This window comes from Pyrus communis, chromosome 4 (genome assembly GCF_041283825.1).
Source record: "Pyrus communis isolate YQ-2024b chromosome 4, ASM4128382v1, whole genome shotgun sequence".
Taxonomy (NCBI): Eukaryota; Viridiplantae; Streptophyta; class Magnoliopsida; order Rosales; family Rosaceae; genus Pyrus; species Pyrus communis.
Window position 1 is genome coordinate 6,661,407 of NC_142568.1, and position 72,089 is coordinate 6,733,495.

At 37.1% G+C, this 72,089-nt stretch overlaps 3 pseudogenes; all 3 read right to left on the reverse strand.

Annotated features, from left to right (window-relative positions):
• Positions 1-15,221: 15,221 nt before the first annotated feature.
• On the reverse strand, positions 15,222-40,085 carry LOC137721888 (subtilisin-like protease 3 pseudogene; annotated as a pseudogene).
• A 2,816-nt stretch (positions 40,086-42,901) lies between these two features.
• Positions 42,902-44,818, reverse strand: LOC137721877 (subtilisin-like protease pseudogene; annotated as a pseudogene).
• Positions 44,819-69,801: 24,983 nt separating this feature from the next.
• LOC137721889 (subtilisin-like protease 3 pseudogene) overlaps positions 69,802-72,089 on the reverse strand; it is a 2,343-nt pseudogene continuing 55 nt past the window's right edge.

Consider the following 72,089-nt stretch of genomic DNA (forward strand, 5'->3'; position numbering starts at 1 on the left):
CACCATTTTATTCGTGTTCTGGTTGAAGAGAAGGTTTTAATATTGGAGTTCATTGCCACTGAACATCAACTTGCAGACTTGTTTACTAAGCCTCTCGACACTCATCGTTTTGAAACTCTTCGAAAGGCATTGGGAATATGTCGTATTCTTTAAACTTCATTGGTTTTCATTTTTCTTTTTCCTCTTTTTCTTTTTCTCCCTTAGTTATTAATTTTTTTTTCTTAAACGTCAAAGTAACAGAAGTCCAAGTCTTGTTAGTCTACCAAACTTTTGTCCACTGCATTCTCTGCTTTGTGCTATACATAATATGTTTTTGCTTTGGTGGTTGATACTATATGAATGTTTTCTGATTAAACTTGACTTCTTACCTGCACCTCTGCACCCTGTGAGCTTTTGAGCCTCCATTAGTGTATGCATTTTTCATACACTCTTAATTGTTTCTGTGTGATATATCTTATGTGATTTGACTCTCTAGAACTTGCTTTGAGATCTCTCAAGGCTTTGTATCACTACTTACTCTACCTGTGAGATGAAAGTCGGACTTACGTTCTTCATCATTATCCTATAAGCGCCCTGCCTTATTATTATTTTTTTCTATCTGTCTTATGGAGCTTCTTTTTAAGCACAGATTACCCACTTCCATTTTTATACACTGCTTCTCACCTCTATTGCAAAATCCAAGCCAGTTGCCTCCATCGTTCTTTTAGAGTCCAAGAGTGTTTCACTACTGCAGACAAAAATATTGTGCTGATAGCAACTTTCCAAGTCAAGAAAAAAAAAAAAAAAAGGAACACGCAAAAGGGAATAAAAAGGTGTATGTATGACATACATGGTGGGTGTTTATCTCTGACAATCCTCAAAGGTTCAGTTGTACTTGAAGACCACAATATTGTGCTGATAGCACCCTCCCCAGTTAAGAAAAGATTCCGAAAAGAAAAAAAAAAAAAAAAAAAAGAAGGTCTATCAAAGGTCCAAAGTCGTATGTTTTCCACACATATATCCAAGGAATCAAAAGAAGGTCTATCAAAGGAATCAAAGGAAGGAATATCACCGCTACAGTTATACATGAAGACCACTAATAAATCAACTGTGCACAGCGTCTTCTATTCCTCCAGTGGTTCTTTCAGTCTCAAACTCTCTCCAGTTTTATATCTCAAGGACTCTAACACTTTCCGGACTTCTATTCTCCTTATTATCTTTTAACTTTATCCAATCCCTAAGCCTAGTTCCTACCCTTCGTAAGACTTTCTTTCATCTCTTGAGGGTAGGTTGTTGATGTGTGGAGATAAGATTGATCTGCAAGCCTATGGTAGAGTATTCACATAATGATCTTTTTGAGTGTAAACACTTCACCCCAAACACCTTGAGTGAAATTTGAGAATATTCCTTGTGAGTTTAGGGGTTGCTCTTGAGTTGGCTTGTTTAATCACATTGCATCTATATAGTCCTGACTATTTTGGCTTTCTTTTGTTTGTATTATGTTTCAGTGGACATTAAAAAAAAAAAAAAAAAAAAAAAAAGAAAACGTTTTTTTGTTTGCTTTATTCCTTTTGACTTCTAGATAATGTTCTTTAGCATTTAGCATGAGTCTGACGTGTTTTTTTCTTTGCTTTATCCCCTTTGATTTCTAGATAATGAGTCGTTTTCATCTTTTTCTTATTTTATTTATTTTTTTCTGCTTATCTCCTTGGTCTTTTAAGTTGGGTTGAACTTGGACTTCTCTTTTGTTTGGTCTTTTTATACCCGTGCCTTTCCTTTGTTCATTATCAGTCGAACATCTCATACTCGTTTGTTACTTATACCGTGGCCTCCATCTTCCGTTGCTGTCGTCCTTATTTTTGTTTTCCATACAATTTTTTCATCATGGTTTCATCACGAAAGTCTGCACGTTCTCCTGCTTTGAAAGGCACAACTCCGAGCATTATTCCTTCCTTCTCTTCTCCCCGCACACGGTCTGTGACTCGCAGATTGTTTTCGTCCCCACCTGCTTCTTCAACTTTTTCTGCTGATTGTCCCACTGAGGTTTTCAAGCGTCTTATTGATCTCAGCAAACAGTTCTCTCAGTTGGAGCAGTTCATTAAGATTTCTATCATGGATCTTAGTCATCGACTTTCTCAATTGGAGCAATGTATCCATCGTATCCCCAATCACATGCTTACTCCTCTCATTCATATTTCATCCTCTGATGATGATTCTGACTTCCGTCCTGCTAGTGTTCCACCACCTTCTCATACTCCATGTTCACCAATTCTGGAACGCACACCGCTGCCAACTCTTGCTTCAGACGATGATATAGAGGAAGATCCTGAGGAAGATCTCTACTGGGTTACCGATGACGAATCGTTGCCTAAGCATGATTAATTTGGCTTTTCCTATGACAAAAAGGGGGAGAGACTATAGTTAGGGGGAGAGATTTTAGTTAGTAGTTAAGGGGAGTGATTTTTTTTCTAGAATAATGTTTTAGTTAGTGAGGGTTTCTTTTAGTTCATTATTTGGATGATACATCATGTTTGAATGATTATCTTTATTATTTCATAATAAAGCTTCTTTTTATTTTTTTCTCTTTTGGACGATGAAAGATAGTTGAATGATTATCCTTATTTCTTAATAAACATGCAACATCTATTTTTTGTACGTCACGGGTGTTTTGTTTAATGTGTGCAGATTACAGACTTCAATGCATAAGTTTTAAAATTTTAAAATATTGTAATTGAGGGTTTTGTCAAGGAAATGCCAAAGGGGGAGATTGTTAGACCAATATTGGCAATTCTTGACAAAATGCATGAGTCTGTAATAGCTTAGACTTGTTATATATTTTCAATTGTAATTGTTTAAGTCTAGGGAGGTCTCTTACTCTTTTGATGAGAAGATGTTACGTGAACAAGATACACATTCAGGTATGTTTGCATGCATGCATCAAATTACATTCATCTATATCTCATGATATTGTATTTAAGATAGGTCTTTTATTAAAACTACTTTCAAGATAAAGTGATTGGATTTTCAAAAGACTTATCTGATTGCATCCAACTAAATGGATTGCATGGCTGTCATTGTGTTAAAAAGAAAAAGTTGTTGCCGTGTGCATCTAGGTTTTATGGTTTTAAAAGGATTGTCAATTTAGCTAAAACCTATGAGTAGTTATGAAATATTATCAGTTCAAATTGGTTCCCGTGCATTGAGGATTTATAATGAAGCTTTGAATGCATGTTTTCATCGGAAGATAGATTGGCAGCAGCTTTGTGCTTTTAAAGAAAATAATATTATTTTCAGTGCATTAATCTCAAATTAATTTTTCAGTGGCTGCCATCTTGTGGTTTCATTAGCATGTGTTTTTAAAGGGAAAATATTATTTTCATGCTGATTTTCATTTGGTTTTTTATTGAATGTCAATTATGAAAATGTGCCTTGTGATTTTCGTAATTGATTGATTTTTCAACTAAACACTTCATCATATAAACATTCTGCATGATCGAGTTAGTATCTTGCAAAGTTCGAGGAAAAAGTGATTGACGATCGTGTTAGTGTCGTGCCACTCCAACTCGAAGACTGAAGAAAGATCGAGTAGCAAAGCGCGAATACAAAGCTGCCAACTGGTATGTGTGTCTAGTTGATGAGTTTTTTGTAAGTCTTTATGTATTCCTTCTTTCTTAGTGCTTCCTGGCTTGGTAGCCCGAGGATTTTCCCAGTGGTGGGTTTTGCCTCGTAAAATCCTACATCATGTGTGTACTCTTTATATTTATGCTGGATATTTTGTGTAGGATTAAAGCTGCATAACTGATTAACATAAATCACAATTTGAACTAGTTTTAAGTTGAATTTTATTTATAATTCTAGTTAAGTTAGTACCCATCCTAGGACTTTCACTTGTTTATTTCAGAAACCAAATATCTTTGGTCAATAGTCTGCCCTGTATCCAAAGTGGTTAGAGTGCTTGAAATCTGATCATGGGAATCATCGAATTTTGACTTTGTATGAATAACCCCTTGCAACACGTCAGTTATGATGAACTCCGGGAACTTGGTTGGTTTCTTTGCAGCCTCTGGATAAGGTATGTGTGCCATATGGACTTCAGTTAAAACAGGTTCTGGAGAGATTTTAGGATCATCAAGGGGAGTTTCCTCCTTTGGGCGTCAATAAATGGCATAATGCTTCTTAATTTTTGTACTAGTCTCCTCTTGATCATCAAAGCTTTTCCCATAGTTTAATGCTTGAATCTGAAATCCTTCATTGGTTATTTCTATGTACTACTTAGTTGATTCCAACAATTCAGAGATCTTGTCCTCCACCGAAAGCCCTTGTGGCACATTAGACTGCTCAAAATAATGCTCAAGATGCTTTTGCAAACTTGGGGTTTAGGATTCTGAGCAGGTATTGTTCCAATGCCTCTTTGAGTCGTTCCTCATATTATTATGTTTGCACATATGCTGGAAAATATTCTTTCTCAAAACATTGCAAAATATCATGGGTATTTGAATTGCAAAGAGCACAAACTGTAGGCTTAAATCCATAATAACTTGTTTTTGCTAATGAAATCCAAATAGGTGGTCCACCTGGTGTTAGATTGAATTTAGGGGGTGGTGCGGAATATATAAGCACACAAATTAAAACCCTCTTTTGACAATTGTAGTATATGAATAAGTAGGGATCGTTCTAAACCGGGGATTAGGAGGGATTGCTAAATCACTTGGAAACTGACTCAAAAACTTAAAACAAAGGTTAAAACACTAAACTAGACTCAAAGAATGCAAAACTAAACAATAAAACACTAAAACAAATCAAAAGACTCAAAACTGCCCCAAAACACTCAAAACTGCCTTAAAAACACAATCTGGGCATTTTTGAGCACTTTGACTATTTTGGACGAATTTGGGTAATAACTTGAATCAAAACACTTAGAAACACAAACTAAGACACTTCTTAACTAAATTGGACACTAAAGTAAAGGGGGATTGAGGTTTTGACGAAATTAAACAAATAGCACAGAATGTAATTTAAAACAAATTGTAAAGATGAATGTGATGAAAATATGGATGGAATGCTAGCTAGAAGGTTCTTCTCCACACATGTCACACTTGCATACAAGATGATTTTTAGTTGGTCTTTCGACAAATTATGAAACTCAACACCCCGGGTTAATTAGGTCCGCTTAAATTAACCTTCAAGTTCTCCTTAAGTTAATAAATTGGATGGGACAGCGCATACGCAATTCAAAACATTCTCCAAAAGTCCTTTACGTGAAAAGCACAATAAAGATACAATCAAAGATCATTAAGCGTCATGAAAACTATAAGTGTTGACGAGGCATTCGTTACTATGATGAGCATAAAACTAGTGCCAAGAATTCATTTAACGCGATTGTTTATAAGCAACCTCCACTACTTGTGAATATAAGTTTGTAACTATTAGGTGAAACTCACTTATATTCTAGCGTCATATTCATGCACGAAAACTAAGCGTGCACTCTCAATAAACATACATAAATAAGTTATCAATCAAACAGTTAAACGAATTGAATCCACAACTCATGAAATTCCAACCAAAGGTAATCAATTCATATTGCAAGCATAAACATAGTTTCGAATCACCCCCTAGCTAACTAGGGATTTAGCCTCTCATGTTCACAGAAAGAGAAATAAAATTGAATGTAAACATAAAGAACAAAAGATTGATTACACCTAAAACGCCCAAGGAATCCACTTGAATTTCTGCACGTTTAAGGTCATCTTTCTTCTTCTCCTTGCTGCGGCAGAGATGGTTTATGGTGTTTTTGGATGTTATTTTGGGTAGGGAATGGATTTAGGGAGGTGAAGGGTTGCGGCAAGGGATGTGGGTGGTGTTTGGATGTGTGGAATGGTGTGGGTGAGGTATGGGAAGCTGCGGCAAAGGTGGGTAATGGCTGATTTGGATGGGGAAGCTACATATTGAATGGAGAAGGGGTATGGTGGCTGCGGCAAGGGAGTGAATGTGGCTGAATGATATGAATGAAAAGTGAATGAATAATGAGAGAGAGCTAGGGTTTAAGAATAGGTGCGGCTGAGATGGATTTTTGGTTTATTAGGGTGAATGATTAATGGGAGGCTACGACTTAGAGTGAATATTAGGTTTTGTGGTGGCTGCAAGATGAAAAGAATGAATAAAATGAGAGTCTAGGGTGCGGCTAGGGTTTAAATTATATATGGTTTCAGAAATAAAAACCCTAGCTTATTAAAATTAAATCAAAGGCTTACAAAATTAGGAAATTAAATCAGAAATATAAAGGTGCGGCTAGGATTGAATTTGGGAGAGAAATAGGTTTAATTCAGAAATAAAAGGGCAAGGTGCGGCTAGGGTTTAGAAGCATGTGTTTTAAGTGCAAGCCTAGGACAAAATTGCCCTCCCTTGCACGGCAAGGGAAGGGAATTAGGGTTAAGGCACGGCAAGGTTGTGTAAGTGGGCTTAGGGCCTTCGTTTTGTGTCCTAAAGTGCCTACAAGGCCTTCAAAGTGGCTAGAAAATACGGACGTTTAAGATTAGGAAAGGTTACCAAAACGGGAAACCTAGGGTTAACTTTCCTACTTCAAGTAATAATCCTTGTTTGAGTAGGAATCCTCGTTCTGGTAGGAATTCATCGTTGGAGTAGGAATTCATCGTTTCTTCAAGTCTTCAACTCATTCATTCCTCTTTTGCTCCTAAAAGCTCCAATTTGCATCTTCTTGCACACTTTGGCCTTATAATCTGAAAATACACAAAAGTGACTTTAAACACTAAAATAACTAAGGAAACACAACATAAATGCACGAGAACAAGCTAATTAAGTCGCATGAATATGCTCCTATCAGGGGGAAGTGCAAATTCCATCGTTGCACTGCTAAAAAAGAAACAAATTGTAACCTTCAAAAAAAAAAAAATCATCCATTAAATAAAAAGATATATACAATAATAATTAACTAAGAGTTGATATACACAAATTATTTAAAACAAACCCTAGTAACGGCGTCAATTTCATGATAGAGATTTTATCACCTGCAAAAGTAGGGATAAAAACATTAGAATGCTTGCAAGAGTACAAGGTAATTCTAGTATAGATGCTCTAGTAAGGTCGTTCTTCACATGAATTGAATAAAAAATTTGTATCAAATCAAATCTTAATTAATTACTTAAAACAAAGTTTTGGAAAAAGTTGATTTTTTTATTTAAAATAATAAAAACGAATTTAATAGAAAATAATTAAATAAAATAAGCTAAAAGAAAATGGTTTTTGAAAATTAAATTGTAAAAGCTTAGGGTTCCGTCGTCACCTTAACAATCCTGTGTAGTTCTTCCAATTACTTATGAATTATATATGCATATTTTGAAGGTTAGATTTTCCTAATATATGCCTACTTGGACCCCCAACATAAAGCGTATATCAAACATACAACCTGTTTGTGGTATTTAGATCAAATCTAAAATATAGTCCATTAAGCTTTGTGAAACTTTTTGAAAAACAATACAACCCTTAAGATGTGGTATTCATCCTAAGTGAACTTGCACATATTAATCACAAGAAGCCTTCGTCAATTTCAAGGACTGACCTCCGACCAAAATTGCATCAAATTACCTTTTTAAAGATCCTAATGGTAGCTAAGCATTAAGACAATTAAACAGTATAAACCGATGATTAATAATTCAAAATTTGCATGCATAATATTATAAGCAAATTGAAAAGAAACTACATATTCTTGATAAAGCTCGTGACCTCATTCTAGCAAACAAAAATTAGTTACTAACAATCATAAACAAAATACTATTAAAAACAAGGATATAAAACACATAGAAAATAAACGTCAATCCAAAAGCTCTCAAAACCTAGTGCGTTCTTCCCCTTTCTTTGTCTCTCCTAAAAAAACCATAATGGCTAAAAAGCCTTATTTATACTATTAGAAAATAAAACCATACCTAGAAAAGGTCTTAGAGTAATACTAGGAAACATAATAAAATAATAAAACAAAAAATAAAAGGTTTCCTATTTGAACTAAAATTTGGACTTCTCAGAGAAGCAGACTTTTAACCGAACAAAATCAACTTCGATTTGGTCCAAAAAGGTTCCTTTTTAAAGTTGAAGACATCCCTTACAAATCCTTGAAAGGAATCTTTCTCAAAATATGCTTTCATGATCTCCAAAATGCTCAAAACGTCTAGAAACGTCAATCTGGGAAAGTTGTGCACTGGGTCTTTATTTCATCGCCACGGTCAAACGGCTTGTTGAAAACTCTGAAACTTTGATACAATCATCTAAAAAGACTCACGAACATCCTTCAATTGGAATCACTCCAAAATGCGTCCGTTTGATCACCTTTTGCTCTAGAGGAAGTCGAATGTCCTATATTGGAAATACATAACAAAGTATCAAAATTTTACCAAAATAACCAATAAACTATAACTAAGATTAAGGTAAAATATATGGTATAATATGGACTCATCAAAGTATATTTTAGAAACAAACTATTGAAAATGAAAATCCTAAATAAAATTGTTGGAATGAAAAAAAACAATGTGTGAAAAGAAGTGAAAATTTGCGTATGTTGTTAATGCTTGGTATGTACGGTATGGTATCAGTCGGGAAAGCTAAAATGACTGATTTCGTCTAAATGATATTACAATTAATACAGGAAAGGATCCCCCAATTCTCCCTGGTGAAAGGTTTTTCTTCGTCATGATTTCCAATTAGAAAGCAAAACAACTCATTTACTTTCAGATATTCATACGGTAATGCTTTTGTACTATATTTATCATCAAGGGAGGCTATTATTTTCCAGGCCGTAGAGAAATCATGAAATATAATTTCAGAAAGAAAATCCTAAATAAAATCGTTGGAACCAAGATATGAAAAAAAGCAACGTGTGAAATGAAGAAAATATTACATCAGAAAAAAGTTTCAAGTTTTACTAATTTTTACCTAATTTTCAGCTTACTGCTATTATGATGCATATCATCTAACAATTAATTAGTCTTATACCTTTGTTTCTCTTTTCTTATACCTTTGTTTCTCTGTTCTTTGTTTTCATGAGAAATTAATTGTCATTAGCAGCACTATAGAAAGTCATCTCACACATAATTCTCCACTTCATACATAATTACATGATTTTAGGTTTAATATCTAGCTTTTAGTTGTAGATTGCATATTGTTGGAAGTTAATCTGATTCAGCCTCCTTAATATTCTGTTTTAATTTAAGCAACTCAGCTGTAAAAGCTAATGGCTAGATTTTTAAATATCCTTGTCTGTAGTGTAAAGCTATCTCACACTGGACGCATGTATGTCTCATATTAGAGGTAAGGTGTATTGCTTAGATGAACAATAGCACTTCTGTAATTTGAGGACAATGTACCTGAGGTTGTAGCTAGATAAGGATGAATGTAAGGGAATGAATGTATAATTGAAATCAACTAGAGGAGCAGCTATGATTTGCTTACTCTAAACTTCTCTGCAAACATTCTCTGAAAATTCCTTTGTTCTTCATCTTTTCTCTCATAAGTTTTACTAGAAATCCATCATGGCCTCAGAGCCTTACTTCGATCTGTGAACTGGGAGTCCATAAAGCCGTGAACTTTAGGGAATTTCCACCAAGAAAACCCTAGAAATCTACTTTTTTTCATTGGGAGCGATGGTTGGAACAGTAGGCAATGACCTGAAAGCTCTAATCTTTTAAGGTGAAAATTATGACTTTTGGAGAATAAGGATGAAAACCATCCTTGAGGCTCATCATCTTTGGGATTTCCTGGAAAAGGGATATGTAACCCCAGCTGTGAAAGAAACTCTCACGAAGGATGCTAAAGCTTTTGCCTTTATTTAGGGTGCAGTCTCTGACATCATATTTCCGAGGATTGCAAATGAAGAAACGACCAAGGGAGCATGGGAGATTCGTTAAGAGGAATACAGAGGTGATAAAAAGGTTAGAAGAATGGAACTTACCTCTCTTAGATGTGAATTTGAGTACACTATGATGAGGGAAATGAACCACTTAAGGACTATCTTGTTAGACTGTTTGATATTGTGAATCAAATGAAGAACTATGGTGAAGAACTCACAAATCAAAGATTAGTGCAGAAGTTACATATTAGTCTAACAAAGTCCTATGATAACATTGTGTCACTTATTGAAGAAACTAAGGATTCATATATAATCAGTGTTCAAGAAGTGACTGCATCACTAAGAGTAGTTGAGAAAAGGTCAGAAATGCATGCAGTAGATTATACGGCTACTGATAGGGCATTTCAATCACTCAACATTGGTGAGAAGAACTATAACACTAGTGGATAGTCAAGCAACAATCAAAAAGGGAAGAAACCATGGAAGGTGAAAAATAAGAAATGGGAGAACAAGGGTGGTAGTCCTGCAAGACCAAAAACCACTAAAGGAACATAGAAAGTGGCTTGCAAGATATGTGATATGGTGCTTGATGGTTCAAGGGTAAACCTAAATCTCACAAATGTGAAAGATTTGGTCATTTGGCTAAAGATTGCAATAGTGGTAGAAGAAACCAACATGTGCAATTTACAAACCAAGTTGATGAGGAAGAGGCTAATGTGTTCTTTGCATGTAGAGTTGCAACAATAGAAGAAAATGAGAGTGTGTGGTATATAGACAGTGGCTGCAACAACCACATGACATCACATAGGTCTACTTATTGATTTGGATACAACCTATACTTGCAGAGTTAAAATGGGGAATGGAAACATAGTGGATGATGTTGGTAAAGGAACCTTGATTATAGACACTAAGAAGGGGAAAAGATACATCAGAAAAGTGATGTTGGTACCTGGGGTGGATGAAAACCTACTTAGTGTAGGACAGATAATGGAACATAGGAATTTCTTTCTTTTTGGGTGATGATGTGGTTAAAATTTATGATGATTGGACCCTGTAGAATCTTGTCTCCAAAGTTGAAATGAAGAAAAACAGAAGCTTTCCCTTATTGCTGAGATTTCTTGGGAATATTGCAATGAAAGCAATTATGAATGAGTCATCTTGGCTATGGCACAACAGACTAGGCCGCCTCAACTTTCAAAGCTTGAAAACTTTGCAGAACCAATAAATGGTTCTTAGCCTATCTGAAATATAAAAAAATGAATAAAAAAAAGAAAAAGAAAAAGAAAAACAAGTGAAGTGTGTGAATGATGTAACTTGGGAAAGCAACACATAAGCTCTTTTCCAATTGATCAAGCATAGAGAGCATTAGTGCCCTTGGAACTAATCACAGTGATGTTTGTGGTCCAATGAAGACTGCTACACTTGATGGCAATATATATTTTTTGATTTTTGTAGATGATCATTTCAGGATGTGCTACGTTTATTTGTTGAGACAAAAATCAGAAGTATTCACAATGTTTAAAAAGTTTCAGATGCTTATGGTAAGACAAAGTGGAATGAAGATTAAAAGGTTGAGAAGTGATAAAGGATGATAGTTCAAATCCTTGAAATTTGACAAGTTTTATGAGAGTATTGGACTAGAGAAGCAATTGACAGTTAAGTATACTCCATAGAAAAATGGAGTAGCTGAGAGGAAGAACAGAACAATTGTGGAAATGGCTAAATCAATTATGCATATAAGATGATGCCATACCATTATTAGGGAGAAACAGTTTGCACTGTAGTCTACATACTTAACAGATGTCCTACAAAAGTTGTTGACAACTTAACACCTTTTGAAGCTTACAGTGGAAGAAATCTATTTGTGAAGCATTTAAAAGTGTTTGGTTCAATCTATTATGCTCATGTCCCCACTCAAAAAAAAAAAAAAGTGATACTTTCCAAGGATGTAGTATCCAAAGAAAGTGTTCATTGGGATTGGGGTAAACAAGTTGAATCAAATGTATCTATCCCACTGTCACTTGAAGATCAAGAACCAAATGTTGAGATTGAAGGGGGAGCACTTCGGTGAAAATGGCCCTGTAACACCAATGCAATCTCCATATGTGCATCATTCACAATCAGTCATCTTAGACATCTCAATCTTCACATTCTCCACAAGAGAGTGGAAATGTACAGGTCTAAAGTTCTCAAGAATCTACCCCAAGTTCAACTCCAATAAAGATGAGAAATTTGAATGAGATATATGCAGCTTGTAATTTCTATTAATTGGAACAATAAGTCTTCAATGAAGTTGTGAATGAGGTTGATTGGAAGAAAGCAATGCATAATGAAATGTCTGTCATTGAAAAGAATTCTGTTTAAGAACTAACTGAGTGACCAAGTGAGAAACCTATTATAGGGGTAAAATGGGTTTACAAAACAAAATTGAACTTGGATGGATCTATGTAGAAGAACAAGGCTACGTTGGTTGCAAAAGGCTACTCACAACAACCTGGAGTAGACTTTAATGAGACTTTTGCCCTAGTTGTAAGATTAGACATCATTAGGACCCTCATTGCTTTTGCAACACAAAAATGGTGGAAATTATACCAATTGGATGTCAAATCAGCTTTCCTAAATGGGATATTGAAGGAGGAAGTCCATATAGAATAACTTGAGGGCTTTGTTGTCAAAGATGCAGAAGATAAGGTCTACAAGTTAAAGAAAGCCTTATATGGTTTGAAACAAGCTCCCATAGCTTGGTATGAAGAAATTGCTTCTTACTTCACTAAGAACAATTTTCTGAAAAGTCCCAATAAAGCTACATTGTACACCAAGAAACAAGGAAACACATGAGCACTCATAGTCTTATCTATCTTGATGATGTTGTGTTTACTGGAGACAATGATCAAATGATTGAAGACTTCAAGGCAGGATATGATGAAACAATATGAAATGACAAATCTTGGGTTGCTGCATCATTTTCTGGGAATCGTTGTTGTTCAAGTTAAAACTGGTATATTCATTCACCAAGGAAAATATGCAAAAACTTTGCTGAAAAAGTTTGGACTCAAGGATTCTAAGCCTGTGAGTACACATCTTGTCTCAAATGCCAAGTTGTGCAAGGATGATGGTACTGAACCAATGGACTTAAACCATTACATAAGTATTTTAGGGAGCCTACTTTATCTAACAACAACCATACCTGATATTATGTATGCTGCTCACCTCTTGTCAAGGTCTATCCATAACTGAAGTTGAGTATGTCACTGCAGCTGAAGCAACATCTTAGGCAATTTGGTAAAGGTTTATTCTTAAGGATTTTGGTGAAATGCAAGTTGATTCAATACCAATCATGTGTGCCAACATGTCTGCTATTGCAATGACCAAAAATCTTGTGTTCCATCACAAGACAAGACATATCAAAATGAAATATCACTTCATCAGGGATGCATTGTAGAAGAATGTGATTCAACTACTGTATTGCATGACTAAGGATCAAGTGCTGATATATTAACTAAAGCAGTACCAAAGTAAAGGTTCACATATCTTAGGGAGTTGCTTGGTGTTAAGAAGCAGGAATCAAATTAAAGGGGAGTGTTGGAAGTTAATCTGATTCAACTTCCTTAATGTTATGTTTTAATTTAAACAACTCAGTTGTAAAAGCTAACGGCTAGTTTTTTAAATGTCCTTGTCTGTTGTGTAAAGGTATCTCACACTGGACACATGTATGTCTCAAATTTGAGGTGAAGTGTATGGCTAGATGAACAATAGCGCAATTGTAATTTGAAGGACAACGTACAAAGGTTGTAGCTAGATAAAGATGAATGCAAGGGAATGAATGTATTAATGAAATCAACTAGAGGAGCAGCTATGATTTGCTTCTCTAAATTCTCTGCAAATAATCTCTGAAAACTCTTTTGTTCTTCATCTTTTCTCTCATAGGTTTTACCAGAAATCTCGTCAATTATATGGGTCTTTAACTACAATATCATTTTTTTTCTTCATGTTTTTACTTTTGAGGATTGGTTGGAGAAAGTGAGGAAGTAGTGGAGGAGGTGAAAAAGGATATATATGAAGATAATGAGCTCAATTTACTTGGTGAAGATCAAAAATTAAACCAAAGATCTGATGGTTTCATTGCAAGGGTTAATGGAGAGAATGAGGTTTGAACTTCTTTTATACTGATGGCCTTTAGTAGCAAAGAATAGTTGTAGGTTTCTTAGCAAAGGAAACTAGGTCGGTTGATCAAGGTAGCATGCCATCTCTTGACTTTCTTGCACTTGAAATCCAGTTTTGTTCTAGATGTGTATGTTAAAGTAGTTTAAAATATTGCTTTGCTCCAGATTCTAAATTTTGTTCTGACCGAGTTGGTAGTCTGTGGACTCAATTGACTAAGCCCGGATCACAATGAGTTGACTCAAATTGGAATTGTTTATTGAGGTGAAATGCTAAATATTCAGTGATGTATCTGTCTATGCTTTTGGGAATTGGTTGAGTGATTGAATCCATTGCATTGTTTCTGTGTGTTATGCTTGGCATCATCGTTAGGACTAAAGTGTCCTGTAACTTGAATCATTGGAATTTGAATGTTTTGTGTTGGCCCTCTGATTACATTTTTTGCTCATATGGAAAACTAATGGCAACTGCCACCATGATAGGTGGAGCAGTTGCATCTTTATAACAAGGGTTTCGACCCCCTTTCTCGGGAGATTTATTGGGATCTCATAAGGTAAATGCTCGCCCTATCGAGAGCAAGAGTTCCAACATGTTTCCAAGAGAAAGGAAGGTCGTAATCACATCTCAAACATCATGGCTTCATCTTCGAGTGAGTCTCTTCCATTAAATGATTATAACCTAATACATAAGAAGCAATTAGGGTTCGTAATACTGCATGCATTTATTACAGTACATAGTTCATAAGCAATGTTGTTAACAATTTGTATATTCATTATATATATATACATATATGTTAAAGGGTTAATAGCTCTTGCATAGTGAAAAGACCTGTTTTGGCTAGTATTGAAGGCATATGGTACAATTGAATTACTTTTTATACCTTTTTTGTTATCATTCAATGAGAATTTGTTAATTGTATATATATATATATATAGATATATATATATGGTAGGATTTCCACTTTCTAGGATCCATTTGTCATCCTTTTTGAGATTATTTGATTTCATATTGTCAAATAGTTTATGAATTTTCTTATCAAGTGTGTCAATATGTTGTTCCAGTAATTTAATTAGATGTTATATGAGTTGATGCGTTTATACCTTTGAAACATAATTTTTCACACGATTTCTAATCCTGTAGCAAATTGCAGGGAAAACTTTATGTTTCCTCTCTAAAGTGGATCATGAAAAAAAGATACTAAAATTATAAGCATCTAAAGCAACAAATTTTAATCTTGCAGAGTGTCAAAGATGATAGTGATAGGGGTAGTAACATTATGTTTATCAAAAAACCATCTCAAGTATCCTTGACTGTATGGAACACCATCATTCCTAGCACCATCTTATGCGATAAATTGGACATGGTATGTAATCTCCTGGTTAACCTCTGTGAATGTAAGTACCTGAGGATTCGCACTCATACCCATTTGATGTGGTACTAAAAGATCCAAGTTGTAAGCTGACGTAGCTGGGCCGACGTTCTTCACAGTCCTTATATAATACTGAGACTGAGTCTGGTTGGGGCCTGCTTTAATAGAAAATGAAGGGTAACTGAGCTGTGATTCTGGTATGACCCTGACTTCAAAGCATTTCACTGTTTGTTGTGTGACGATCTTTATTGCTATCTCATTGTAATTCAATCCACACAAGTAAGGAAAATAATCCTCAGATTTTATGTCGAAGATGAGCCCCGGGTCATTTGCTTTTGCAGGGTTGACATGGCCTTCACCATTTGCGAAAACGTCTGCAAGTGTAAGATCTTGATTCACGATGGGTGTGCCTGCAAGGTTTAGTACATTAGCGGTTGTCATGATGGCAGATTTGATTGCAGCTGGAGATCAGTCAGGGTGAGATTTCTTGATCAAAGCTGCAATGCCGCTCAGGTGAAGAGTTGCCGTTGAGGTACTAGAAATTATGTTAAATGTTTCCTTAGGATTATGAAGCGTGGCATTGTCCACTGATTCAGGCCATGCAGCTAGGATGTCAACACCAGGTCCAATGATGTCAGGTTTTAGAATTCTAGGGCTTGGTCTTCATGAAATTGAGGTTTCACCATAAAACCAATTGGCAATATGGTGAGTAGCCTAAGACCATATAAGCTACTAGCTGGGCTTGTCCCTCACCAATGTGGGACAAATTTGTTGGTTCCACCATAAAACCAATTGACAATATCGGGAGTAGCCCAAGACCATGTAAGCACATAGAAAACCTTGTCCCTCACCGATGTGGAACAACTCTCAACACACCCCTGCACTTGTGGCAGATTTTCAAGCCTACACCTGGATAACAATTGGGTGACGTGGAGCGCGAGTGGTCGTTTGACTTCACATGAGGACAACTTGCTCTGATACCATGATCAACTGGGTGATGTGGAGCGCGAGTGGCTATTTGGCTTCACACGAGGACAACCCGTTCTGATACCATGATGAAATTAAGGTTCCACCATAAAACCAATTTGCAATATGAGAAGTAGCCCAAGACCATATAAGCCACTAGCTGGGCTTGTCCCTCACCGATGTGGGAAAAATTTGTCTCTTACATTTCAACTCTCAACAGGTCTACTTGGTCCTCTTGATGAAAAGGAAGCTACCCTGGGAGCAAGCGAAGTTAAGCTTCTCATCATGTGATTTTAAGCTTTTCATCTTATGATTTTAATATTCTGTAAGTGGTACTTGCTCAGAGCCTCATTTGATAAAGACTCATAAAAGGGACCAGAATTTCCAACTATGCAGTAGACAAATATTCCTCTTTTAATTGCTACAAATGCACCAATCGCAATTACATCATTGTAAAAGGGACGTGAGGGCCTCCAAGTGAGAAGGAGAGCACGTCTAAGCCATCTTCAATAGCGGCATCAAGGCTAGCTAAGATATCACCATACGTACAACCAGGCCCTCTGCAGACTGTGTACATTGCCAAGTGAGCATAAGGTGCCATGCCTACCGCCGTGCCGTTCACCTCTCCAAACACGCTTATGCCCTTCACAAAATTTCTAGCAGTAGTACTAGAAGTGTGGGTGCCATAACCATTGTAGTCAAATGGAGTTCCTGTAATATTTCCTCTGTTTGCACCTACGAAATTTCTTGCACCAATAAGCTTGTTATTGCCGAAGGAAGGGAAACTCCATTTAGCTGAAGGAGGGGAAACTCCTTCGTCGCTGAACGATGGATGATCAGGTCCAATCCCTGAATCCAAAAGTCATATGATCACACCTTCATCGTAGTTTGCTTGTTCCCATAGTCCATATCCTTGGTGTAACCCCAAAAAGTCAAGACTATGAGTAATTTGCAAAGGCACAGTTATCTTGAGATGAGAAGACAAAAACCCTTCTTTGTTTTCCATTGTTTTCACTTCCTCTAGTGTCAATTAGGGATGGGCAACGGTTATGGCGGGCGGGTAACCGTGGTTATTTACCCATAACCGTTTATGCTCATACTTGCATAACTGTTTACCCGTTGGGTAATTGCCTAAACGGTTATACCCATACCCATAACCATTTAACCATAACCGTTTAATACCCGTTTACCCATTTACCCTTTTTAACCCGTTTATCCTTTTTTTTTTTTTTTTTTTGACCATTATGCATTTCTCACCCGTCTACGTGTTTTTTAACAACTTGAAAATTAAAAAAAAAAAAAAAATTGTCATAATTTTTTTTTTTTTTTTTGACAATTAAACACCATTATAGGTACATTCATCATACATTTCCGTATTTTAATTTTTTTAAGTCCTTATACCATTCCAATAATTGAAATAATAATTTACGGATGATATTTTTAATTGAAATGGCAAGTCGCAACATGTTTGAGGAACATGTCTTGGGTTGAATTAAGTGAGTGGGGCTGAGGGGAATTGTTATTTATTTTCCTAATCTTTTGGGAAAACTTTTACTACTAATCCATGTTTCCAATGAAGGTAATATAATATTTGTTACGTATTTTTGGTTATGAAAACTATTTAGAAGACAATATTCTTGAGTTGTTTAACCTATAATGTTAAGTATTAACGTAAAGTTTGGTTCATGTCCAAAAAATTCACCTGTTTCGGATTGGGTCCAATTTTATTTGATTTTTTATTACACCTATTTTGCCCCTTGAAAATAAAAAATATTTAAATTCTTAATTTTTTTAATTTAAAATTTTAAAAATTTGAATCTTCAAATACCTTTATCTATCCATTTTCTAATTAAAAACATTTTAAAAACACATTACAACCAATCTTATAAGTTTATAAAAAATTAAAAGAAACGTTGTCGAGGTAGATAAAAAATTTGTGATGTAGGTAGATAATATTAATTAATCTATGATATAGGTAGACTATGAATAAAAACCTATCATATAGATAGATAACACAAAATAATATGTGATATAAATAGACTAATGAGCAAAACCATATTGTATAGGTACATAACACAATTAATTTGAGATAGAAAAATTTGTGATATATAGGTAGATAAAATACAATTAATCTATAACACAGGTAGAATAAACAAAATATACAAATAGATTCATTACAGAAATATATAATACAGGTAGATAAACAAAGCAATGCATTTCCTGTAAAGGTGAAAAGAAAAATATGTATAATCCAAGTTCAAACTAAAAATTAGGAAGAAATTACCAGTGCACACATGAAACTCATATTTTCATGGCAATGTTCCCAGTCAAAACGACCTAACTAGTGCTATTGTGAGAGGGCCTTGACACAACCCGACCCGAAATGTCCACTAGGACCCCGAAATCGAGCTGTGTTGGCTGACACCTGGAAGTGACGACGCCATAAAGTGTGATAGTGTATAAAATGTCAATAAATTTAAACTTAAAAGTGCCTTTATACACAACTATGCGGTGAGCGGGTATGGACCTATTTCACATGTGATACAAAGCATAAGACAAGTACAGTGAACAAAGATAATAATTATACCATCAATATAAGCCACCAGAACTGGGAGTGCCACATGTCCTCATTGATACGGATCCATGCTACTAGAACCTGGAGGGGTGAAAAGAATAGAAAGTGTGAGTGGTCAAAACAAAAATTTTCAAAATCATTTCCATTATCAAAAGTAGTAACCCCTCGCCGTAAAACTCAAATAGTTTCCAGCAAATCATACTATGTAGTGATAGGAGCATATTCATGCGACTTAAATGGCTTGTTCTCGTGCATTTACGTTATGTTTCTTTAGTTATTTTAGTACTTTAAGCTATTTTCGTGTGTTTGTAGGCCAAAAGGGCTAAAGGAGCAAAAAGATGCATTTTGGAGACGTTTGGAGCACTTTTGGGCTAAGGATGGATAGCTTATGCTTGGAGCCAAAGTGTTGGACGAACTTTCCAACATTCCAACATTCCACTCCTTCATTCCAACATTTAAACCTTTCCTATATCCTTAGTCGTGCATAACATTCCAAGATTCCACTCCTTCATTCACCACTTATCATATCATACACTTATCTTATCATCACCACATATCATATATTTATTACTTATCATATCATTCATTCATCTACATATCAATAACCACTTATCTTATCACTTAACATATCATACACTTATCATAATCATTCACTTATCACTTATCATAATCATTCACTTATTCTTTCATCATTCAACCACCAATTCAACACATGCATTTCAAACCTTTCAACACCCTTTAATCATCTCCCTTTAAGTTATGATTTTATTTCCTAACCCTACATGCATTATTTATTAGCATCTTCACATGCATTCACACACACTTCACACAAACAAACAACTCAAAACCGTGAGCTCCCATTCCCTTATGCCATTTTCAGATTTCCACCCACTAACCTAGTCATCAACACATGCATTCCCTTCACATTCACCCACATGCACTCCCACTCTTTAATCATATGCACTCCCATCATAATTCCACCACCAATTCAGCCACAAAACATTATCATTGCACCACATTCAACCACTCCACATCCCTCACCAAGAAATCATTCAACTCATGCATCCATAATCAATTCTCCATCCCATGCCGTGGCCTTCATTCCCATTTCCAGTTTTTCCCTTTACATTTCACATGCATTCCATACTTTTCCTAGTTGTTTTCCATCATTATTTCAGCCATCATTCACTCTTTAATCCACATGCATTCACACACACTTCACACAAACAACATTCACATGCTTTCACAAGTTTTTCCCAACAAACAAATCACCAACACATGCACCCATCTACATTCACTTTCCTATGCCATGCACATTCCCTAACATTTCCAGCTTTTCTTCATCATTATTCCCCCTTTGTTTCAGCCATTTTCAACCCACATGCATCCTTTATTCTTCATCATTCCATCAATGCACATTTAATCATTCATTTCATCCCTATGCCGTGCCTTCACACACCATTCCAACACCTTCACATGCAATTCCAGCTTTCACATGTTTTCCTAGCTATTTTTCCATCATTAATTAGCCACTTGCATCCTAAACAAACAGCCATATACACCTCCATTCCTCCTATAAATACCCTTGCATTCTCATTCATTTGTCATTCATTCACTCCCCACTACATCTCATCTCATTCCATTGTAGATACCACAACACAAACACTCCATTCCTTCTCTAGCCGTGAGTTTCTCTCCATTTTCTGCACCATTTTCTCCACCACTCCTCACCTATTTCCATAATTCCTTTTCCATTCCACACTTCCATCCCCCAAACCAATTATCCCTAGACCTTATGCTACAATAAAGAGGAAGAGAAGAGGGCCTAAACGTTCATACAATTCAAGTTTGAGTTGTTGGAATGTTTAGGCGTTTCTTTGATTTCAATGTTTAATTTCAATTCTCTTTGTTTTGTATGAGGAACTAAACCCCCCCTTTAGCTAGGGGGGGATTCGAAATATATGTTTATGCTTGCATTTTGATTTGATTATTTTTAATTACGTTTCATAAGTTGTGGTTCAATTTGTTTAACCGTTTGATTGATAACTTATTTATGTATGTTTATTAAGAGTGTACACTTAATTTTCATGCATGAATATGACGCTAGAATATAAGTGAGTTTCACCTAATAGTTACGAACTTATATTCACAAGTAGTGGAGGTTGCTTATAAACAATCGCGTTAAATGAATTCTTGGCATAAGTTTCATGCGTATTCCATAGTAACGAATGCCTCGTCAACACTTAAAGTTTTCATGATGCTTAATGATTTTTGATTGTATCTTTATTGTGCTTTTCACGTAAAGGACTTTTGGAGAATGTTGTGAATTGCGTTGCGCTAACCCATCCAATTCATTAACTTAAGGAAAACTTGACGGTTAATTTAAGCGGACCTAATTGACCCGGGGCGTTGAGAATTAATGATTTGTTGAAATGCAATTGGAAATCTTTTTATTATGCAAGTGTAACATGTATGGAGATGAACCCCTTAGCTATTCTATCATCCATTCATTCCATTTCATCAATTCCATATTTACATTCTGTTTTAATTTGTTCATTTAATTTAATTTCGTATAAACTTAAATCCCCCTTTACTTTAATGTCAATTTAGTTAGAAATCATTTTAGTTTGTGTTTTTTTTAAAGCATTTTGAGTTTTTGGTTTGTCTTAGTGTTTTAAACTTTAATTTTGCATTCTTTGAGTCTAGTTTAGTGTTTTAAACTTTATTTTACGTTTTTGAGTCAGTTTCCAAGAGATTTGCATTCCCTCCTAATCCCCGTCCATTCATTTCCGTCAAATCCATATTTACAATTTGTTTTGTTTCCAAGTATTCATTTTAGTTTAAATTCGTCCAAATCCAATTCCCCCCTATTTCGTTGAAGTCTTAGTCTTAATCTTTCTTATTTTTAGTTTTGCTTTCTTCGAGCATTAAATAGTGTTTTATATTGTGTTTTTATGTTTTTAAGTCAATTTAGAAGGTTTTAGCAAGCCCTCCTAATCCCCGGTCTAGAACGATCCCTACTTATACTTATACTACAATTGATAAAAAGAGGGTTTAATTTGTGTGCGTATAAATCTCGCATCAAATTTTGGCGCCGTTGCCGGGGAGGACCACAATGCAGAGTGTCCCTACATTTGGTGCTTCATATAGGCAAGGATTTCAAGCCAATCAATGTCCACAAAGAGATTGGAGGGATCATTCAAACTCTATATGGTGGGAAGATCAACAAGTTCAACGTGAAGCATATTGGCAACCATATGAGGAGTTCTATTCAAGACCTATGCAGCCACCACAACTTCATATGCAATATGCTCAATTAAATTCAAGTTCGCCAGTAGATTATATTCAAATTCTTAATGAAATAAATTCTTTGGCGCAGGGGTCACAAAATCAAGCCAAGGAGGCTCAACAAGAAGCATATTGGCAACCATATGAGGAGTTCAATACAACACCTATGCAGCCACCACAACCTCCCCCACAACAATTCCAATCAAGTTCAAGTATGTCCATGGATAATGATAAAAATTTTCAATTACTAACCTCTTTGACGCAGGACGAACAAAATCAAGACAAGAAGTTGGGTAAATTGGACGAGCAATTTGGGCAGATTATGGAGTTCATGAAACAAATTCAAGAGCAAAGTGAACTTTCCAACTCAACTATTGAAAACTCGAAGGAAGATTTTGAAATCCATAATGCTATCACTTTGGGAAGTGCTATGGAGGTTGGAGCTGACCTAAAAATGTCCAAACATAGCCTAGAAGTGGATGAAGAGCTGCTAATTGAGGAGGAGGAAGAAGACATGCACACGGCAAGGGTAGAACAACCCTTGCCGCAGCCCCCTAAGCCCTCTAAACCACCCACCACCAGTAAGGACGTCCCAATTTCATGTTATTCTGATGTTATTCCACCCAATGTCCCTTTTCCTAGCAGGTTTTTGATTCCCAACCAAGAAGAGAGTAAAAAGGACATCGTGGAAGCCTTCCCAAAGGTGCAAAATGCTATTCAAATTCTTGGTGCAACACAGCAAGTTTTAGATGGTGTTGAATTCTTCAAAGGACTTTGTACACCAAGAAGAATGATTCAAGAGAAGGTAGTGGCTGGAGAAGATGTAGAAGGCATCAAAGAGGACAAATTTGAAACCACAATTCCCAAGGAAGTTGGATTTTATGACACGGGACAAGTCATAACTTTCGAAGGGGTGTTTATTCTGGAGTTCATTTTGGAGCACACAGGTAAGCCACCTCCCCGAATTTCAATTTTCTTTTATACTAACATGTGGTTAATGATTCAGGCACCCAATCTGGAATTTAAACTATTACCGGATCATTTCAAGTATCACCGCCCATTCAAAGATAAATTCCATGCCGTTTGATTTTATTTATGTTAATAAAAAATAAAAAAATTAAAAAAAAAAAAAAAAAAAAAAAAAAAAAAAAAAATTGAAAGAAAGATACTAAACATGGAGAAAGGTGGAGCTTCACAAAGGTTGTTTACGTGAAGCCCCACTACGAGGCGCAGAAGCGGAAGGCGCAGAAGCGGGAGGCATAGAAGCGGGAGGCATCGGAGCGGAAGCCATCGGAGCGGGAGGCATCGGAGCTAGAGCATTCCAGGCCTCAATACTTGGCCAAGCGCTGGATGACCCAGGAAAAAGGTGCCTCTGGAGATAAGACGCAAGCCTTTGACGGTCACTGTGAATTCGACCCTCAGATTCTTGCAGCTCATCAAGCTTCCTTTTCATCCCCGACGAATAGTTATTTGCAAGCACATGCAAACTTCTATTCTCGTACTTAAGCTGCTGGATCTCTTGCTTAAGTCTTTCCACCTCTGCCATCAACGATTCCACCTGACGAGAGCGGGCAAGCAGGCGTAGGCCCATGTTGGACACAGAGCTCGCACACTGAACACTAAGTGCGAGGGACTCTTGAACGGCCAACTCATCAGACCGTCCTGACAGCAGCCTACTATCTTTTGGAGTGAGGAGGTTCCTAGCTACTATTGTAGCTGTTGTGGCGTCCTGCATCACAGAGTCTTCACCTGAAAGAGGACCGTTAGAAGATAAAAAAGAAGGGCGCCATACGTTACCTTGACGCGGCGCGCCCGTATCACTGCTAAGGCTCAATTCCAAGCTAAGGTTCGATGAGTTTGCCATTTTTTCAAAAGTGTTCAAAGATAGGGGTTGATGGAGTAAATTTTCAAAGGGTCGGAGTCGATTTTCAAGAATGGGAGTTCTTCAGAGTGTGTTTGTTGTGGTGATCGATAGCTCTATAAGAAGCCAAGGCGACGCGTCCACCATTTCAAAAAGCCGGAATTTCCGGCGTAATTTAGGCGACGAGTTCTCGGCTTTTCAGAAGACGCGTTCAACTTTGTCAAAAGATTTCTGACAAAGCTGAAAACACGTGGAGGCCATCATCGCAACTACACATCTTTAGCCGACAAGCGCAAAGTTCGGCGACGCTTTCTCTGCTTTTCAGAAAACGCGTGCAGCTTTGTAAAAAGGAGCCGCATCTGCACTACCACGTGTCGTTCAGAAAGCGAAGGGGCGTCGTTCAGAAATCGAAGGGGCGCCTGCTCAGAAATCGAAGATGCGAATTCAAAGATCGAAGAGGCGCCACCATTTCAAAAAGCCGGAATTGCGGGATCAAAACGTTTGTCGACAAGGGTAAAAAGTACCACCACTTGATATTATCTCCATATATGTCGACCTTCGTCTTTTATGGCAGGGCAAACCTGAAGAAAATGCCCAACTCTCCCTCACCTCTGAGGGTGCACTCCCAGCAAGGCCTTTCAAAATACTCAATTCTTTCTTCTTCCCCAGAGATGATACCAGATGCCTGGAGTACATATGACCCAGGAGGAAACGGCGGTTTGAAGCATGTGCTGATTCATCCACCGCTTCTTCAAAGCAAAGGTATCTCATATCATCAAGGTCAAAAGCAAAAGTATCTCATATCATGCTCTTTCCCTGTCTTTTTCTTTGTCCTTGTTCTTACTCGCATGGCAAAGTAAAAGAAGCAATCAGCCGGCACTTGGAGTCAATCTTCCGATCTGGAGCCAACTGCCTGGAATCTATTCCTGATTGCTTACCTAGCGTTGCTCTCGAGTAGTCATCTTCAACGGTTGATACACTTCCGGAGAAGGGACCACTTCTGCAAAGGGGAGCGAGTAAGGCAAGTGAAAATGATACATTGAAGCATGTGGAGACAAACATAGGCTGAGTTATCCTCCAACCCTTTTCAATACGAATTGGAAAGATTGAACAAAGAAACAGACCAAAAGGGTATGCTCAGACCTTCGGGGGAGACCAAAAGAACCATCCTGCTGCCCAGTTCAAGAAGTAGCACAAAGGAAAATCAACGATGGGCAGAAACCAGTTCAAGAGAAGCCTGTGGAATCACAAAGATCAAAAGCCTCAATGCAATTACCAAGGAGAAGATGGAATTTACACTCTATAACCAGATTTGCGTCTCTAAACTCTTCTCTTTGTTAATTACATTCTGCCATGTTTAGTATGTTTAGTTGTTGTTTGTGTGTTTACTTATGTTTTGTGTGAATCTATGCTTAAAACATTGAGGACAATGTTTGATTTAAGTGTGGGGGGGTAACTAAGTATGTTGATGCAAATTCGTTGAATTTTATCACCCATAACTTCAAGTGTTGTTCCTTGCTGTTTTAAAAATGTTTTTAAACTGTTTTAGTGTGTTTTGACTAAAAAATTCGAAAATCCCATAAAAATTTGAAAAATTGTCTTGAAAAACCCAAAAAGAGTTGTTTTAAAGTTGTTTTTGTGTGTTTGTGTCGTAGGGTACCTTCCAACACAATGATAAGGATTTGGTTTGTAATTGCATGACTGTTAAAAAGAGTTATAAACATAGAGAAAAGTTTGATTTACTCTTGGTTTATGCTTAGTTATGGTTATAATGTATGACTTCACATGCAATCATAAAAGAAAAATTCGTTTTTGTAACATGCTTGAAGGAAGGAACTCAAACAAACGCTACAACCCTGTGAGACTCGAGCCATTACCTTCTTTGGAGAGTTATTTTCTGTGATTCTTTGTTTTCTAAAGTTGTTGAATGATCTCATTATTCCTTGCTTGGTTGCTACTTAGAATGCAATTGTATCATGATAGAACTAAATGCTAGAACTTATATCCGTTTCATTCAAAGCATGATATTGAGTTGCATAACATATATCAAGATGAAGTTGTGTAGTTGCCACCATAGCCAAATAGCCTTACTTCCCATATTTCGTATATATTGTAAGTCTTAACACCGTTGAGCCTTGTTTAGCCTTTATTCTTTGTTTACCCACATTATCCTCACCTAGCCTAGTGTAGGACAGTCCACACCCTTGTTCTTAATTGATAGTGAGCATGACTAAAATGAATTCCTTTTGAGTACATTATGCAAGAAAATGAGTGTGGGGGAGTAAAAGTTTGTTCTTACGTTTATATGTATGTTTTGAGATTCAAAAGAAAAAGAAGAAAAAAAAAAAAAAAAAAAAAAAAAAAAAAAAAAAAAAAGAAAAAAAAAAAGAGTGAAAATAAGTAAGAATGAACTCACGAGCGTTGATGGTTGAAGAAAGGGTCCAAAAAAGTTGAATTTGGCCCTAAGTTTTGTGTGACTTTCCCTTGGGTGTTCAAAGTTGACTTCTGCGTTCTTAAGGGAATTCTAAGTGCCTAAATCAATACTTTGCTCACTATTGCTTTAAGAATGTTTGTTTATCCTTCACCTTTCATTGTTAGCCAACACCTTTAGCCCCGTTACACCCCTTTGACTTCTATCTTGATCGTTATGTGTTCAATAATGTGGAGTTTGAAATTGATATGAGCTTATGGAATCACTGGTTCTCATTCTAAGTAGTAGCATTCCATTCATGAGATCATATTCATGTCATTATCGTAAATCCAGAAAATGCTTTCCTTGTTATAACATATGTGAGTGTTCGTCTACATGTTTACATCAATCTTCTCACATATAACTAGTGTAGGGTGTGTAGTCAGAAAATCTGTGTGAAAAACGAGTGCATATCTTGTAAGGATTTGAGCAATTTCTCTAAAGGCATGTTACTGCATTCGAAATGTGTTTTAAATGTTTAATTGTGAACTAGTATGTGGTGACTATGATTAAGAATGTACTTAAGTGTAATGATGGCTAAAATCTGTGTGAATAATGATTTTTAACTTGTCATGTGTTTTGGAAATCCCTGAGACGTTTGTTGGAAGGTTTAGGTTGTGTTTTACTTGTTCGTTTTGTTTTGTTTCTAGTTTCTTTTGTTTTGTTTTGCTCGAGGACTAGCAAAAGATAAGTGTGGGGGTATTTGATAGGAGCATATTCATGCGACTTAAATGGCTTGTTCTCGTGCATTTACGTTATGTTTCTTTAGTTATTTTAGTACTTTAAGCTATTTTCGTGTGTTTGTAGGCCAAAAGGGCTAAAGGAGCAAAAAGATGCATTTTGGAGACGTTTGGAGCACTTTTGGGCTAAGGATGGATAGCTTATGCTTGGAGCCAAAGTGTTGGACGAACTTTCCAACATTCCAACATTCCACTCCTTCATTCCAACATTTAAACCTTTCCTATATCCTTAGTCGTGCATAACATTCCAAGATTCCACTCCTTCATTCACCACTTATCATATCATACACTTATCTTATCATCACCACATATCATATATTTATTACTTATCATATCATTCATTCATCTACATATCAATAACCACTTATCTTATCACTTAACATATCATACACTTATCATAATCATTCACTTATCACTTATCATAATCATTCACTTATTCTTTCATCATTCAACCACCAATTCAACACATGCATTTCAAACCTTTCAACACCCTTTAATCATCTCCCTTTAAGTTATGATTTTATTTCCTAACCCTACATGCATTATTTATTAGCATCTTCACATGCATTCACACACACTTCACACAAACAAACAACTCAAAACCGTGAGCTCCCATTCCCTTATGCCATTTTCAGATTTCCACCCACTAACCTAGTCATCAACACATGCATTCCCTTCACATTCACCCACATGCACTCCCACTCTTTAATCATATGCACTCCCATCATAATTCCACCACCAATTCAGCCACAAAACATTATCATTGCACCACATTCAACCACTCCACATCCCTCACCAAGAAATCATTCAACTCATGCATCCATAATCAATTCTCCATCCCATGCCGTGGCCTTCATTCCCATTTCCAGTTTTTCCCTTTACATTTCACATGCATTCCATACTTTTCCTAGTTGTTTTCCATCATTATTTCAGCCATCATTCACTCTTTAATCCACATGCATTCACACACACTTCACACAAACAACATTCACATGCTTTCACAAGTTTTTCCCAACAAACAAATCACCAACACATGCACCCATCTACATTCACTTTCCTATGCCATGCACATTCCCTAACATTTCCAGCTTTTCTTCATCATTATTCCCCCTTTGTTTCAGCCATTTTCAACCCACATGCATCCTTTATTCTTCATCATTCCATCAATGCACATTTAATCATTCATTTCATCCCTATGCCGTGCCTTCACACACCATTCCAACACCTTCACATGCAATTCCAGCTTTCACATGTTTTCCTAGCTATTTTTCCATCATTAATTAGCCACTTGCATCCTAAACAAACAGCCATATACACCTCCATTCCTCCTATAAATACCCTTGCATTCTCATTCATTTGTCATTCATTCACTCCCCACTACATCTCATCTCATTCCATTGTAGATACCACAACACAAACACTCCATTCCTTCTCTAGCCGTGAGTTTCTCTCCATTTTCTGCACCATTTTCTCCACCACTCCTCACCTATTTCCATAATTCCTTTTCCATTCCACACTTCCATCCCCCAAACCAATTATCCCTAGACCTTATGCTACAATAAAGAGGAAGAGAAGAGGGCCTAAACGTTCATACAATTCAAGTTTGAGTTGTTGGAATGTTTAGGCGTTTCTTTGATTTCAATGTTTAATTTCAATTCTCTTTGTTTTGTATGAGGAACTAAACCCCCCCTTTAGCTAGGGGGGGATTCGAAATATATGTTTATGCTTGCATTTTGATTTGATTACTTTTAATTACGTTTCATAAGTTGTGAATTCAATTTGTTTAACTATTTGATTGATATCCTATTTATGTATGTTTATTGAGAATGAACGCTTAATTTTCATGCATGAATATGACGCTAGAATATAAGTGAGTTTCACCTAATCGTTATGAACTTATATTCACAAGTAGTGGAGGTTGCTTATAAACAATCGCGTTAAACGAATTCTTGGCATAAGTTTCATGCAATCATAGTAACGAATGCCTCGTCAACACTTATAGTTTTCATGATGCTTAATGATTCTTGCTTGTTTCTCTATTATGCAATTCATGAAGGGAACTTGTGAGGAATGCTTTGGGTTGTCGTATGCAATCATCCAATTCATTAACTTAAGGAAAACTTGACGGTTAATTTAAGCGGACCTAATTAACCCGGGGTGTTGAGAATTCATGGTTTATTGAAATGCAATTGAAAATCATTTTATTATGCAAGTGTAACATGTATGGAGATGAACCCCTTAGCTAGCTTCCCATCCATTCATTTCCGTCAAATCCATATTTACAATTTGTTTTGTTTCCAAGTATTCATTTTAGTTTAAATTCGTCCAAATCCAATTCCCCCCTATTTCGTTGAAGTCTTAGTCTTAATCTTTCTTATTTTTAGTTTTGCTTTCTTCGAGCATTAAATAGTGTTTTATATTGTGTTTTTATGTTTTTAAGTCAATTTAGAAGGTTTTAGCAAGCCCTCCTAATCCCCGGTCTAGAACGATCCCTACTTATACTTATACTACAATTGATAAAAAGAGGGTTTAATTTGTGTGCGTATAAATCTCGCATCATGTAGAAGTATGAAATCAAAAGTATACTAACAGTAAACTCAGAAGTATACTACTACTCAGCATCTCATTAGCAATATAAATAATCATGTGCTTAATAAACCATATTAGCACGCAAGCTAGAGTCACCTATAGTGACATGTACAACCTATTCATATCTCATCACATATCTCATCAATCATGGCTAGCATATAAGTCGGAGTCACCTATAGTGACCTGTACGACTTACTCATATCTCATCACATATTTCATCAATCAATGCTAGTCAATCGCTCAATAACATGCTAGCCAATAGCTCAATAACATGCTAGTCAATAGCTTATCAATATGCAATAACATGTTAGCCAATAGCTCATCAATATGCAATAACATGCTAGCCAATAACTCAATAACATGCTAGCCAATAACTCATCAATATGCAAGCCAATAGCTCAATAACATGCTAGCCAATAGCTCGTCAATATGTTAGCCAATAAGCTTAATAATATGCTAGCCAATAGCTCATCAATATGTTAGCTAATAAGCTCATCAATAAGTATACCTGCACATGAGTCGGAACCACCTAAAGTGGTTTGTACGACAGGCTGGGTGTAAATAAATACGCTCAAGTGCTACGATCACGTGAAGGCTGTGCGAAGTATCGCAAGTTACCTACGAGTTAGAACCACCTAATGTGGTTTGTACGATAGGCTGACACCTACCTTGTATTGAAGGTGAGCGTGTGGTGTGGGATGTGAACGATCACGTGAAGGCTAGGCCCTAGCCACGGGCGGGAGCACTAACACCAGAGTGCAGGTTTATGAGCTCTAATATATCACAACACAATCGTACTCACTACCATCATTATCATCAAAGTGTACTTACCTGAATCTCACCTCAGCGTCCGCAGCGTCATTTGGCACTTCAAAGCATTCACAATAATTAGATTCAGGTAATATACATTTGAATATGCCATGATACAATCTAAACCCAAACATTTCATAGTGTTTCCAAATATATATAATATAACATAGCGTAAAATGCATAATCTGTAACGCCCCACTTCCAAACTACGTAGTTTTGGGAATAATTATCGGTGATAAGCTCAACTAGACACTAGTTTAATTAACTATCACTATTTACGTTTCCATACTTCAATTTCCCAATTCTTCATACATTGATTTATAACCAACATTTAACCACCAACACATAAGGTTAAAACTCACATTTTACACCAATGTCCCTCACATTGTTCAATTCCCCAACCAAAGCTATTGTCTCAATTATTTAAAATCTCACATCATGTATGGATGCATCTAACGTCTCGTTAAACTGCCTATGTACCCTAAATAGGGATTAAGCCATTCATAGTTCACGTTAATTATTTGCATGTGACATGCATAAATGAATTTAGAAACGTTTGCGGAACTGTCAATTATATACATATGATAAGGAGGAAAAGATCCACTCACCCAGAGTCCACGCTATGATTCTCTAGTGAACGCATCGAGGCACCCCGAATGATTGGCGCCTGTGGCCAATTATTGAATTACATCTCAGAACTCTTATCAATAGAATACATAATTCACGTAAAACACATCCTCAAGGACGTTCTAAAATAGTTTGAGACCCATTGATCACAAGTCAACCATCGATTAAAGATCGATGGTAGGGTCTACACCCTGTATAGCTCAACCCGGAAGATCTGCATATCAAATTCCCAATCCATAACTCTTAAAGATGCACAATATTCTTCTAGAATAACACATTAAAATTTCATTACTATCCAACGGTCGGATCTTCACAAATTGCCCAAAACCAAGTGGCGGTTAACATTTATTTTACTAACTTACAAATCCAATTCGGGAAGATATGTATGTCGGATTCCTGATCCATAAATTCCTATGATCTTAAAATATTACGTATTATAATATAGTCAAGTTTGGTGACGATCTAACTGTCGGATCGTCGATTCACATTTTTATCAAGTAACGTATTGTAACAAATTTAGGTTCCAACGATCAATCTACGTCATTCAAATATTAAAATTGAATTCAAGACATTCGAAATAGCCAAAAAATAACATTGGCGGCCCACTGGCCACGCACCGCCGCACGAGTCGCTGTGGGTGGCGGTCAGCCGTCCCGACTCGCTGGAAAATCCAACTATTTCCAAAAATTCTCAAACTTCACAGAAATGAAGATCTCAGTGTGTGGAGCAACTTTCATACCTTCCATGAAGTCCAAAAGTGGACGGAAGATGGTCAATTTTTCCCACAACGCCAGCAGTGACTAAAACTTCCCAGCGTCGATTCGTCGTCTACGGTGGACCAACGGGGTCAAGGTTGGTTGGGATTTACTCCTGGGATGATGGGCTACAAAGCCCAAGTGGCGGCATCAGCCATCGCTTTGCCGATTTGCCGGAAAATCAAAAAAGGGTGGTCGTGCCACCGTGAGAACCATCAACTTTTGTGGCCTCAAACTGCCACATAGAGAGGTTAATCAATGTGGTTCTTGGGTGGATTTTTGTAGAGGGGAATGGTGGTGTTGGCTTCGAAAAAGTCCGTCGGAGTTGGCCGAATTGACCTTGGAAGATGGGTGGTCGTGGAGGTGTACGGACGGAAAACCCACAGGAAAAGCTCCCAGCTTTCTTTCTCTTTTTTTATTTTTTATTTTTTATTTTTTTTTCTTTCTCCTTTCTGATTGGGTTGCTGCCCTTTCTTCTTTTTCATCTAATTGGTCCGGCCTTGGAAGATGGGTGGTCGTGGAGGTGTACGGATGGAAAACCCACAGGAAAAACTTTCTTTTTCTTTCTCCTTTCTAATTGGGCTGCTACCCTTTCTTCTTTTTCATCTAATTGGTCCTTCTTAATCTTTTAACTAACTCTCAATAACCAACTTCAAATGTCCATAACTATACCGTTATAATCTGGACTCACAAATGGCTGCCGCCTATGCGTTCGCACCAACGAGTACTAGGAGGATATGCTCAAAGAATAAGTTATACGTCTCTCTAGAAGATGGTCAACATTAGTCAAAATCTTTACCTCTAGGGCATTTTTGTAAATTCACGCTTTTAAAATTAATAGAAACATAAAATTTGGAACGGGTTGTCACAATCTACCCATCTTAAAAAATTATGTCCCCGAAATTTTAAATCATCAGTTAAATGTAAAATACTCAAAATTAAAGAGAGATGTATGCAAATACATACACGAAGAAGACATCAAGTTATAGTGACTACATAAAAGAGGATGACATTTCGTCGTGATCGGAGTGCAGTGACTTTCCTTTCATACCTCCAAATTCCTACTTTCCTTCTCCTTCAGTACCATGCCAAAATCTAATATTTTTCATAAACGTGTTCAAAGCGTAACGCACTTCAAAATTAAGCATGTATTATTTTTGGGTCAAGCCCAAACAACAATTAACTAATTAAATAAGTAAATACAAATATTAACGTAGAATGATCTACTTGTTTACTTGCTTAACAACCCAACGAATAAGTTATTAATATTACGGCCTACAGCCCACAATACTGACAATTCACTGTTGTCTCGATAAGCAAGTAACAATTCTCGAGGGTGCAATATTACCATCTTGCTCCTCAATGGGAAATACACATACATGCCTCGATCGCACTCATTCACTACCTTCTTAGGCAACATCGTCAATAACATAAATTTTCTACATCATAATCTCAATCAAATATTTGTTCGTAATAATCTTTTGTAAATCACAAGCTGCACATACAATATTTATATTATATTTCAAATGATACCATACTCCTAATTCGGAATGTAATCGTAGTTACCCATAATTCTAACAAAAGTAAGCATTTATTAAATATGCGTTGTGCGTAAAATCTCTATATGTCAACTCCAATGATACCATAGTTAACCCCAAAATTGTAACCGTGGTTACAAGTAACTAATAGAGATAATGATATACTGCAACCATGTTAATGGTGGGATGAACAAGATGCAACTTGTCCACTAAAGTCTGAGTAACTCATTTCAGACTAATCGTTAGTCTAGGGGTAGAAATGCAATACTGAACAACTTCTAATACTCAAAACCCTCATAAAGACTTCGAAAGGCTTGGAAGTGAAACATGTAACACGATGAAATATAAATACACCAAGATGATAATCTTGTCGGGTTTCTGTTTGCCTGAATTTGTATAGAAGTCTAGGAGCAATTTTCTTAAAAAGTCATCATCTTCTCGGCGCAATTAGAAAACTGTAGTTCTCCAGGAAGTTTGAACTCTATAACCTCAATATCCCCCCAACATTATTCAAAAGCAGGCTGTATCTAGAGTGAGGATTCATCTAAAACGCATCAAAGGGAGCCTCGATTTTATTCCTTCCCTACTTCCACATTTGATCACGTCACAAAGAGAACTTCTAGATCACATTACCCGAAGAAGTTGACTACATCCCACTTCTATCTTAGTTGTCTTCACAAGTGTCTTGTTGTTGAAATTTCAACACCCATTTGAAGGAAATAACTATTGCCAATACTTTAAGTTTTAAGGCTGGAAGAATATTGTTTTCTACTTAAGTAAAACTACCACCAATCGAAATACCACATGAGCGTAACCTTGGTTCAGCATCACAATTATTGACTTTCACATTCTCTACACATACAAAATATCTCGAACTGATAGTGAATAATGATACTTCCCAACTTCCACTCATATAACAAAATGATTATAATCATTCGAACCATTTCTTGATAGGTTAAAGGTAACTCCATATCGATACTCATAATTGCTAATTAGATTCTTCTATCAAAAACTTAGTCTGTTTCAAAAAAAAAAAAATTGAGCGTATTTAAGAAGTTCTAAGGTTGATAAAGATTTCGGACATGTTCTCCACCAAGAAATATCATTTGATTTCTAAGAAAAAATGATAAATGTTAACTTTAAGTCATGGATAAAATAGCTCATTCCAAATGGTTCTTGCTAGCATCGTCCCTATCCAAATGATATGGGAAATAGGCCGGTGACTCTAAATCAACCCAATTGCCTTTAATACTAGGAGGTGAAGTTAAGGGTACGCACAAAGCTGATGTAGATTAACATTAAAAAGTCGAACGATTTCAAAAAGGATGAAGTATGAAAAAAAAAAAACTGAACAATTCCAACGTTGTCCCAAGCCAAAAATAGAGAGGTAAAATTTAAGAATAATCTAACGAGATTTCTTGATGATCGAAAAGTAACGTCACAAAATATTAAACTACCAAGGACCAAAAGAAATTTCCCAACCTGTTCTTCTGTCAAGTGTTACCACTTTAGCACCACATTGCCACGTGAGACATTTCCAGAGTCCTAACAAAAATGGGACTTTGTAAGATTTCTATTAAGTGATATTCTAACAATACTACCAAGAAATCAAAACTAGCTGAGATTTCCAATCTCAAAAGGATCAATTCTAACAACGGAAGAATGATGATGGAATTATTTGGTAAAATCTCTGGTGATACACGATTATCAATACATTAACTTAGGCCATCAACTTGTCTCAAATCTACATCTTTCCCCCTCAAGGGAAATCTTCGTTTTAATTCTAAGCAATTGCCCAAATGACCATCTATAATGTCGTGAAGACAACATAACTGTCCAAAACTTAAGAAAAGTTAGCATATTTTTCCATATTCGACGAGGTGGCATGATTCGAACGTTAAACACAAGAACCAAGACTGCTCACATCACGCGTGTGATGCACACAATACTACCAAACTTATGCTCTGATACAAAATTGACATACCTCGACCCAGAATGTCCACTAGGAACCCGAAATCGAGCTTTGCTGGCCGACACCTGGAAGGTGATGAAGCCATAAAGTGTGATAGTGTATAAAATGTGAATAAATTTAAACTTAAAAGTATCTATATACACAACTACGCGGTAAGCAGGTATGAACCCATTTCACACGTGATACAGAGCATAAGACAAGTATAGTGAACAAAGAAAATAATTATACCATCAATATAAGCCACAAGAACTGGAAGTGCCACATGTCCTCGTCGATAGGATCCATGCTACTAGAACCTAGAGGGGTGAAAAGAATAGAAAGTGTGAGTGGTCAAAACAAAGATTTTCAAAATCATTTCCATTATCAAAAGTAGTAACCCCTCGCCGTAAAACTCAAATAGTTTCCAGCAAATCATACTACGTAGAAGTATGAAATCAAAAGTATACTAACAGTAAACTCAGAAGTATAATACTACTCAGCATCTCATTAGCAATATAAATAATCATGTTCTTAATAAACCATATTAACACGCAAGCTGGAGTCACCTATAGTGACATGTACGACTTATTCATGTCTCATCAATCATGGCTAGCATAGAAGTTGAAGTCACCTATAGTGACATGTACGACTTATTCATATCTCATCACATATTTCATCAATCAATGCTAGTCAATAACACAATAACATGCTAGCCAATAGCTCAATAACATGCTAGCCAATAGCTCATCAATATGCAATAACATGCTAGCCAATAACTCAATAAACATAACTCAATAACATGCTAGCCAATAGCTCATGAATATGCAATAACATGCTAGCCAATAACTCAATAACATGCTAGCCAATAGCTCATCAATATACTAGCTAATAAGCTCAATAACATGCTAGCCAATAGCTCATCAATATGCTAGCCAATAGCTCATCAATATACTAGCCAATAAGCTCAATAACATGCTAGCCAATAGCTCATAAATATGCTAGTTGATAAGCTTAATAACATGCTAGCCAATAGCTCATCAATATGCTAGCTAATAAGCTCATCAACAAGTATACTGCACACGAGTCGGAACCCCCTAAAGTGGTATGTACGACAAGCTGGGTGGAAATAAATATGCTCAAGTGCTATGACCACGTGAAGGCTGTGCGAAGTATCGCAAGTCACTTACGAGTTGGAACCACCTAATGTGGTATGTACGATAGGCTGGCACCTACCTTGTATTTAAGGTGAACGTGTGGTGCGAAAGGTGAACAATCAGGTGAAGGCTAGGCCATGGCCACGGACGGGAGCACTAACACCGGGGTGCAGGTTTATGAGCTTTAATATATCTCAACACAATCGTCCTCACTACCATCATTACCATCAAATTGTACTTACCTGAATCTCACTTGAGCATCTGCTGCGTCATTTGGTACTTCAAAACATTCACAATAATTAGATTCAGGTAATATACATATGAATATGCCATGATACAATCTAAACCCAAACATTTCATAGTGTTTCCAAATATATATAATATAACATAGCGTAAAATGCATAATCTGTAACGCCCCACTTCCAAACTACTTAGTTTTGGGAATAATTATCGGTGATAAGCTCAACTAGACACTAGTTTAATTAACTATCACTATTTACGTTTCCTTACTTCAATTTTCCGATTCTTCATACATTGATTTATAACCAACATTTAACCACCAACACATAAGGTTAAAACTCACATTTTACACTAATGTCCCTCACATTGTTCAATTCCATAATCAAAGCTATTGTCTTAATTATTTAATCTCACATCTTCTATGGCTGCATCTAACGTTTCGTTAAACTGCCTATGTACCCTAAATAGGGATCAAGCCATTCGTAGTTCACGTTAATTATTTGCATGTGACATGCATAAATGAATTTAGAAACGTTTGCGGAACTATCAATTATATACATATGATAAGGAGGAAAAGATCCACTCACCTGGAGTCCATGCTATGATTCTCTAGCGCACGCATCGAGGCGTCCCCGAATGATTGGCGTCTGTGACCAATTATCGAATCACATCTTAGAACTCTTATCAATAGAATACGTAATTCACGTAAAACACATCCTCAAGGGCATTCAAAAATAGTTCGACACCCATTGACCACAAGTCAACCGTCGATCAAAGATCGAAAGTAGGGTCTACACCCTGTATAGCTCGACCCAGAAGATATGCATATCAAATTCCCAATCCGCAACTCTCAAAGATCCACAATATGCTTCTAGAATAACATATTAAAATTTCATTACGATCCAACGGTCGGATCTCCGCCAATTGCCCAAAACCAAGTGGCGGTTAACATTTATTTTACTAACTTACAAATCTAATTTGGGAAGATCCATACGTCAGATTCCCGATCCATAAATTCCTATTATCTTAAAATATTATGTATTATAATGTATTCAAGTTTGGTGACGATCTAATGGTCGGATCGTTGATTCACATTTTTATCAAGTAACGTATCGTAACAAATTTAGGTTCCAACGATCAATCTACGTCATTCAAATATTAAAACTTAATTCAAGACATTCGACATAGCCTAAAAATAGCATTGGCGGCCCACTGGCCACGTGCCGCCTCACGCGCCGTCGTGGATGGAAGTCGGCCGCCCCGACTTGCCGGAAAATCCAACTATTTCCAAAAATTCTCAAACTTCACAGAAATGAAGATCTCAGTGAGTGGAGAAACTTTCATACCTGCCATGAGTCCAAAAGTGGACGGAAGATGGTCAATTTTGCCCACAAAGCTGGTGGTGACTAAAACTTCCCAACATCGATTCGTCATCTACGGTGGACCAACGGGGTCAAGATTGGTTGGGATTTGCTCCTGGGATGATGGGCTACAAAGCCCAAGTGGTGGCATCGGCCATCGCTTTGCTGTTTTGCCAGAATATCAAAAAAGGGTGGTCGGGGCACCGTGAGAACCATCAACTTTCGTGCCCTCAAACTACCACATACAGAGGTTAATCAAAGTGGGTCTTGGGTGGATTTTTATAGTGGGGAATGAGAGCTTCAAAATGGTGGTGGTGGCGTCGAAAAACTCCATCGGAGTCGGCCGGAATCAGCCTTGGAAGATGGGTGGTTGTGGAGGTGTACGGACGGAAAACCCACAGGAAAAGCTCCTAGCTTTCCCCTTTTCTCTTTTTTTTTTTTTTTCCTTTCTCCTTTCTGATTGGGTTGCTGCCATTTTCTTCTTTTTCATCTAATTGGTCCTTCTTAATCTTTTAACTAACTCTCAATAACCAACTTCAAACGCCCATAACTATACTGTTATAATCCGGACTCACAAACTTCTTTTGCCTATACATTCGCACCAATGAGTACTACGAGGATATGCTCAAAGAATAAGTCATACGTCTCTCAAGATGATGGTCAACGTTAGTCAAAATCTTTGCCTCTAGGGCATTTTTGTAAATTCACGATTTTAAAATTAATAGAAATGTAAAATTTGGAGCGGGTTGTCACAGACCTGGTGGGGATGACAAGTTGGAAGATGCAAGATTTGATGCTACAAAACCAAAACCAACCACGTACATCAACGCACCTTTTGTTGGTGTATTGGCATACTTCAAAGCTCTATACCATTGAAAAAAATTAGAAATTGTGACCTTGTATTTCAAAAAGGAGGAAGAAATCATAAGAGCTTGAAAGAAAAAGACTGAACAACAAGGAAGGGGATCGGAGAACACAGCACAAATTGTATACAAGAGTTATGGAAGATGAGATATACTTTAAAACTAATTCCACAAGTAGGGAATTATTTAAAGATAAATAATCAATTTTAATTAATTTCATAATACAAGTAAATCTAGAATTAAAGGATAACGTTAATAGAGGGGCAATTTTGACCAAAAAATGAAAATAAAATGACTTGGACAATGAGTCATTGGACTTAAATCAATAATTGAATAAAATTGGACTATATCTAGTAATTGCTTACAAATTTGGACTTATTTCAAGTTTCCCCTATATATAATTAGCTATATAAACCATGCACTATAGTCAATTGCATTGATCTAAGTTTTGTTTGATAGAGAACATGGTTCGTGTTAATTTTACATATATAAAATAAATGGGAAACGGTTACCCGTTTATAACCACGGTTAATACCCATAACCACCCATTTAAATTTCAAGGGTAAATGGTTATACCCATAACCATTTATTTATCTAAACGGTTACCCATAACCGTAACCAAGAAATTTAAATGGGCGGGTAACCGCGATTACCCATATCTGCGGGTATGCTGCTAATCTGGTGACTACATTGCGGTATGCATGAACAATCCTCTGCTGGTTTGAGATTGTAGTAGTTTCAGACAAAAATGACTGATACCATTTGTCTAAATCTGATTCAACAGAAAATTTTGAGGAGACTGGCCTTTCGAGAAAAACAATGTAAGTTTGGAGGCTATTTTGGTCCTGTTGTGCAATTGCAAGTGATGTAAAACATGAAAGTAAAATAAAGAAGATATATATGACATGCATTGCTGCACCTTTCTTGTTCTCCATCTTTTAATTTGGTTAAAAAAACTTGGTGTGTTTTTGTAGGTCGACGGGCCTAGGATCCATTTCAACAACACTGATACTGTCCTCACTTTACTACCTGCCCAATTCGTCAGGTGTGAGGTTTTATCACAAAAAGCCTCGGTGTTAGTTAGAGTAAGGTAATTCTATTTAAATTCCTTTCTCTTTGGCCCATAAGCCGATGTGGGATAACTGAAGATTCCAACACTCCATCGCATGTGTGACCCCATTTTATGGGATAGCTGGAGATTCCAACAGTTTTAGTCTACCTTTAGAGTGCCTATTTATAGTAGATAACTGTGGTTATTAGAGATAATTGTGAATTGCTTGACTTGTTTTGACTTGGTTAATTAAGTGGCTATGCATGCTAAAATTGGTGGACTTTGTAATACTCGCAGGCGGCGATGCAGCTTATGTGACTGAGATGATTAATTTGTCTGGATTTGATTTGGAAGCTTTTCTGGCATAGTATAGTGCGAACAGGTTCCTCATTATTCTTGTTAAAACCTTCATTTAGTTGATGTTGCAGGCGACAAAGATGAACAGTACGAGGAAAAGGACAACAGTTAAAATTCATTTTGTGAGTTGCATTGTTGCTGGTATAAATGAATAATGACACAGAATAATATTCTATCTGGTGCAAACTTGCAAATTTAGTCAGATATATACATACCAATATTGGAAGAGGTCCTAACTAAGTTCACCATTGTTTATTGAGCAAGCCTGCACCAATTTACCATTATTTACTGAGAAATCACATATGATATGAAATATATTTCAAAATTTCAGTATGTTGAATTTTGTAAAGGAAATTAAAACGAGGAGAAATAGGTGCCCTATTGTTCATGTATTTTTTTGAGACACATAATATTTGCATACTGCAGGGTAAAGATTATTAATTTAAATATGTACTTGTTATTTTATAGATATCAATGCTGAAAGATGTCACAATATTGAATACCCTTATTCTCATTGAATACAAAAAGATAGCTTGACTTTCTAGCTTAGGATTTGTTATAGTGGGTTTCAAGCATTTTGTGGATTAGTGCCCTACTAGAAAACTGGCCTTAGGCCACTGAAATTATTTACCAAAAAAAAAAAAAAACAAACCACCGTCAAATTGGCCACGGAAGATGTTCTCCGAGTTTTTTTTGTACCAAATAGCTACAGATAACTGTACAAACGTGGTTCCAAATTTTGAGGTGTACGCCACACCTCGCTTTTGGCACTGATTCCCAGTTTATTATTACCAGTAAAGTGTGGGTTTTCCCCGTTCTGCACTTCAAGTTCTGAACATGTTCCAGGTTGTCGTTGCCCTTCATTTGGGGATATGGATCTTCTCTAGATTCAATTGTCTTAATCTATCTAGTCAAATCATTCGGAACATTGAAATTTGATCTGACGGTTAAAGTTACTATAACTTTTAAAATGGACCTCTATGTATAGTTGTTGGATCAAATTTCAATGGTCCGGATGATTAACTAGGTGGATTAAGATAACTGGATCTGGAGAGGATTCATGTCCCTTCATTTGTACATCTATATTTGGTTAGGAGTCTTCAGACTATTTGTCAGCCAATTTTTAAGCTACTTATTTGATTCAAGGTATAGAAAAGATACAATGAGCCTGTTTTCCACTTTTATCACAATCTTTTGATTTGAAGTTAGATTTCTTGGACCACGAGTTATTTAAACACCCTCTCATCATTCTCTAGAAGCTAAATTGATTTGGGTTTCACAAACGGGTATTTATGTATATATTTTTCATTTTCTCGTTTTTGTTCCTAAAACCTTATGGATTAAAGTGAGAGAAGATCACATAGATGCCAAAAGAAGCCACATTTAGTGAGACATATATGTAAAATCATTATAGATTATGTATACAAATATGTGTAAATATATTAATGTCCCTACGTCGTAGATGTTGGCTTGTTTATATAAAGAGTGAGTCTCTATATGTTTCTGTCAGTTTATATGAAGTTTGAAGTTGAAATTGAAATGCACAGAATTGAAGCTTTGAAATTTGGTGATTTTAGCATAATAAAGTTTTTAGTGATCAAATTGGATCTGAGTCAATTGAGGAAGAAAGATATTTACATTACATGTTCAATTCATCCGTCATATTGCCAGTACTGATACATGAATGAGGTTTGGGATATTTAGGTTAGCATTTTAAAGCTTTCACTGGAAAGCATGAGAAAACCTCAAAATTTTCGTGGTTGATAATTCTTAAGATAACAAACTTCATAATTAGACAAATATGTACATAGAACGAAAAATCAAGAGCCCCGAGCCAATAAAGACTGAGAAGGTTGTATCAAGAATAATTTTAGTTGGAAGCTTCGTTGTTAAATTTAGACCTAATCATGAATCGAGTGGTGGGAACAACAGAACCTGCAAATGCATAAATTTCTATTGTAAACTAACCGCTTTATTATACCTCCAAACCTTGGAAGCCCTGGGAGTCCAAATGGGACTAGAATTAAACAATAAACAAAATACAGAAATCATCTTCAAGACTCAAAACCCTAACAGAACAGTGTAAAGGATAAAATTTGGCAGAAAAAGCCTATATATCACCCGGAAGTAGTGAGTTTGATGCACATCCTGAGCTCATAATAGACCAAAGCCCAAATCTATGAAGCTTAATTTGTTCTTGCTGCCGGATTTGCATTTTTTGTTTTCACTTGATGTTCAATCCATCGTACCATCGGATCTACATCAATTTGGTCTTAACTGATTAGACACCAAACCCTCCCTTATTACTTAAGCTAACCCTAACAGTTCTCCAACACCAAAATTTTAGTGTTGTTGAGTAAACACCACTGCTATGGGGGTAGTAACATTGTGCTTATCAGAAACCCATCTCAAATAACCCTGACCAAATGGTACACCATCCTTCCCAGCCCCATCTTCTGCTATAAATTCAACATCGTATGTAATCTCCTGATTAACCTTTGTGAATGTAAGCACCTGAGGATTCACACTCATCCCCATTTTATGCGGTACTAAAAGATCCAAGCTGTAAGTTGAACTAGCCGGGCCAACATTCCTCACAGTCCTTGTATAATATTGAGATTGAGTCTCATTTGAACCTATTGTAATAGCAAATGAAGGATAATTAAGCTGTGCTTCTGGTATGGCTCCGGCTTGAGAGCAGTTCACTGCTCGTTGGGTGATCATCTTTATCTGTGTTTCATTGTGATATAAACCACACAAGTAAGGAATGTAATCCTCAGGTTTTATGTCGAAGATGAGCCCTGGGTCATTTGCCTTTGCAGGATTGACATGGCCTGCACCAAGAGTAAAAATGTCTGCAGGTTGAAGTTGTTGATCAACAATGGGGAAGCCTGCGAGGTTCAGTACATTAGCTGTTGTCATAATGGCAGATTTAATAGCAGCCGGAGACCAATCAGGGTGTGATTTCTTGAGTAGAGCTCCAATGCCACTTAGGTGAGGAGTTGCCATTGAGGTACCCGAAATTATGTTAAATGTTGCCTTTGGATTAGGAAGTGTGGCATTGTCCACTGATTCAGGCCATGCTGCTAAGATGTCAACACCCGGTCCAATGATATCTGGCTTTAGAATTCCGGGGCTTGCAATGCTTGGTCCTCTTGACGAAAAGAAAGCGACCTTGGGAGCAAGTGCATCTCCAATTACAGTGTTGTATGTGTTGAGCTTCTCACCTTCCGATCTTAGTATTCTGTCAGTGGTGCTTGCTCCCACTGTGAGAATCCATGGGGCCTCATTTGACAAAGACTCGTAGGAAGGACCAGAATTTCCAGCTGCACAGCTGAAAAAAATTCCTTTTTGAATTGCTGCAAATGCACCAATTGCAATCACATCATCGTAGAAAGGAAGTGATTCACCACCAAGTGAGAGGGAGAGTACATCCACGCCATCTTCAACAGCGACATCAAGAGCAGCTAAAATGTCACCGTCAGCGCAACCAGTTTCAGTGCAGACTTTGTACATTGCCAAGTGAGCATAAGGTGCCATTCCAACAGCTGTGCCATTGGCCTCTCCGAACACGCTGGCTCCTTGCACAAAATTTCCAGCAGCAGTGCTAGAAGTATGGGTACCATGGCCGTGATTATCAAATGGAGTTCCTGTAATATGCCCTTCTTCTGCACCTATGAAATTTCGTGCACCAATAAGCTTGTTGTTGCAGACTGTGCCATTGAATTCACACTTGCCTTTCCATTTAGCAGGAGGAGGGGATACTCCTTCGTCGCTGAATGAAGGATGATCAGGTCCAATCCCTGTATCCAAAAGTCCTATGATCACACCTTCACCGTAGTTTGTTTGTTTCCATAGTCCGAATCCTTGGTGTAATCCCAAGAAGTCAGGACTATGAGTAGTTTGCAAAGGTAGAATTCTCTCCTCGCGAGCTGACACGAACCCTTCTTTGTTTTTCATTGCTTTCACTTCTTCTGGTGTCAGTTTTGCTGCAAAGCCAGTTACCACTTTGCGGTATGCATGAACGATTCGCGAACTTGTCTCCTGGTTTGAGCTTTGAGCTGTTTCAGGCAAAAATGACTGATACCAACTCTCCAAATCCAATTGATCAGAAAACTTCTGCGAAACCGGCTTTTCTACGAAAACAATATAAGTTTGCATGCCATTTTTCTCTTGTGCAACTGCTACTGACAAAAAAAACATGAATGTAAAACCGAGAAGGTAAATAACATGCATTGCGGCTCCTCCTTTGTTCTCCATCTTTATTATGGCTAAGATGAACTTGGAGGTGCTAGTTCTGTGTGTTATAGCTACTCTAATACCATTTCAGCACCTATTTATAGTAGATAAACATGATTATTGGAGATAACTTTGCGGTTTAATCAATGTTTTTTGCCAGCTTTTCTTGTTGATCATTCTGATTTTTAGAATTAAATTGTGAAGGTTGATTTGTTGTGCTTTCGTTAGGAAACTTGGCAGAAATTCAGGACATAGTAATGCTCGCTTGTGGCGATGGACCTTATGTCTTTCTCCTTACAATTTGTTTTGCATGCGCAGAAATAAGGGTTAAATCCGTTCGTGAGTTGTTTTCTTGTGTCAGCAACCAGTATACTGTTGGATTATGGCTCAGTTCTGATTGGCCTTTTGTTTTGTCTACAGTCCAATGATTGGTTGTTTAATAGCCCACAATGGGCTAGGGTTTAATTTGACAACATGATATAAGGCATTCTTTATGCCTTTTGGTTTGGGTGGCAGCAGATGAGAGAAAAACGAGCTGCTGGTCCCCCTTTGTTAGTAATCACTCGTTCAAAGATATTGGTGCTACGTTTTGTGGCTTTTGGGAGAGACGAGATTTGGTATGTGTTTTCATCTTTTCTGTTTGTTCTTTGTATGAGTGAGAGCTATTGGGTGTATGTAAATTTTGGGATATGAGAGTTAAACTCTATTTGTAATATCCATTTCGATATTAGTGGAATTTCCTCACCGTCTTCGAACTAGATGTAGGTTTAAGCCCAGTATAAATCCTTGGGTCATTTTGGATTGTTTGTCTTGTCATATTTTTCCGTATGAGTTTATTGGTTTCATATTTGATGCTTCCACTCAACATATAACTAGACCAGTTATGCATTATTGCTTAAGAATTAAATTAACAAGTTGATTAGGGGAAGGTTTTGCTACGACATAGGAGTTAGAACTACCGTGTATTTTCTCTTGATAAAGAAGAAAATTAATTAAAAATAAATATGTAAATGTACGTACAAGCGGGGAAAAAATTTAAAAAGTACAAATGTTTAATTGAAAAAAAAAAATCCAATAAAAGTCATCAAAGTCAGGTGTAGGAGGTGTAGCAGTGGGGATGTTGAAGCCAAACATCTGAAGCACAGTGATGATCTGGGCCATCCTAGAGTCCTAGGCAGCAATATGAGTATTATGGGTGGCGATGTGGGTAGTCTGTGTCGCAATGTGATGATTTTGGGCTGCCACCTGCTACTGGAGTTCCGCTACTTACTCTGTCAATGATGCAACTTGTCTCATGGTGGAGGTGGAAGAGGAGGCTTCCATCTCACGATGGCGGCCATTTCCGATGCCCTGATACACTTTCCCTGGCCTAGGACTAAGTCTCTGGTCGAGGGTGTCCGTCATGATACGAAGACAAGCATCCTCAATGACATACCCCTATCCCGATGTTAGAGAGACATTAGGATGGCCACATGCTGGCCGACACCCGAGGGTGATGCAAGCCATTTAATGAATCCATATGCTGAGAACATATAAATCATGTGTATAAATTTTGTTCGAACTACATAAAATAATATACTAATATTCAACTGCCAACAATAATAAAGATAGTGATAGTGCATGACATGTTCAGAGCATACATTTAATTCAGAATACAACAGAAGGTGCTATTACAATGATGTCAAAGCAAAGATGAAGGCACGATATCACTGGTAAGGAAATGCCTCATAGCTCGGATTGTAAGCCTCATTCCTATGTCCTAAGGGGGCGCAAAACAAACATGAGTGGACCAAGTTATATATATAAATAATATTGAAACAGTTATTCAACATACTAACCCCCAATGTTTTATGAAAACTAATAGCATAATAGGTGATAGATTTGCCAAAAACCCTAGCATGCCATAAAATCTTTCATCTTGTATATAATGTGCTAACTAGTGGTATCAGTATTGCCCATATGAACAGAACAGTGCCCTACACACTCCCGCCCGAAGGCAATATAAGTATCATCTCCCATACGCACAAAACAGTGCCCTACACACGCTCGCCCGAAGGCTATATAAGTATCATCGCTCGTAGGTAAAACAATGACCACTAGATAAGCGCAAAACGTTGAAGATAATCTTTCCAACATAAATACATATATCTCAAAAGCATATTGATAGCATATAGTCATCCATCATATATACTACAAAGAAGTGTAAAAACATTTTGATAAATAGTACATAGTCATTCATAGTATATACTACAAAGAACATAAGTTCGATAAAGTATGATATTCCAAAATAGTCTCAATAAAGCATGATAATCATAATAAGTAAAATCTAATTTAGTCATAAAATGTTTCGTAAGACGTAACCATTAAATTATGCTTTTCATGTATGCATTTCTACTATTAAAACATGCATTTTACAAGGGGTTCACTCACAGATACTCCATCGTCGAAGAGCCGTACAAAATAGGAAGGATGGAATCCTTCCTAATAATTGCACCTAAGCACATAAAGGGTCCAATTAACAAAACTATACTCAAACGATTGAATATCAGAAAATGAACGTCATAAACGGATTCAGGACGTTGAAAAATATAAAGGGGGACCTCGGGTACCCCCACGCGCCCTTAGCACTACCGCAAGGTGGCTGCTCTGACGGCTATGCGTCGTCGCACGCACCGCCATGGGTCGCCGAAAAATTTGCCAGCACCACTGTGGACGGTGGCACATGTGCTACAAGCACCGACATCGGTAAGCACCCATGCATAGGCTCACGCATGACTGGGCTTTTGGGTTGGACCGGATTGAAGAAAATATTTGTGAAAACTAGCTCATTTGAGCAACATCTATGCATGCAATTAACAATTAAATGCGGAATCATGCTTGTATGCATTCAAAAATAAAACTTTAACCATGAAATTCAAGGCCTAGTAATTATGGTGAACTATGACTCAACTCAAGAACAAAGTGAGTTGAGAAATATTATACCTTTGTTGAATCCTCTCTGCATAAGCAAAGGCTAATCACCCATGAGAAACGGCCTTCATTCCTTACTTCTTAGCTCCATGGATTTCTTGGACGAGGATGGATGAATGGATTCTCCAAGTTCCCAAGAAAGGGAACCTCTAAGTTTCCACACCAAGGAGGGACTTGAAGAAGAGATGAGTGACCTTGAAGGAGGATTCATACTAGTAAAACCCCTCCAAGAGGGCCAACCTCCTAGATAGAAAATGAGAGCTTTTGTTCTCTCCAATTTCCTCAAGAGAGAACCCTAATGAAGTTTGGCTATAAAGTCCTTTATATCGTCACGTCACTTAAGTGACAAAAAGAACCAAAATCCTTTCATTCATAATATGGTCATCCTTCTAAAGGCTTTGGACTGTTTGGGGCCTTTTGAGTCTTTAGTTATTAAGTTGTCATACAACTTAAGTTAACGGGCTTGACGGTTCTAAGGCCAATGGGCCTTGAGGTCCAATAATTACTCAAAAGCTAAAACGAACTTATTCATTTGATTAATTAACATATTAATTAATCCTAGCCATAAATAATTAAACCATTTAATTAACCTTACTCATCTCTGTTGTTTCTTTAATCTCTACATTACACGGTGTACGATCCATTTGGTTCCTTTTAGCGAGGCAGTGGGCGATTAGAACTCTTCAAATTGATTGTGAATTGAAACATACTTTCAATTCTCCCTTTAGTGATGATACACCTTTAGGGCTTCCAAAAACTATGAGTGACACCTAGTAGCATGTCATGGCTACCCAAGCTAATCAGAAGAGGTGGATAACCTATTAAGTTTAGGATTACAGTGCAATACGGTCTTTCTCTAATACAATACTATTGACCACAAAATTTGGTTTGATAGTTTATTCATGTCTATTATCCAATGTGATTCTCTCACTTATATGATTACCTTGAACGTGATTTGGAGCGACTTCCTAAATCTCATTCATACTCTGGCCAGAGATTCTTAATCATATCATAGAGTATTCTTTCTTAAATAATTTGAAGGTTAAAGATCCCTTGTTGTGCATTCACTTGCCTCCATGGCTAAGCGGCTTGACCCCAACTATGTCGTGGACACCATTTGCCAAAGTGACCTTGATATAGTCAATCATCAAAGACCTAACCATAAGACAATTATGATGCCTCAAGTCAAATGACTACTTTGCATTATCCCAACCATGAGTTCTTATGTGACATAAATATGAGAACTCCTCATTGATCGCGTTCAGTGGACTCATTCTCTATTGAGCACCTACATGCTTGTCTTGGTGTCAGTCGTACCAATGACTTGAGACCAGTCACTCTTTCTAAGAAAAGACATAGCACGTACTGATCTTAACGGACTGTCAATGCCCAATTAGCAATCCTATGATCAAGAACGTTTAGGGTATGTATACGAAATAAAATGGTCTCATGAATCTAACTTCTTTAGATCACACTCTCCCAATTCTATATTCCTTGGACTTATCATTTAAGCATATAACATTTATATGAGATGGCTTTAAACAATAATTTTTGCCTTTTATATTAAACTAGATTAGTTTAACATGTGAAATGTCCGTAAAGTATCATGATATGATTGGCTTTAGGGCACATGTCCAACACGAAGTTGGGCTTGGGCCTAAAGGGTTTTTGGGCTTGAGCCACTAGACCAGGTTCTAAGGCCCAAAGACCTGGGCCAAAGGCCTGTGTCATCTCGACTCAAAGGCCTGGGTTCTAAAGGGTTTGGGCTTTGAGGTTTAGCAGGCCAACGACCTAAGCTGGTACGGCCCCAAGGGCCTGGTCTCTTTGGGTTTGGGGTTGAAGGCCTGTTTCTTGCCTAAGAAGAAGGTCGGAGCCTCCTGAGCTCCGGTCGCCGTCAAAACTCAAACTTAGGTTACAATTTAGGTACAAAATTGAAGGTAGAGATGAAGGGAAGAGATCCATACCTTTAGGGTCCTTTGTCGTAGTTGAAATCTTGCTCGAACCTATGGGGGTTCGCTGGGTCTGGGTTATCAGTTTCACTGAGCTTTACAAAGACAAGGGAGAGGGAGAGAAAGTCCATGATTGTGGTGGTGGTTCTGAGTCGTCGTCACCGGGTTTTTTTTTTTTTTAGTGTGTGGGTGTGGATCGAAGGGAAAGGAAAAAGAGTGAGAGAGGGAGAGTTTTGTGAGAGTGTGAGCTGAGAAAGGGAGAGGGTTGACTCGGGGACAGCTTGGCTCCTCTCCACCATAGTAGCCTATAATTATAAAAGCAAGTTAATTAATATTTATATAACATTTATTTAAAATGAATAAGAATTATAAATTTAAAAATTACAAAAACTTACATGGAGCTCCTCCGTCAACTAATCCCCGGGCCGCACGTACACCGCCTTGAATGTGTCTATCTTAGGAAATTTTGACCATTCATGCATTAAAAAATAATAAAAATTTATTTATTAGTTGTGTAATTTAGAATAAAAGTAATAATTATTTTTTTTTTAAATGTGGTTACCTAACATCGCTCATCCATTCTAGATGAGAAGCATCGAGAGCTAGAGTGGTGGATAAGCTTTTTCTTCAACCTATTTATTGTGTTGCCCTTGGCACTTTTGTATTAAAATAGAAACGAATTCATATTAGTGCAGATATTAATTACAAAGTATTCAAATAAATTAATAAACGAATTAAAGTATTAATAAAATATTATTAACCTATAATAATATATATAATTCACTTACCAAGTGTTTTTGGCCCTGAAAATAGGTGGCTAGCCACACCCAATCTTCATGGTGCGTCACCAACTCCAAGGGGCACCCTTGTGCTAGAGCGACGGCCGAATCGTCGAATTTTTTGAAATGCTTGTGGACGTCGTTCTTCCACTAAGTGAACCGGCCGGTGAAAAGTTCTTAGGTGTATTTGGTTTGATTGGCATCAAGGTCTTGGAGCTCATAGTGATGCTGCAAATAGGATAAAAATTAATCAAAGTTCACGGTTATTAATTTTCAAAACTTTACTTAAAAATTATGAAAAAAAAGTAAACATTGCTAACCGATAGCTCATGAAGAACATAGGTCTTGGTCTCCTCTGGGACAACTTTCCAAGACTCCCACTGAATGCAAGACTCCCACTGAATGGGGCAGTGGTGATGAACAACGGAGCCAATGTCGTGGACTAAGTGATTGTGCTGCTCCTTTGTTGATGTCGCCAGATGTCGAACATCCCACGTAATCTTTATATGCTCCTAGGTGGTGCGGGTGAGTTGTGACATGCCCATGAGTCTTCAGGGGTACCCCTAGTGTTTTCACGAGCTGAACAATGAAATAAGTTAGGGTAAAAACAAATTAAATAATCTACAAAAAATTCGACTAAACTTCCCCTAAAAATACAACAAATTCCAGAACTTGCAAACAAATAAACAATACAATCAACACAAGTACGCAACAATTCACACATAGAGGAACCGATTAATAGTATATTAAATTTATTAAATTTAAAATTTGCACAAAAAAATGTATTACCTGTGTCGGCTCCCTCTCTGTCACTAGTGGAAGCTAATGCAGACTTCTTTATCTTGTCGCCACTCCTGGGCCGTTGATGAGATTGATGGGCACTCAATAATGGATGAGTCACCAAAGAAGTCAATGACTCAGACATTGCAGACATTGGGGGCTGGGCGGAGGTACGACAGCCTCCGACGTCGGGACAAGTTCTGGTAGAGTGGTGGTGGCAATAGTAGTAGGTGGTGGAGGTGTCGGGGGGGACCTACTCATTGACTTACGCTCCCTAATCAACTGCGACATCTATAAAATCCAATTGAACAACAAACATTTAAAAATAGTTGGCTGCCTAATCATAAACCTATAAATTTGAACTAAAGTATTTTATTAATCCTTAATTTATATAACAAATACAAAATCCAGAAATTATACAATACAAAATTTAACAACTCAAAAATTATGAAATTAACACAACTCATAAAGTTAACCTGTTACTTATTAAATCAACCTTGAAATTGTAAAAATAGAGCTACAACTAAAATATTAATCCTAAACTTAGAAAATTAAACTAAATTCCTAAACCTAGGATTTAAAAGTTAACAAATTAACAAAGTAAAAAGTAATACTTTAGAAAATTAAACTAAATTCCTAAATCTAGGATTTTTTTTTTTTTTTTGAGCAAATGATATTAGCTATACTAAGGGGTAGGGGGTACGCTCAGCCTCACAATGTGTTAGCAATAATGTGATTCAAACTCGCCTTTGGCGATAATCGAACCTAAGACCTCTCACTTACAAGTGAAAAGGAATATAAGCAGACCGTAATACTAAGTGCCCTAAACCTAGGATTTAAAAGTTAACAAATTAACAAAGTAATAAGTAATACTTAATCCAAAACTTATAAAATTAACCCTAAACCCTAATATATAATCCTAAAAATATAAAATACTACCTCAAACTAAAATCTTAATCCTAAAATTATAAAATCAAACTAAACTCCTAAACCTAGGATTTCTAATTTAACTAGGTTAACTAATTTAACAAATTAATGGTACCCATCCCCAACCCAACCCCGAGCCACCCCTACCCACCCCCTCCCAAGGACAACCCATCCCCAACCCCAACCCCACCCCGAGCCACCCCTACCCCTAACCCTAACGCATATACCCCTAAATCCCTAATTCTCCCAAATCCTAATTTTCCTAAATCAAATTGGCCAAATTCCTTAATCCTAGAACACTTAGTTAAATTTCAATTTAAATAAAGATTTACAAAATAACGAGTGAGAGAGGTGACAGAGAACAAGAGAGATACCTATGACGAAGTGTTGGTCGGCCAAAGGTTGCAATTGGTGCGATGGTGAGAGACGGCGACAAAGAGAGAAGTGAGAGACAGCGAGAGAAAGAGAGGTGACAGGGGCGAAAATGACAGCGATAGAGGGTGAGCTTGAGAGTGGTGAGTGTTAGAGGGAGAGGTGATGCTTAGGGAAGACAATTGAGAGAGATGGATGAAGAATGACAAGAGTGGTGCTCCCTGTAAGTTCTAATATTACTGAGCGACGAAGGCCATTCGTCGCGCAATCTTTAATGAAAATTTTCAAAACCTACCCAATTTCAAGCTAAAATATTTGAAAACCTTTGTGCGACAAAACCATAACACTTTGTCGCGCAAAATGACTTTAAGCCACATAATCATGGCTTTGTCGCGCATTATTTAATGATATTTTTCAAAAACTCCACCCAAATTTCTTTTTGTGACATGTTCAAAACTTTGCGTGACAAATTGCATATATTTTGTCGCGCATAAGACCTTTGAACAATGAAATTTTTGAAATTCGTCGCTCAAAATGTAAAATTGAAAATATTTTCACGGTCCCAATTTTTCCTTCCACTCAAAATTTGACGATCATTGGGCTACGAATTACATTTTTCGTCGCGTTAAGGTGTTTTGCACCACAAATTTGATATTGGCGTCACACAAAATGTTATTTAAAAAAGTATAATTTATCACTTATTTAATTACAATTTTTTTTTACATAAAACATAAATAGAATACAATTAATTTCATTGCATATACGTCCAAAGTTGTGATTAATCCTCATCCTCAGTACAATAAATATCACTATCCTCACTTTGATCACTTTCGGTCTCCCATTCATCTTGCCGGTTGGTCATCAACATCATTGTCCGCAGCCTCTGGTGGATTGTATCTTAGGAGACTCCTGAAATCAATTGTAATTGAGTCTATAGGAATTTCGATTTGAGGACCTCCAGCTACCTAAAGCGATTCTTGGACAATATTTATATCCCGAGTGTTTCTGCACCAATTTCTAATGAAGTTTCAAGGTGTTGGTCGGCAAAATTGTCATCATCGTCGTTGTCAAGAGGATCTCGGTCCGGAATATCATACACCCCTCCATGTTCATTCCTCTGAACAACTTTCCATCCCCTCCTGGCCTTTGGGTCATCGATGTAGAAAATTTGTTTGGTCATCATTGTCAAAATGTATGGGTCTGCACTGTACCAACATTGGTTAATGTTCACCGACGGTAAACCATCGTCCCGTTTAACGGTCCTATTCCTACAAGGGTCTGTATTAGACCAATGACACTTAAAAAGGATTACTTAGCAACGATCTTTGTAAAGTAATTGCACAACAGTTATTAATTTCCCATGGAAATCAATATCTGCAATATCCCTCGCTCCCAGTACATGTACCCTGCTATTTTGAGTAAACAGCTTGTCCGCGCTCAGCTCCCAAGAACTTTATGCCATTTACATGACATTCTGAGTATAGTTCCACACTGAGGGGTCCGATAGCCAAGTTGTATAATTCCTCAGTGTACGCAGGAGAGTTTGTTTCCTTTAATTTCTTTACCTAATTTATAACAAACAATTGACATGTTTAGGTTTTACAAAAATTAAATACTAGCGACATGGTATTATATTTTTCAAAATATCCCAATAAAAAACCTAAACAACTTACTTGTTCGCGAAACCAACAAGGAAACAGTTTATACGGTGCTTCACGGCATATAAATGCAAAGGATATTCCCGCTTCATCAACTCTTCATGCTCATCCAGGTACTCCATTATCTCATCAATTGTTAAGTACGAACCAATGAGCTACCTACATGTCCCTTTTGGTGAATGAATCGCCTCGTACTAGTTTTTCCAAAGGGTCGTGCGATTTAGGTAAAAACTATTGCCTTCCCACACCACCGTCATTATTATGTTGTGGTCGATTGAACATCATCTCAACATCTTATAAGTAAATAGCACAAAATGTATTTGTCTCAAATGTCACCCAAGCCTCCACAATTGATATTCGGGCCTAGCTCTGTTCCTTACACTCTTCTTTAACTCACCGTATAGTCTAGAAAAATAAAATTTTTATGATTCACATAAGTTAAATTGTCACTTGATCACGAAGTAAGAAATGACTAAGGACTTTATACCTTTATATTAGATACATCCATCGATAGTTGACGGGTCTGGCAAGCAATGCCTCATCTGGTAAGTGAATCATCACGTGGATCATACTTGTAAAGAAAGAATGATGAAATATTTGTTCAAACTTGCATAGGACATCGATAATATCAGTGTCTAACTGTTGTACATTCGACTTTCATAACGTCCTAGTAGATAATTGAGAAAAAAAAATATTGCCAACAACAGAATTGGCTTCACTACATCTTTAGGCAAGAGGTGTCAAATACCAACCGGGAGCAGGCATTGCAGTATGACATGATAATCGTGACTCTTAAGCCTAGAAAATTTTCCCCTATCCACGTTTGCACATCGTTACCCATCGGGAAACTTTACGGAGGATAGAAACTTTAAAAAAATTTTCCTCTTCTCCAGTGTTACTGAAAAAGGTGCTAGGCCCTTTTTGGCTATCCCACCCTCCCTCATCATTCATAAATGTGGCCTTATTTCCATTCGCTCTAAATTAATGTGAACTTTGATTTATCCTTCGTTTTTCCCTTGATGCTAATATAGTTTTGACTAGTGTATCAAACACGTTCTTCTCAACATGCATAACATCGAGGTTCTGACATAGTTTCAATTTCGACTAGTATGGTAGCTCAAACGACATACTCTTGTGTGTCCAGTTTAGATGGGTGTTTGGTCTGGTCTTATTTACCGATTTTTCAAAAGGACCAAAATCCAAATGATTCAATTGAGCTAAAATATTTATACTGGACCATTCTCTAGGTCTTGGCCGAGTCTCTATTCCGTTGAAGAATGTTGTCTCATTCTGACGCCACTTGTGGTCCTACGACAACCATTCTACGATGCCCTAGGTAACAAACTTTCCAGCTGTGCCAAGAAGATGTTACGTCCTCCTTGCAAACTGGGCATACCAAATAACCCCTAGCACACCACCCAGACATCATAGCATATGCAGGAAAATCATTTATAGTCCACATCACTTCTGCTCGCATGGTGAACATTAAGAAAGGGACGATGACAATTTGATGAAGCACCCGCCTAACCTACCCAGACCTGCCTAATCATTTATAGTCCACCTAAACTACCTGGGCACCCACATAGCCCGCCCAAACCCGCCTAGGTCGCGACTCATTTAGACAGAAAATAGATAACCATCATTTTGCATTTTATTTTTTCAATAAATTGTAAGAGACTTGTTGCATACTTAAATGAACACCCATTATATCCTTGTTGCCCATGTTTTCATCATGTTCCAATACTTCATAATATACATGTAATTCTATTTTGTAGATTATGATGAAATTATATATATTTTAAGTATAAGTAGACACTTATTTACACGAAATATAATAGATTTACTTAAATCCACCTAGGCTCTAGGCCCTAGCGCCGCCCGACTAGCACTTAGCATCTTTTAGAATCTTGGCTGTCATTTTAGACCTTGACTCTTTCCATATAGGGCGTTTATCTAACGCTTCATTCTCCTTGTAGAACAATACATAATTATTTTTGCACACGTGACTTTTTTCATAGCCAAATCCCAAACCATTCAACACCTTCTTTGTACTTTTGTGATTCTTTGGCAAACAATTGTTCTTTGGAGTTATCCTCTTGAAAAGCCCCAAAAAATAATCAAAGCACTGGTTGGACATACGAAATTTTATTTTCCATGCATCAACTCCACAATAGTCGTTAGTACTGAAAAGTCCTCGCAACTGGGGTATAATTCTTGTTTGGCACTTTTTAAAAGTTTTTTATAATTTTTAAATGCTCCACTAGCCATGCTTCGAGGGACATTATCTCCCTCTTCCTGATCAAATTTGGTCGAGGCGTTTGGAAAAGCATCATCTAGGATATCCATAATTTGTTCTTTGGATCAACATAAGATTTAACTGCCTCAATTGGTGGGGTCACGTGTGGAGATGAAGCATGTACTAATCGTTCCCCATGATGATTCCAAGTGGTTTACATCTCCATTATACCATATCTTACTAAATGGCATCAAACATTTTCATAATACTTAACCATTGAACTGTGGTTGTTTACCATTGCGAAATCAATAAACTGATTTATTTCATCCAGGTATTCGTCTGCACATCTATTAGGATTCTGTATCCACTGTCTGTCCATATCGCTTGCGAAAAAACAAAATGACAATGGTTACAAACGCTTCAATTATAACATGCCACCTTATGCCTCCTGTAAAAGTCCTATCTCATTTAGGAATGCACGACTACGTGTCGTATTTTACGACTCTATCAGATTAGATTTTGACAAAAAAAATTTGGCATCATATCCATGCAGTTCTTCAAGTGCAGCACGTATGTTCTAAATAGGTATGCATCACTTGAAGAACACATAGACATGCTACCAAATTTCTCCATGAATCGCGAACTACGACACATAATTGTGCATTCCGAAATTGTCCAAAAAGTGGGATAATTAAAGAGTTAATTCAACTGCAGTCATACTTTCGCATCCATGCATGAAATCCAACTAATTTTCATATGGGAAACTAAATTTTCATGAAAATAGCATACGAAATTAAGTACTATTAACTTCGTACAACAAAAACCAGGTTTTGTACAACTTGGTACAAAAATGTTTGCATACAAATAAATTATATCACATAAAAGCTAATAAACAAATCAATAAACTACAATTAACGTTAATGAAATAGTTGAAGAAAATATACCTCCTAATTCGTTCCTCGCCGATAGTTGTTTAAAAAAAAAAACACCTCCACACAACAAATTTAATTTTTTTAGTTTCATTGTGTAATTTCCAAAAATATATTGAAACCAAATTCGCTTACCAAATGATATAGGTGATGACGAGCGGTAAAGCGACAGCCAGTGATCGAGCTAAAGGAGAGGAGAGACAGTGAGATGAGGGAGGAAAGCAGAGCTGCAATGAATTTGCAGTTTCTGCCTCTTTGTGTCCAAGAAATTGAATTAAAATGTCACATTCTTGTGCGACGAAGCATTTGTCACACAAAACCTATGCATTCGAAAATTTACCACCAAATATGGTCTCTTTTATCGTGTTTTTTGACCGACTAGGCGCAGCGAACATTTTGTCGAATAAAACATATGCATTCCACTTTCTGGCGCCAACTTATGACCATTCCTGCGTTTTCTATAACCTTTGCACGATGATATAGACTTCATCATGCATTGTTGTTTCGCACGACAGAATGACCTTCGTCGCTCTTTAATTATTATTTCTTTTTTTTTGCTTTTATTTTATTTTATTTTTTAAAATACCTTTTTTTTTCATTTACTACTTTATTCATTTTAAATCACATAAATATTCCATAAACGAAGTAATAAATTACACCCGAATAAATCAACAAATGTTTAAATTAAAGCATTCATGCATATTTAATTAATATAGTCATTTATTACAATAATATTTCATTCACCAAAAACATTAAAATCGCACATTAAAAAGTGTCGTTCATAAATAAAAATTTAAAACCCAAAAGTTATTATATAATTAACCATAAAAGAAAAATAAAAATAGAATTCTATTCCGCCGCTGGTGGTTTAGGTATTCAGTGCAGTTCTTGACACACCCCGACCCGGGATGTCCAATAGGACTTCAAATTGAGCAGTGTTGGCCGACACCTGGAAGGTGACGAAGCCATAAAGTGTATTGATGTGGAAGATGTGAATAAATTAAAACCTAAAAGTGCTAAGTATAAGAGTGCGCAGTGAGCGAGTATGAACCCATTTCACACGTGATGACAGAGCATAAAGTTGGGTGACGATCCAACGGTCGGATCGTCAATTGCTATAATAATCAAGCGGCGAACCTTAATGGAACTAGGTTCAAACGACGTAAATTCGTCAATTGGGCTTCACGTACGGAATTGGAGAATCAAATTTAGCGTAGGAAGGTCAGGGGATGCCTCGGCCCACGCGCTGCTGCACATGGCGATCGACCGCCCCGAAAAATCAACTATTTCTAAAAATTCTCAAACTTCACATAAATGAAGATCTCAGTGAGTAGAACAAGTTTTATACATGTGGCCAAGTCCAATTTGGTCGGGAAAAGCCTCAAATCGCCATGAACTCACCGGGACCCTAGAATTTGGGTGTTTCTTGATTCGTCCTCAAATCGACTCCGACGCTCCAAACAATGATTGGGCATTGTTCCTAAGCTTAAGATAATTACATTAGTGGTGGCAATTGAGAGGAATTGTTTCACAAATGGTGGTTCAAAGCTGAGACCCACCCGGACCCGTCGGTGGGTCTTTTAACCACATTGGGGCTAAAATTCGTCAGGTTTGGTTAGAATTAGGTGATAGGGTGTTGGGTGAGGTTTGGTGGTGATGGAAGGTTGAAGAAGGCCGGAAAATTGGACGAAAAACTGTCGGAAAACTCCAAGGAAGTCGGGTCATCGCGCAGGTCAAGGGGAACTTGACCGATTCCCTCCATTTCCTTTTCCCTCATTTCCCTTCTTGGTCTCATTTCCCTTTTTGGTCTCTCTTCCCTCCATCTCCTTTTCCCTCGTTTCCAACAGAAGTTAACGTCTTTGCCTCGAAAGGCAATTCCGTAAATTCACATTTAAAAATTATAAAGACTATAATTTTTTGGGGACGGGTCGTTACAGTTCTACCTCACATTCAACATCAAACTTCCACTCTCAGAAATAGGGTTTGAATATGTTGTCGATGCACTTCATCAGATTTGGGTCACTTTTGTCAATGTCCCAATCATGCTCAAACTCATCGATCAAGTACATCTTTATCTCCTCGAGGACGGCTCTCCAAGACTCCCAATCCATCCCACATTTGTCACGCACTAATACCTGCACGTTGCGCATAAACTTGTTGTGCATATCCGACTTCTGAATTCTAATTAATTCCTCAAATTTGATTCAGTAATGGCTCCCACCAATAGTGTATCGGACCATGGACATATCTCTCTTTTTTTCCTTGTCTACTAAAAAAAAATATATATTAAAAATAATAATGCAAAATATATATTGTATACAAAATGCAAAATTTAGTGGGTACTACCTTTTTTGGAACTTTCGCCCTTAATTCTCTTCCACGAATGAGCACCTAAGTTGGCCATCGTACTTAAATTTAAATAACAAGTGGAATTGTATTTCAGAAAAAAAATTTGAACAATAGGGAAAGCGAAACTGGATATTAATAGTAGACAATTTTTGTCGTGCAAAGACCATTTGCGCGACAAAGTGTTTCATTGTTCCTTATTCGACAATTTTGCGCGACGGTGTCTCAGTTTCGTTGCGCGAAACTCTCTATTGCAACGAGTTTTGCTTCGTCGCATAAAAATCTATCGCGCAAATAGTTTTTTCTATGGTAAATTACACAAAACTATCTCAACTTTGAGTCCAACCACAATCTCATACCTTATGTTTTAAACATTGCAATGTCATACCTCAACTTATGAATTCGTTGCAATGTCAGACCTTTGTTAAATTTTATCAATTGGTTGTTAAATATGACATGGTAGGAGCGGGTCCCACTCTTTTGTTAGATAGAATAAAAATTAATAAATTAAGATTTTATTTATTTATTTACAACAATTAAAATTAATTAAAAAGTATTTTAATTAATTAGTTATTTTGAAAGAAAAAAAATTAATTAAAAAAGAAAAAAAAATGTTCATCACACTCGAGCGCCTACACGCCATCTCCATCTCAAATATGGATTTTGTGGCAACCCATCTCTTGTTCCTCCATTCCAGAAACAAAAACAAATTGGTTGTTGGGTTCTTGAACGCACCAAGCTTCCACAAACTCCGCCCCCTTACCCTCCACCTTTCTCTGCACCAACGGGACTTCGAGATCGGAAAACCGCAGAAAACACAAGAAAACTAGCGGCACTTCGAGAGGTAAAGTTGAATTTCTCCTCAATCAAAATCGAAAATCTTCAAATTCGAAATGATCGATTAGTTTCTGGGAAAAAAATTAGGTTTTTAAATTGGGTTATCGTCATCCGGGCGAAATCTCCGTCGCGACCTCGGATTTCCCTTCAGAAATGGCCTTCGCGGCCTCCATGGTCGACCGGTTGGAAAAAGTGGAGGTAGCAGGAGATTCCATGGAAGACGACGAAGAAAAGGCTTCTGGCTCTGACTCGGAGCCGCCATAATTAATAAAATATGTTTTTTCAAAATAACTAATTAATTTAAATTTTAAATGAAAAATCTGAATTTTTTAATAATTAATTAATTTTTTATTCTAGTTGACAAAAGAGTGGGTCCCCCTCCTGCCACATCATCATTTAACATCCAAAATGATAAAATATTTAACCGAGGTTTGACATTGCAACGAATTCATAAGTTGAAGCATGACATTACAATGTTAAAAACATGAGATATGAGATTGTGATTCGACCCATAATTGAGGTAGCTTTGTGTAATTTACCTTTTTTCTACTAGGGAAAACAAACCAAATTTAGTACTTAGGTGTCTTTCTTTTTCTAATGTTACATTTTAGAAATTGGCATGTTCCACTACTAATGTGATTTTTTGCTTCCAAACAGCATTCATTAAGGATAAAGACTTTTTAGCTACACCTTTACAAGTACTAACTTCCCTATAGTTATAAAATTGATTTCGTCCTAACATTTTTTTGGAAGGAGTTAATTGTGGAAATTGAAATCTTAGAGTGTGGGAGACAAAAATAGAAAAGCGTATAGTAAGCTAGAATATTGAATTGCTCCAAACATTTGGAGGACAATTCATTTGATGATGAGGTCAATCAATATTCTGCGTTTGAAAAGTTTGTGTTTTTGGTTTGTAATAAATGTTGCTCTCTGAAGCTTTGACCAAAAAAAAAGAGGTTGATGAGGAAAAATTTTAGAAAGTAGTATTCACCTACACTCTAAATCCTCTCACTTTAGGACTAATCGGAACCGATTGACAGCCAAATTCACGTTATTAAAAACCAAAAGTCCAAAACCAATACCAAATCCACCAATCACATTCGGTTCGACTTACCCAAGCCCCTAGCTACATCTCCCCCTTACCGGGATCACTCGTTGTAACTCCAGTATCCTTTCCGTGAGTTTGTATTTCATATCCTTATTGAATTCTGTCTCTAGTGTCTGTTGTAGGCTTTCTTTTGCCTATTTTCATCTAATCATGGAATTTGAGGAGGAAATTATGAATTGTCTTAACATCACTCTTGAAGATAGTCTCGATTTTTGGAGGAGCGTTTTGATAACACCATCCATCTGGTTGGAAACGAAGGAAATATTTGTGAAAACAAGTTCATTTGAGCAACATCTATGCATGCTATTAACAATTAAAAGGCGGAATCATGCTTGTATGCACTCAAAAACAGAACTTGACCCATGACATTCAAGGCTTAGTGAGTGTGGTGAACCAAGACTCAACTCAAGAACATAGTGAGTTGAGAAATATTATACCTTTGTTGATTCCTCTTTGCATAAGCAAAGGCTAATCACCCAAGAAATAGGGCCTTCATTCCTTACTACTTAGCTCCATGGATTTCTTGGAGGAGGATGGATGAATGGATTATCCAAGTTCCCAAAATAGGGAACCTCTAAGTCTCCACACCAAGGAGAGCATTGAAGAAGAGATGAGTGACCTTGGATGAAATAGATGCTAGTAATTTCTCCAAGGTGGACGGCTTCCTAGAGAGAAAATGAGAGCATTTGTTCTCATCTTTTTATCCAAAAGAAACCCTAAGGATGAAATGGAAATAAAGTTGCTTTTATATCACCTCACAATGGAGTGGCAACTTGCAATTAAGCCAAGTTTACTACCCCTCACTCTTATGGCCGGCCATATTGGGTTCTTTAGGCTTTGAGGCCCTTTGTGTTTCAAGTTGTCAGACAACTTGTGTTAATAGGCTTGACATTCAAATCCCATTGGGCCTTGTGGCCTAAAACCAACCCGAGGTCTATAATGAACATATTCGTTTGATTAATTAATATATTAATTAATCCTAACCATAAATAATTAAACCATTTAATTATCCTTACTCATCTTCGTTGTTTCTTCAATCTCTCTACCTTACTCGGTGTACGATCTATTAGGTTCCTTTTAGTGAGGCAGTGGGCGATTAGAATTCTTCAAATCGATTGTGAATTGAAACTTACTTTCAATTCTCCCTTTAGTGATTATACACCTCTAGGGCTTCCACAAACCATGAGTGAAACCTAGCAGTATGTCATGGCTACCCAGGCTAATAAAAAGAGGTGGAGAACCTATTCAGTTTAGGATTACAATGTAATACGGTCTTTCTCTAATACAATACTCTTGACCACATTGTTTGGTTTGATAGTTTATTCATGTCTACTATCTAATGTGATTCTCTTACTCATATGATTACTTTGAACGTGATTTGGAATGACTTCCTAAATCTCATTCATACTCTAGCCAAAGATTCTTAATCATATCATAGAGTATTCTCCCTCAAACGGTTTGAAGGTTGGAGATCCCTTGCTGCGTATTTACTTGCCTCCATTGCTAAGTGGCTTAACCTCAACTATGTCGTGGACACCCTCTAACAGAGTGACTTTTACATAGCCAAAGATCAAGGGCCTAACCATAAGACAACTATGATGCCTCAGGTCAAAGGACTACTTTGCATTATCTCAACCATGAGTTCTTATGTGACATGAGTATGAGAACTCTTTGTTGATCGTGTTCAGTGGACTCATTCTTTATTAAGCACCTACATACTTGTCTTGGTGTCAATCACACCAATGACTTGAGACCAGTCACTCTCTAAGAGAAGGCATAGCACGTACTGATCTTAACGGACTAGCAATGCTCAATTTGCAATCCTATGATCAGGAACATTTAGGATATGTATAAGAAAGGGAATGGTCTCATGAATCTAACTTTTTTAGATCACATTCTCCCAATTACATATTCCTTGGACTTATTGTTTAAGCATATAACATTTATATGAGATGGGTTAAATAATAATCTTTGCCTTATATATATATATATATATATATATATATATATATATTAAACTAGATTAGTTTAACATGTGAAATGTCCGTAAAGTATCATCATATATTAGCTTTTAGGGCACATTTGCAACAATCTCCCACTTGCACTAGAGCCAATCAGCTTGGTCATCAGTGATGATACCTCTTTTGAATTCATTTCAAAAATGGCTGAGTAGTAGGCCTAGACAATGGATATCCATACGTTATCCATAGAAGCAACCTTGAGATTAACGACGTCACCATTATACGTGATTCTCAATGGTGTGGTTCAGTCTTTCATTTGAGTTCAGATCTTGATGAGACCTTAATTCCCTGGCTTGAGCTATCGCCCCATTAGTGTTGTAGTGTTGGCACATTAGAGACACTTTCTGGTTGGAACTGAAATGGAGAGTTCATAAATGAACTTTCCCATCCAAACAACAATGTTGTAAGCTTCTATATGGCAATATATTTTGCATGATGGAACACACTAAAGTCATTACTTTTAATGTTTCCACCCAAATATCTTATTAGTCATAATAAAGAGATATCCAATTATCTCTTCATTCAAAATGAAGAGACATCCAATGTTGGATACGATATTAGATTCATAATCTAATACATTTACACTCTTTGCGTTACTCTAATTCTTCCTCATTCTTGAGGAATATATCCTTTAGTATTTCTTAAATACTTAAGGACTCACTTGACAGTTGCCATGGTTCTGATCCTGGGCTTGCACTGATATCGTCTTGTACCGATCTTGGTACAATTCATATCAATGTTTTTGATACAATATGAAATACATAAATCACCTTTCTGCATGTGCCTAAAGGATTCTATTTACACATTATTTCTTTGGGAGTCAAAGGGTATGTTCCCTTTGAGAAGAGCAACTTCCTAGTCTCACTAGAATTGTTATTCTGATTGAAGTTTATCATCATATGAGAAACTTCCTAGCATCTTTTGTCTATCATTGGGGATTGATATAATCCAATTCTATCCTAAAATCTATCATTATAGATTTTCATCCCATGTATATAGACTATGTCTCCCATATACATTCTATCGTTATATAATGTTTAAAGTCATAACTTTAACGAAGAAGAATTCCTAAAATTAATATATCATATATATGTTCAAATTTAGGAATATGATTAACTCCCACTAATCTTTTGTAAACCTAGTAAACAAAAGATTCATTTACATCTTATGAGGAATCAAACAATTTGATCTTATAGCTCCCACTAGCTCCCTTACCCTGTACATCGACTTCTATTTATCTATATATATCTCTCTTTCTCTGTCTCTCTCACTGACCTATAGCCATCACATCTCTCTGCCTTCGAGACCCTTACACCTTAGTCTTATATTCTTTACTACATATATATATTCTCTCTATGCCTAACAGAGACCCTTACACCTCCGTCTATGCGTAGATACATCCATGGAGAACTCATCCCCAACACCTCGTTATATGATATTCGTCAAGGATGGCTCACACCATTCTTTCATAGAACTACACCCATGGTTAGATTCTCCTTTGTAAAGATATATAGGCAATAAGAATCGAGGCCTTGACCTTAGTCAAGACGCCTCTCCAAGATTCTCACTGGATAGTGCAATGGCTCTTAACAACCAAGCTAATGTCATACACCAAGGAGTTGTGTTGCTCTTTTGTGACAACCGCCCGATGTCAAGCATCCAAATGATCTTGATGAGATCATTCGACATACAAATTTTTTTTTTGCCATGCATCAACTCCATAATAGCAGTTAACATCGAAAAGTCTTCGCAACTAGGGTGTAGTTCTTGCTTGGCACTTTTTAATAATTTTTTATATTTTTCAAATGCTTCACTTTCCATGGTTAGAGGGGCGTTATCTTCCCTTTCCTGATACAAATTTGTCGAGGCGTTTGGAAAAGTGTCATTTAAAATATCCATAATTTGTTCTTTGGATCCATATTAGATTCAATTGTCTCAAGTGATTGGGCCACATGTGAAGATAAAATATGTTCTGATCATTCCGCATGATGATTCCAAGTAGTATAGGTCTCCATCATACCATGTCTTACCTAATGGCCTCGAACATTTTCATATTCCTCAACCATTGAGTTGTTACATTTCCTACACGGATATTGGATTAGATTTGAACCCCGGTTGTGTGTAATGGTCAAATCAATGAACTAATTCACTCCATCCAAGTATTCATCAGCACATCTGTTAGGATTCTTTATTTATTGTTTGTCCATATTGCATGCACACATAAAAAAATCACAACAGTTGGAACAACTTCAACTACGATATGCCACCTTATGCCTTCAGTAGAGATTCTATACCATTCAGAAATAGAGTTATGTGAAGTAATTAACGGCTCCGTTAGATTAGATTTCGACATTGAAAAATTCAGCAACATCTCCCTGTAGTTCTTCAAGTGCACGATATAGATATAAAATACATACCTAGCACTCAAAGAACGCAAAGAGAAGCTACTGAATTTCCCATTATCGAAATCTAATCCATAAACCGCAAACTACGACACGTAACTCTGAATTCCCAAACTATCCAATAAATGGGACAATTCAAGAATTAATTAGACAGCATCCATGCACGAAATCCAGCTAATTCTTAAACGGGAAACTAAGTTTTTATGGAAAAAAAACGTACGAAGTTAAGTACTATTAACTTCGTAACACACAACATTTTTTGTGCATCACATACAAAAATGTTCGCATACAAATAAATTAAATCACGTAAATTTTTAAACAAAAATTAAATAACAAAATTAATAGAAATTAAATTGTTGAAGAAAATATACCTAAATCCAAATTTGTTTTTCACCAGTAATCGTAAAAAAACAATACCTATTAAATTATTTTTGTTAGTTTTCTCTCACAATTAAAAACATAATTTAAAAATTCAAATCGCTTACGGAATATAGTCGGATGGATCGAGGAAATGATATGAGGTGGAGATGGAGGTGGAAGTAGAGGAGATGAAGAGAGGGAGATAGAGGGCAATGAGAGTTGAGGGAGAAAGGAGAGACGTTGTTTGAAATTTGTTTTGCAGTTTCTGCCTCTTGCGTTGTTGGAGAAGGGAAAGGCGAGAAGTGAGAGAGACAGTTTGTGAAGATCTCGTCGCGCAAAACATAGGCCTTAAAAAATTTTGGCGCCAATCATTCGCTTCCCGTGTTTGAATTGCTCTATGCAATTATCGTGGTGGTTAGTCCCCTTGCACGACGAAGGAACCTTCGTCGCTTAATATATTGTTTTTTTTTTTCAATTACTTCTTTTCACTAATTTAAAGAAAACATTAAAGAAATACTTTAAAATACCATCCACAAACACATAATAACGAAATACTTCAAAATATCGTCCGCAATTGCATACTTTAAAAAATATATATAAATATTCGTCCATAAAAATAAAATATCACATCTATTGCAGTGGTATGTTAGGAATTTTGGTCTAACTCTACACATTGCTCGACGTCATACTTCCACTCCCGAAAATACCCCTTGCACATATTGTTGATGAACTTTATTAGCTTTGGATCGATTTCATCAATAACATAATTACCATGTTATGGAAAAAAAAATTTAATTATTAATCAATCATCCTATTTAACAAAATTAAATATTAATTGACTAATCCGCACTTACTGCTAACTCATCCCACAAATACTTTTTCAACTACACTAACACCAATTTCCAAGACTTCCACTCCGTAGGACAAGTAGTCCTCACTAGTACTTCAACGTCATGCTTCAGCACGGCGTGCACCTCCATCCCATGTACCTTAAACATCATTGCTTACTCTCTTACGTCGGCCATCAATCACCAATCGTGCCTACCCCGAAGTTGTCTTTGTTTTTATTCCTACGAAAAAGATAAATTTCATTATTGAACTACGTAATTAATCCAACAATTATTTTTCTAGCAAAAAATTATAACTCTTAAATCCACAAAAATTTATTATTACCTTTTTGCGATCCTTCGCCCTTGGATCCCATTGATGGAGGAAGGGTGGAATCGACCATCGTTGAAAAATTAAAACAAAAATTGGGATACAAGGGATTCGGGAAGGACAAAAATGGGGAGGGGAACCTTAAGAATTTTGAGAAACCATTGTGTGGAAAAGGGAGACAGAATCTGTGCTTTTAAAGACTCCTGGGGCCTTTGTCATGCAAAGTTCGTAAAAATTACTACGCGTTAAAAGCCTGACCGTCTATTTCAGAAAAGGGTTAGCATTCATCGCGCAACGTGAACAATAAATGTTGCACCTTAAATTCCCACCAACAATTGCAACATCACTTGGCAACGAATACCTTGTTTCGTCATGCAAATGTGTCTTAAGTGACGAAATATTCGTTGCCCAAATACTTGTGTGACGAAACATTAAGTATTTATTTTCGACGAAACATTAAGTATTTATTTTCTTTCTTCTAAAAAATAGATTCTCAAAATATTAGAATTGGTAAGGTCATCAAATTTTGCAGTTAACTACCGTTTCCAAGTAACACAGATTCGCAAAATCTATGCTACTTGAGGAAGCTAGTTAACTACAAAGTATGGTGACCTGTCAATAATAGTACTTTGAAAGTCATTTTTTAGACAAAAGAAAATAAATACTTAATGTCCATATTAAATTATTAATAGAAATTAAATAATTATTTAATGGTATTATCCACAAATACATAATTATAAAACTAATTTATTCGTCCATAACATCGGAAAAAATACTACTCTGCTGGTGGTGCTTCTCCATAGTGGGCTACGCCATACTTCCACTGGCATTAACGTCTCTTGAATATATCATCCACAAAACTCATCAGGTTCGGTTCTGTTTCATCAATAATATACAACTCCTTTTATCAAATAAACTAATTAAAAATTAAACATCATAATATATTATATTACAAAAATAATTACTAATATATTAACTCCCACTTACTGCTAAGTCATCCAACATAGACTTCTTCAAATCCTTCGATACCTTCTTCCAAGACGCCCACTCGGCTGTAAGACATTTGTTCCACAATGCATACCCAATCTCGTGCGCAAGTTCAGCATGTGACTTCTCTCAAATTTGCTGAAATCATTCACATTGATTCCCTTGCGCTCGTCATTATTTCCTTTTCTGACACTTTTAGGTGTAACCCTTGCCTTCTTTTTCCCAACTCCTTCTCCCTCACACCCTTTACTCGGACCACTGGCGGAATCGGCCATCGATACAAGGAGTTTGTGGCAAAAGAAAAAAAAAAAGGGAAATAGAGGATTTTGGGAAAACAAAGTGAGTAAAAGAGGGAGATAACCTGTTAATGCAAACGCAGCAATAATTACATCGGTCGAAAAGTTTATTTGCCATTTTCAAAGCACTTTGTGAGATGAAATGTTCATCGGGCAAGATGATGAACACTATGTCACACAAAGGTTGCAGTAATCACATTGCCAGAAACGTTCAAATTGTCATTTTAGATCCCCTTGCATGACGAGATGTCCTCGCACAAGATTGTAGCGGGAAAATCTTCTTCTCGTGAGTTGCTGGGCCAAAAACTCACCTTACCCACCTTTTTTCTTCCTCTTTGTGCGATGAAAGTTTGTCTTCTCTGTGCAAAGTTGCCTTGTGCGACGCAAGTATTTGTCGCATAGGTTTTTTTACTTTTGTTTTAAGCTATTTTTGCGGGATCGTTAGTTAAATTTGTCGCGCTAGTGTTAATTGCCCAAAGATATTTGCTTTGTCGCCCGAAAATTTGTCGTGCAAATAATTTTTTCTACTAGTGTATGTAATGAAAGGTTTAGGTTGATGGCACAATTCGAGGATTTATCTTGTCGGTTTAATCCACGTAGTTTTAATCAGGTGGCTCTTGCCATTGCTAAATTTGGTCGTCTTGTGATAAATTTATAATTTGGATGGAGAAGGGAGGAAAGCAGTTGTCTCTCCCCATCTTTGAATAAATGTTCTTTAAGTTTATTTTCAACGAAAATCTTCATGTGCACTTTTATTGGCTTCTCTAGGCCCAATTTCCTTTTTATACAAGGTAGGGAATCGAACAGTTGACATTCTCTATCTTGACTCGTTACAACAAACTCCTTTTATTAATCCCAACTGCTCTAGAGGACTAAATTTTGATTTTATTTAAGAGTCAAAGAGCACAGCTATAGGGGTAGTAACATTATGCATATCGGAAAACCATCTCAAGTATCCCTGACCAAATGGTACACCATCCTTCCCTGCGCCGTCCTGTGCATTAAACTCGACATGGTATGTAATCTCCTGGTTAACCTCTGTGAATGTAAGCACCTGAGGATTCACACTCATGCCCATTTCATGTGGTACTAAAAGCTCCAAATTGTAGGTTGAAGTAGCTGGCCCGACATTCCTCACAGTCCTTGTATAATACTGAGTCCGAGTCTGATTGGGGCCTATTGTAATAGCAAATGAAGGATAATTGAGCTGTGCTTCTGGAATGGCTCCAACTTGGGAGCATTGCACTGCTTGTTGGGTGATGATCTTTATCGCTGTGTCATTGTAATTCAAACCACACAAGTAAGGAATGTAATCCTCTGGTTTTAAGTCGAAGATGAGCCCCGGGTCATTCGCCTTTGAAGGGTTAACATGGCCTGCACCAATTGCAAAGACGTCGGCGGGTTTAAGGCCACTTTCATCCACGATGGGTGAGCCTAGGAGGTTTAATACATCAGCGGTAGTCATGATAGCTGATTTAATAGCAGCTGGTGACCAGTCAGGGTGGGTGCTCTTGAGCAAGGCGGCAATGCCACTTAGGTGAGGACAGGCCATTGAGGTACCCGAAATGATGTTAAATAATGCCTTGGGATTCGGATGTGTGACATTGTCCACATTATAAGGCCATGCTGCTAGGATGCTAACACCGGGTCCAATGACATCAGGTTTCAAAATTCCGGGGCTTGCAATGTTTGGTCCTCTTGATGAAAAGGAAGCAACTTTGGGAGCAAGCGCATCTCCGATGACAGTGCCGTTGAACAAGATTGTACCTTTAGGTGTTGAGGTTGAACTTATATACAATTTAATTTGCAACCCTGCAGCGTAACTGACATGTGTTGCTGGTAGCACGTGAGCTTCAGCCAAGGTGCTAAATCCATCAATCTCTTTGTTCATGAGAATCATGGCTGCACCACCAGCTCTTTTCACTTCTTCCCCCTTGGCAATATTTGTTACTCCTCCACCTGTCTCACACAACACTATTTTCCCTTCAACATTTTCGAGAGACCCTGCCTTGCAAAAAGATGATTGGTTGCCAAATGAGCCTGCATCAACGAGAGGTAACAAAACTGTTGAATCAAAATCTTCAGGCTGGGACAAAGATTTTCCGTCAAAATGGTACTGTTTTTCGTCTCCAATCTGCAATCCAGATGTTAATATTCTGTCGGTGGTGCTTGCTCCAACTGTGAGAATCCATGGCGCCTCATTTGATAAGGTGCGATTCCAAGGACCCGAATTTCCACCTGCGCAGCTGAAAAAAATTCCCTTTTGAATTGCTGCAAATGCACCAATTGCAATTACATCATCATAGAAAGGAAGTGAGGGGCCACCAAGTGAGAGGGAAAGCACGTCAACTCCATCATCAATAGCAACGTCCAGAGCAGCAAAAATGTCAGCATCGGCACAACCAAAGCCTTCGCAGACTTTGTACATTGCCAAGTGAGCATATGGTGCCATGCCAGCAGCTGTGCCATTGGCCTGCCCATACACGCTTGCACCTTCCACGAACCTTCCGGCAGCTGTGCTAGATGTGTGGCTTCCATGACCAGCTATGTCAAATGGAAATCTTCGTTCTGGTTGGCCTTTGCCTACGCCTATGAAATTTCTTGCACCAATAAGCTTGTTATTGCACAATGTCTCATTGAACTCGCACTTGCCCTTCCATTTTGCTGGAGGAGGGGGCATTCCTTCGTCATTAAACGAGGGATGATCTGGTACAATCCCGGTATCTAAAAGTCCAATTATTACACCTTTACCGTAAGTTGCTGCTTCCCAAAGTCCAGACCCTTGGTGCAACCCCAAGAAGTCAGGAGTATGAGTAGTCTGCAACGGCAGAATTCTTTGTGGACGAGCTGAGACAAACCCTTCTTTTGTTACCATTTCTCTCACTTCCTCGGGTGTCAGTTTTGCAGCAAAACCTGTTGCTATGTTGCGGTATGAATGAACCATTCGCTGGTTCATCTGTTGGTTTGAGCTTGCAATACTTTCAGGCAAGAATGACTGGTACCAACTCTCTAAATCTTCATTCGATTGCGGAGAAAATTTCTGAGAGACCGGCTTTTCAACCCAAACTATATAAGTTTGCATGCTGTTTTTTTCATCATTTGTCACATCAGCTAGCTGTTCCAGCACCACTTCTTCATAGTCTGCTACTGCTAGTGATGCAAAAAACATAGAAGTTA